Here is a 62,531-nt window from a genome sequence, read left to right on the forward strand (position 1 = left end):
ATTGGTGGGCCAATCAGCTAGTGTCTTGTATCCCGCTTCTTTGTTAGCCAAAGCGTCATCATCATCAACGCGTTCGAGAAGGGCTTCTTCTTTTTTACGCTAGTTGCTCGCTGCTGGCGTCTATTTCCTAACGAGACTTTTCGCTAGATACAGGCCAATAAGCCAGGCAAGCGAGCTTAGAATTGCAGTTCAGGTGGGAAGTAGGGTGTTCTTTTCTGAGACAACATTGTTAGTAGTAGAAGGAAGGAAACACCCGGACATGGGATTTCGGGTGATAAGATTTAGAATTGGTAACATGGGACGATCATTCAGTCACGTTTGCTTTGTGTGCGGTCAGTATCAAACAATGTTTATCTACATATTTTTTTACTAATGCCAAAAAATCCAACATTTGATGAAAAACCGATTGATAGTTTATTAATGTTTGAGCTGTTATCGGTGTTTTTTTTATCCCAATAAGATTATGTGAGAGATTTGGACATCTTATGAATCTTTAAAGGCATGGTCAAGCGAAGTCCTTCGTCCACTTTGCGATTAAATCAGAAAAATTATCCACTGTTAGTTTTGATGCTATTTATGAAAATCACGCATAAAATTTTATCTCTATAGAATATTGGATTTGGCACCCAAGTACAATTTCTATCCCGAAGGGTATTGAAAGCATTGATATTGATCTCTATTATTGGCTCTCTGAAGAACCGTTTGTTTTTTGGACATACATGCTGCATCATGTGGCTTTTCTTCAGCCTGTCTCGGCTCAGCACCGATGCCGGCCGGTCTCGGCTCGACTCTGCTGCTGCTGCCGGTATCTGTTCAGCATTGCTGCTTTGTCGGGTCTGTAGGGTGGACTGCTGATATACTGGCTAGGTTTCGGCTGATGATGGTCGCTTCGATGGTGTCTAGCCGAAAAAGCGGTCGGTGCAGACTTCATTCCCTGCTAAAAGGTGTGAGTTCTGTTCAATCGATGATGCGGTTGCTTCGCTTGTCTAGGTCAGAATGAAAGGAAAAAATCGCGTTGCGCTTTTTTATGGCTTCTCGGCAGACCCAGCGGCTGCTCATTCGCTGGTGTCTGCACCAATCAGAACGTGGTAATGGAATGATGCAAGAATTATGCGGTACCCATATTTATAGGTTTCCTTGATCTCAATGTTTTTCATTGAAAACAGTTTCATGCCTATTGAAACAAGTTTTTCGGGTCTTATCAAGCATGGACATGGAAGGCATACATGAAATCTGTCGATTGAGGGGCTTACCGCAGAAATTCGTCCACTGAGACGAACGCTATTAACGTTTAAAATCTTTCAACACAGCGTAACGCGGTCGATTTGAATATTTTGAAATGACACCCGGTATAGTAAAGAGAGACGTAAGTCCTACGTCAAAAGCAATGAATAAATGGGTGGTTTGGCTTTTCTAGCAGATATCGCCAAGCATCTCAATGACTTGAACATAAAGCACTTTGGCACAGTGGGTTGCTGAAATCTGATACATTTCTCTCATCCTGTTGAAAACTGTTCATGCAAATCGGTTCAATATGCTGGTAAAGTAACGAAATTTCAATTTTTTAACACCCGGTAAATTGTGTGAATAATTTAAATTAATTAATGCAAAGACGAAAGCAAAACAGATTGTTTAAACGCAATAGAATCGTGTTTGGTTTTTCTAAAAAATGAGAAAAAAAATACTATGATTATTTTGCAAATATTCGAAAAGTTATATACCGAATAAGGCTTGTACGCGACAAAATCTGGACACCTTTAAACACGTATAACTTTTGAAATAGCTCATCAACAAGTGAATTATTTCGTAGATTGATGAATGTATGTCTGTACTTTCTGAAAATATATTTCTTATAAGTGTTACAAGTACGTAGTGAAAGATGGCGTCGGAGGAATTGCAGGTTCGGAAAGAATTGTGTGCAGTCGCAATTGAAATTCGGGTCTCTCGATCCAGAAACTGACTAAAAACATTTTGTTTTCATGTGAACACTGTTCAAAGCGTTTTAAAATTTGTCGATGCTTGTTTGACAATATCTAAAACGTTAGAGAGTAGAACAAAAACGGATTTTATGAGCCACCAGAAGGATACGAGCTCGAAACAAATTCTACTGAGGGTGCCAGATCTTTCGGCACGTATTATTTCTTTGAAAATTCAAATGTCACCAAGTTTCGTGCATACATCGACGCATCGATAAGGAATGAAGCCATTTGAAGTAAAAAACTTACCGAAATAAACCAACAGCAGTTTATTTTCATTCTTAAAGTTTTGTATCCAGATTTTGTCGCGAACAAGCCTTATTCTCTGGCCCGCCGGCAAGTGTGAATTTTAAAAATTGGCCCGCTGCTTGAAAAGGTTGGGCACGCTTGCCCTAGAATATGTGTACCAAATTTAGTTGGAACCGGTCCAGTTGATAGGGGTTCAGAAGCTACACTGAATTGTTCATTTTCTAAACAGTACCCAACTCTTCCTCTTTCTGAATGACTCTACCACCAAACCGCCACCCCTCCCTTCTTATAAAATCTTCCCAACAGAATGTAGAATCTGTGTACCAAATTTGATTGAAATCGGCACAGGGGTCCAGAAGATACACTGAATCTTTCGTTTTCAAAACAATACACCACCCTCCACACCCACACCCTTTTCAAAGCTACTCTCTCATATCATCCATCCTCTCTAGTTGATATGTATACACAATTTGGTTGGAATCGATCCAGGGGGTTACACTGAACTTTTAGAATAAAACCCCTCAATTTTACCTCCCCCTTTTCTCTAAGACCCCCTCACCCCCTTTGTTATCTTGCCCTGAGGATAAAGAATATGTGTACCAAATTTGATTGAAGTCGGTCAAGTAGTTCAGAAGTAGTTAGCGAACATACATACATACATAGATTGATTTTTATATAGAAAAGAATGATGGCATATTTTGTATCTCATTTTTAGAAGGCGCATACTACCCACCATTGTTCATTTTAGAAGGAAACACACAGTTTCGGAATCAAATCGTTCAACGGTTATTCCACAGAGGCAATTTAAATTATAATGATATGCGTCGCATTACCTTTATCCTGTCTACCAAACTAATTCAAAATAGTCTAAAAGCATGTTTCAGTGATAAATACTCAAACGTTAAACTTTTGCAGCTTTGAATGGTTCACTAAGCAAAATGGCGAAAATTTCAGTTGAAGGATGCAACAGACATATGTAAATTACGAACAATGAAAGCCATGTACGACAGTTTCTCAACAAAAGTTTTTCAAAATTACAACTTTTTGCTCCGCTTGCTCCAGTTTGAACCTTCAACAAACGCAAACGGTTAATTCACGGAACGCAATTAAATCTGAGACATTCAAAGAACAGTCACTGAAATTATGTAACAAAAGCGAGCAACATTATCGGAGAGGAAAAGTTTTTCCTACTGCAACGGAATTTTAAAGTGAAGTGTAAAGCGCCAAGACAAGGTGAGCATCGCATAAACACGGTCGGTTGACGCGCGGAAAATCTCTTCCCGGCGTTCGCATTGTTGCCTCCCTTTCCACCCTTTCCCAGTTGTGGGGTTTCGGCGGCGCAATCTCTGGACAGAAACTTCCACAACAGCTTCGAGTGACGGTCTTTCTCGGCTTCGTAACTTCTGCTGGCAGCCACTACTCCTACATCAGCTCAAACCAGCTTTTCGGCAGTACCACCGGAAACGAAAGCGGAAAATAACATTTTCTTTTTAATTGATAAAACTTTCGGGAAAGAAATGTCCACATAGTCGCGAAAAGCTGACTGTAAATAAAGTCTTCTATCAGTGCCGTAGTGCCTATTCAGTTAAAATTTTTCTCCAAGTAATCTCGAAGTGAAGTGTAGCAAACTGTAACTCGTTTTATGCTTTGTATGCCGTAGAAAAAGTTGTTAAATTTATTAGCTTGCTGTTGGGGTACCAAGGTGTTCCGAAAGTCTTTATGTTGCCAAGAGCAGCAACAGGTTCAAAAAACTATTATTTCAGCTTGGAATATGGATTACTCAGAAATTGGACGTCGATGAAGAAAGCCAAACAGGGTCGATTTTCTAAGCTGGTTGTACAACCCTACGAACAATCCCAAAAGAGACATTTCTACTTCTTTGGTGTTCTGTTACCGTGCCACTCTAATTGGGCGTCTTTTCATAAAAAGCAGCGCACTTTCATTGCCAGCGCCAGTACAGAAATCAGTGCTGTTCGAGGAATATCCCCGCAAATGCATACCTACCCAGAGATATTTTTGTACCGCGAAATTGGCAATCGGTCAAATCGAATAGAAGCCGCTCATTAGCTGTTTTAACTAATTCGAATGCCCGCTGCAATGCAGGGTTTAATGGTGCAATTAAACAATGCAAGTGTGTCATATTTACAGCCTAAGTAATTGCAGAGGTTTACAGTTCACATGGAAATGAAACGGCTGTAACGTAGAACAAATTGCAACGATGCAGTAGTCAGTGGCCAGTAACACGAGCAGGACCAATCCGGCTCCAGTTCAGATCTACGTGTAATGTTCAGTGCAGTATCGACCCTGATGACAAACAAGGCGCATCCATTAGCAGATTTGTGAAGCAAAAGATATGAAATTGTACTCACTGCTCTGCATCATACTGCTGATGGGAGCAATCTTCCATTCAGACGCCACAGGAAGACCGAAATGCATAGTTAAGTTCGATAACGGAATTGGTGCAGGCGTTTTGCAGGAAACATTCACCAAAAAGTTGTACTGCTCCTACCGCGGAATTCCGTATGTTCAACCGCCAGTAGGCGAGTTGCGTTTTGAGGTATGTGAAATGATTCGGCATATGAAGTAAAAGTATGATAACAATTTTTTTCCTGGTGAAACGAATCGAAACGAAAGTTGAAATGTCTATGTTGGTACAAAATCAAGGTCTCATTAGTTCAAAATTTTAGGAAACGAATTTTTTATCGTTTTTGCATTATCTAGCTAGGTATACAAATTTAATTAAAATATTTCTAGCCAAAGCCAAATATCTGTTTTGCGGCCGATAGCATTTTAGTAACTGGTGCTGTTGATGGGTAAAAGAAGATAAAATGCATAATCACTATCCCCTAAATACGATTTTTTGTCTTTCGATTTGTGATACCTAGATGATTTTCATGATGCATTACTTGTCGTTGTTGTACATAGAAAAAAGTGTTAGATTTTTCTAATTCTTATTCAAATACTTATAAAAATCTTAAAGCATACCCTCATATCGTCCTGTCGTTGTGGTTTAGAGCTATTTATTTATTTATTTCGTCAATCGACGTAGACTAGTAGGGGAAGGGGGGGCAATATGCCCTAGCTAAGCAAACACTGCTCTATTGTCTTATTTGTAACGCTATTCATGGGTATTTTTACATTATGCATCAGTTGAACAAGATAGCTAGTTGATGCCATTCAAAAATTGTCAAAAATCTCAATCATATTGATAATATTCACATTTCAAAAAAGTGGTGATATTCTGTTGCCGGAAAACTCATGAGGCAAAACGCCTTTTAGCTGGCAGCTACTAGGGAACAAAATACCATGCGTCGGCGAATCAGCATTCTGGTATGGATAGTGCGTGGAGACGCAAGTACATTGTAGGTTAGCGCAACTAGGGCGTTTTGCCTCGCCAAAATGTTAGATGTTTCTTCAAAATGTGGAAATTTTCGGTTTTTCCGACCTTCCCATGCACTATTTTGAAACTTTTTTCGCCTAACCTACATAATTTTAGATCTAGTTTTGTTACGGACATCTTAATGACGGTAAATATGAGGGAAACCACAAAAGGCGTTTTGCATCGGGGGGGCGTTTTGGGGCCTCTTCCCCTACATATACAATATATGTACATGTTTTTCTTTATTTTCTTAATCCTTTAAATACGGTATTATAGTGTATAAAAATAAAAATAGATTGGTTAAGTAGTGTTTATTTTTGCTATTTAATGTAAATTTAGATGTGTAGGTTTCGAATTGTGACAAAATATTTTTTTAGGTTCTGCCGAGACATTGTAAAGTCAATAGTTTCGCAGTGTTGATTATAGATGGCCATCATCTGATTGAGAGGTCCGAATTTTGCATAATTTGTACGACAGTGATTAATTGAAAATGTATGTTGATGACGCAGTTGTCGAGATGGTATGTAGAAATTTAATTTCGATCAAATGTTTGTTGATTCAATACGCTGCGAAACTATATCGTTAATAAATGAAACCATTGCATTGCAGTTTCACGACGCTCTTTCAAAGATTGAATGTTTATAAGCTTGCAGCGTGCCTCATATGATGGAAGTGGGAATGTTTTCCAACCTAATTTACAAAAGAGCAAATAATAGGAATTTTTGTACTGATTCTAATCTTTCATCGTGTGTTAATGAAAATGGAGACCATACAATGCTGCAATATTCCAGTATCGACCGTACATAAGCAATATATAATGTTCTTATTGTGTATGGGTCATGAAAGTTATAGCAGAAACGTTGTATAAAACCCATCATATTATTTGCTTTATGAATAATGGTGTTGTAGTAGTCGATGAACGTTAGTTTGGAGTCTAAGATAATTCCTAAATCCCTAACTCTATCGCATTCTTCTACAACCTGGTTTCCTAATGCAATTGAGAGATTTGATGCTGTTTTTTTTCTACTGAATGATATAATGATATGAATGATCAAGATTACCAGATGAATGCTTGGAAATTTCCGCATTTGCCCACTTGAAGAATCCTCTGCAAGGTATAAGGTTAACGCTCCTTGAATTCATAATATATACTCATATAACAACAATCATAAACCAGGAATTAGAGTGCAAATTTCTTTGTTTCTCATGTTTGTATTTTTGACCTTCCGCGACTCGCACTGTTCTAAAAAGTACAACACATTGAGTAAAAGTGAGATATCTTCTAAGCCAGATGACCAATTTGCAGCAAACCACCATATCTTCCTCACAAAATTAGCTCTTCATCAATTGAGTAGATATCAACCGAGATTTGATAGAAGGCTCGGGTAAATATCGGGTACATAAAATAAGGGGCTCAGAGTGCACAGTTAAAAGTGAGATTACTAATTTATTTTATTAACAAATCATCTTTGGGTAACGAAATTTTATTTTATTCATTTCTGGTAATGACTTCTTTGCTCAAACTAAGGACGGAGTGGCCTGTGCAGTACATAAAATTCTTCTCCATTCGGCTCGGTTCATGACTGCACATCGCCAACCACGTAATCTGCGGAGGGTCCGCAAATCAGCCTCCACTTGATCTTCTTCTTCTTCTTCTGATTGGCATTACACCCCCCACTAAAACATTGCCGCCTCGAAGCTTGGTGTTCATTAAGCACTTTCACAGTTATTAACTGCGAGGTTTCTAACCAAGTTACCATTTTTGCATTTGTATATCATGAGGCTTATACGATGATACTTTTATGCCCAGGGAAGTCGAGAAAATTTCCAACCCGAAAATTTCGTTCCATGTTACAAGCTTCCAATCGTGATCCTTTATTCGTCGTCTAGGTCGTTGCCGATTGTATCGAGTCGTATTATCTTCTATGTTGTACGTAATGGTTATTTTACAAAGCAACTTTATTGGGCCTGCGCAAGCCGCCTGTCTCAACGGAGGGCCGTCGTGTCAGGTCTGTTAGGCGTCCCAACTAACACCAGGACTTGGGCTTGTGCGCTTTGACCGGCACACGGTCGCTTTGGTGGAACCTGCAAACCCCACCACCATAGTTCCTGCTGCCCCCGATTGGCCAACTAATGATTATTTAAATTGACCAGTTAATCAGTGCGGGCAGCAGGGACTATGTCCAAGGGCTTGACGATCCCTCCCCAGGCCATCTGCGAGTTGTGGGGCTTGCCTAGGATGTGGTGGGGTTTGACAGTGGGCCCTGTTAAACCTCTATAAAAAGCTGCATGTATCCGCAAGTAGGCCCCACCAAAGCGACCGTGTGCCGCTCAAAGCGCACAAGCCCAAGTCCTGGTGTTAGGTGGGACGCTAAACAGCCCTGACACGACGGCCCTCCGACGAGACAGGAGGTTTGCGCTGGCCCAATAAGCCGCCTAGAAAACCAATCATTACGAACAATATAAGAGATAATGCGACTCGATATAATCGGCAAAGACCTAGGCGACGAATACAGGATCACGATTAAGCTTGGAACATGGAATTACAAGTCGCTAGGCTTCGCAGGTTGCGACAGGATGATCTACGATGAATTACATCCCGCAACTTCGACGTCGTGGCGCTGCAGGAGATTTGCTGGACAGGACAGAAAGTGTGGAAAAGCGGGCATCGAGCGGCTACCTTCTACCAAAGCTGTGGCACCACCAACGAGCTGGGAACCGGCTTCATAGTGCTGGGTAAGATGCGCCAACGCGTGATTGGGTGGCAGCCAATCAACGCAAGGATGTGCAAGCTGAGGATTAAAGGCCGTTTCTTCAACTATAGCATCATCAACGTGCACTGCCCACACGAAGGGAGACCCGACGACGAGAAAGAAGCGTTCTACGCACAGCTGGAGCAGACATATGATGGATACCCACTGCGGGACGTCAAAATCGTCATCGGTGACATGAACGCACAGGTAGGAGGAAATGTATAGACCGGTCATCGGACCGGATAGTCTGCACACCGTATCGAATGACAACGGCCAACGATGCATAAACTTCGCTGCCTCCCGCGGAATGGTAGTCCGAAGCACCTTCTTTCCCCGCAAAAATATCCACAAGGCCACATGGAGATCACCTAACCAAGAAACGGAAAACCAAATCGACCACGTTCTAATCGACGGTAAATTCTTCTCCGACATCACGAATGTCCGCACTTACCGCAGTGCGAATATTGAATCCGACCACTACCTCGTTGCAGTATGCCTGCGCTCAAAACTCTCGACGGTGTACAACACGCGTCGAAGTCGGACGCCGCGGCTTAACATTGGGCGGCTACAAGATGGTAGACTAGCCCAAGATTACGCGCAGCAGCTGGAAGTGGCACTTCCAACGAAAGAGCAGCTAGGCGCAGCGTCTCTTGAAGATGGCTGGAGAGATATTCGATCCGCCATTGGTAGCACCGCAACCGCTGCACTTGGCACGGTGCCCCCGGATCAGAGAAACGACTGGTATGACGGCGAATGTGAGCAGTTAGTGGAAGAGAAGAATGCAGCATGGGCGAGATTGCTGCAACACCGCACGAGGGCGAACGAGGCACGATATAAACAGGCGCGGAACAGACAAAACTCGATTTTCCGGAGGAAAAGCGCCAGCAGGAAGATCGAGACCGTGAAGAAACGGAGCAACTGTACCGCGCTAATAACACACGAAAGTTCTATGAGAAGTTAAACCGTTCACGTAAGGGCCACGTGCCACAGCCTGATATGTGTAAGGACATAAACGGGAACCTTCTTACGAACGAGCGTGAGGTGATCCAAAGGTGGCGGCAGCACTACGAAGAACACCTGAATGGCGATGTGGCAGACGAAGATGGCGGTATGGTGATGGACCTGGGAGAACGCGCACAGGACATAATTCTACCGGCTCCGGATCTCCAGGAAATCCAGGAGGAGATTGGCCGGCTGAAGAACAACAAAGCCCCTGGGGTTGACCAACTACCAGGAGAGCTATTTAAACACGGTGGTGAGGCACTGGCTAGAGCGCTGCACTGGGTCATTACCAAGATTTGGGAGGAAGAAGTTTTGCCGCAGGAGTGGATGGAAGGTGTCGTGTCCCATCTACAAAAGGGCGATAAGCTGGATTGTAGCAACTACCGCGCAATCACATTGCTGAACGCCGCCTACAAGGTACTCTCCCAAATTTTATGCCGTCGACTAGCACCAACTGCAAGGGAGTTCGTGGGGCAGTACCAGGCGGGTTTTATGGGCGAACGCTCCACCACGGACCAGGTGTTCGCCATTCGCCAAGTACTGCAGAAATGCCGCGAATACAACGTGCCCACACATCATCTATTCATCGACTTCAAAGCCGCATATGATACAATCGATCGGGACCAGCTATGGCAGCTAATGCACGAACACGGTTTTCCGGATAAACTGACACGGTTGATCAAAGCGACGATGGATCGGGTGATGTGCGTAGTTCGAGTTTCAGGGGCATTCTCGAGTCCCTTCGAAACCCGCAGAGGGTTACGGCAAGGTGATGGTCTTTCGTGTTTGCTATTCAACATCGCTTTGGAAGGGGTAATACGAAGATCAGGGATTAACACGAGTGGTACAATTTTCAATAAGTCCGTCCAGCTATTTGGTTTCGCCGACGACATAGATATTATGGCACGAAACTTTGAGAAGATGGAGGAAGCCTACATCAGACTGAAGAGGGAAGCTAAGCGGATCGGACTAGTCATCAACACGTCGAAGACGAAGTACATGATAGGAAGAGGTTCAAGAGAAGACAATGTGAGCCACCCACCGCGAGTTTGCATCGGTGGTGACGAAATCGAGGTGGTAGAAGAATTTGTGTACTTGGGCTCACTGGTGACTGCCGAAAATGACACCAGCAGAGAAATTCGGAGACGCATAGTGGCTGGAAATCGTACGTACTTTGGACTCCGCAAGACGCTCCGATCGAATAGAGTTCGCCGCCGTACCAAACTGACAATCTACAAAACGCTCATTAGACCGGTAGTCCTCTACGGACACGAGACCTGGACGATGCTCGTGGAGGACCAACGCGCACTTGGAGTTTTCGAAAGGAAAGTGCTGCGTACCATCTATGGTGGGGTGCAGATGGCGGACGGTACGTGGAGGAGGCGAATGAACCACGAATTGCATCAGCTGTTGGGAGAACCATCCATCGTTCACACCGCGAAAATCGGACGACTGCGATGGGCCGGGCACGTAGCCAGAATGTCGGACAGTAACCCGGTGAAAATGGTTCTCGACAACGATCCGACGGGCACAAGAAGGCGAGGTGCGCAGCGGGCAAGGTGGATCGATCAGGTGGAAGATGACTTGCGGACCCTCCGTAGACTGCGTGGTTGGCGACGTGTAGCCATGGACCGAGCCGAATGGAGAAGACTCTTATATACCGCACAGGCCACTTCGGCCTTAGTCTGATTAAATAAATAATAATAGTTAATCAGTGAACGATGAAAAGTTTCACGAATATTTGTTATGTCTATTTGTCTGTGGCTGAAGAACATCAATCAATCATCATTCGGAAATAGCACATGTGTTATGACAAAACTGATCAACCCGCAACACTGCAGTCTTAAGCACTACATCCTTCCCCTACTCTATTCTTAAAACAGAAACATGTTCCTAATAATAGGTACTAGATTTCATCATCAACTAGATCAGAACAATATGTCAAACAACTTACTTTTGCGCAATTGAAAAATGCTGTATGAGTAATAAGTTCAGTCATATTTTGACCATTCCAGATCAAATCCAAATCACATCCAATGCAATCCAAACCATATCCAACCCACATCTAATTCAAATTCATTCCAAATCCAATTCAAATCCAATCTAAATCCAATTCGAAATCAATCCTACATCAATACAAATAGATATCTAATTACAATCCAATCAAAGTTGAATCATAATTTAATCTAAACCATTGGATTAGCAATTCAAATCCCGTCCCAATTAAATACAACTCCAATATAATTCCAATCCAATCCAGTCAAATCCATTCCATTCCAAATCCAATATAAATAAAAAAGCAATCCAAATCCAATCCAAAAATCTAATTTAAGTCTAATCCAAAACCAGCCCAAACCTAATCCAAATCCAATATAAATTGAATCCAAATCCAATCCAAATTAAAAAAAATCCAATCTGAAATGAGTACAAATCCAATCCAAATCTCATCTTATTCCAATCAAATTCAAAATACATTTTTTTCCTTAACTTTGTTTATGTCACTACAAACACATCAATATTCTATTCAAAGCTGAAACAATCGAAGCTACGTACCATAACACGAAAGTGGAGCTTTGTTTTTGTGGTTTCGATCGAGAATTCTAGACTAACATTTGAAAAGGGCATAACAGCGAACATTTATTCCTTCTAATTCTTCGTCTACATTAACGGTTCTCAACCTGGGGTACATGTACCCCTGGGGGTACCTTCGCTGAGCCTAGGGGGTAAATCGTCCAAAAATGCATAAAGGCGGATTTTAATCAAAACTTATAAAAATTTTTGATATATGTATATTTTTTTTATTTCAAATTTTTTTCTTGTACATAATATGCATAGCGATCAGTAACTCAGAGTATTGAATCCTTCCCTCCACAACCAGCACAGTGGCTGTGGGAGAAAAGATCAAAAGGACAGAACGAAGAATTAATAAATTTAAAAAATCTTCTTAGCTATCTACCTGATTGAAACAAAATGTTGAATGATATGTTAAGAATATGCTTCTGAACTAAAATTTAGAGTCTACACGTTCGGAAGCCTCCATTTGAAAGACATGAAGGCTTTTTACGAAAAGCTCAGTTACTTCGAAAGGCTCCTTTTAAACAGCTCGCTCCTTTTAAGAGAATCGGAGGACTACTTTCAATAAGTTCGGATACCTAATTTCAAAAGGTCCAAAGACCTCTTTTAAAGAACCCGGAGCCTCGTTTCGAAAGCCTCCTTTCAATAGGCCCGGAAGCCTCCTTTCAAGAGGCCCGAAAGCTTTCTTTCAAGAGGCCAAGAAGCCTCCTTTCAAGAGGCCCGGAAGCCTCCCTTAAAGAGGCCCGGAAGCCTCCTTCAATAGGCCCGGAGGCCTTCGTTCAAGAGGCCCGGAAACCTTCATTCGAGATGCTCAGAAGCCTACTTTGAAAAGGCTCAGAAGCTTCTCTTCAAGGTGCTCGGAATTCATTTTTCTAGAGCAGCGGTTCTCAAGCTGGGGTACATGTACCCCTGGGTGTACCTCCGACGGGCCCAGGGACGAAATGCTGAATGGCGGAAGAATAACCATATTAGTCAAAACTTATTGATAAAGTTTAGATAATTTTGTATTTTTTCATTTCTAAACTTTGTTTTGTACATAATATACTATAGCGCGTAATTTGCGCTAGCAGTTCCGTTCATCGATAAATGACCCAGCTCGAAAAACGGACGGCTTAAGCGCCACCTCAAAGAGGACCGTCCGTTGCTTTTAAGATGATTTTAAGATGCCTTTTAAGATGGGTTTTATTATGCGTCTGAGCTATAAGGGGACCATTTGTCGGGAATAAGGGAAAGATTCTGCCTCAAGGAACCCGAAGAAAAAATTGATCCTAACCGTGGTTCTACTAAAAACCCACAAAAATACCACTCACGAGTTATCCTCACCGGACGGACTTCTTCTTTTCCCAAATCGTATGACCGTCTAGGACACGTGAGTGCTGAGGCTGATTTACCGGGCAGCCCAACCTGGAGTACAACACTGAACAAAAACTACAATGAGAACGACGCGAAAAACATGTGAAATCCTTCGGACTACAATTATCGTTACATGGAAGCTTTACTTAGCGGAAACGCATTTATTCAACGGAAACAAGACAGATATACATTTATTGCGGTTTCGATTACCCTAGGGTTTATTCATATTTGTTCCTTCCTCACTCTCTGCTCTTCACTTCCTTCTTCCCTCTTTCACTTCCTAGCTTCCTACTTGTGTGCGGTTTTCTATTTCTGGTTCTAGCGATGGCTAGCCTAGGCTATCGTTTGTGTGATCGAGCTCGTGTGTGTGTGTGGAGATATGCATGCATGCTTGTTTTCTACTCACGGTTCCGTAGTATTTGCAGCTTCCCGGCCGGCAAGTGGTCCTATACCGATGAATGGTGGCCGGGGCGATGATGATGAACTGCGCTTAAGGAGATTCCTAGATGGACGGCTTCTGTGCTGGTGCTGCGAATCACGCCGACAACGGAGTATGGCGCTCGCATTCGACGGACGGTTTCCACGGGTTGGGGTTTACAAAAAAACCTTTGCTCTGCCGGAGAATCGAACCTCCCTTCCGAGATCTCTCCCGATCCGTGGGGTCGAGAGCTCGCTTGGCGAAAAGTTTCGGTGTGCCGTGCTGGCCTGGATATCGATAGAATCGATCCTAGATAAGAGACGTCGAACGTCTGTTTCGACGCAATCAATTAAAAATCTCCACACAAACATCACAATGAATTTACCTTTTCTACATACAATTCGCACACACAAAAGGTTGACCGCTCGTCACCTTTGACCCTAATGTTGAACTTTGGGCTACACGGAAGGAACAGAATTAACGTTAATTTTAATCTAAATTAATGATTTCGTGTGTGTTACTTCTACGTGAAGTTAAACGATTTACAATGATATGGAAATGCTAATATCATCTTCCAAACTTGGACGTACATGTTCATGATAGAATTAGAGGCGAAAGTATAGAATTGATAGTTCCGTTAGGATACGGCAGGCATGAAGAATGTTTGTATAGAAGTCGATTTGAAAGCGTGCGGAGGGCAATATTTGTGATGGCACATATCACACGACCTTCCTTCTGCCAAGCACCCGTATGAAGGGGGAGGGAAGAATATCAGTGTGGAAGCTGATATATCAGGACAAAATTTTCAAAACGACTTATCTGCTTTTGTAAACAAAGATTCAAACGACGATTTGACGAATCTGATAGCTCTCCCACGCAAACCAACACCATCAACAGGTAGCGGAAACCTTTATCTACCTATTGGTGGTGTTGGTTTGCGTGGGAGTGCAATCAGATTCGTCAAATCGTCGTTTGAATCTTTGTTTACAAAAGCAGATAAGTCGTTTTGAAAATTTTGTCTTGATATCTCCACTGGCAAAAAGAACGTGGTTTGACTTGCTCATATGCCATCGCGTGCGGAAGGATTTGCTATCGACGAGTACTGTCTCCAAATTTCTAATACGACATCAGCATTTAGTCGAATAGGATTTTTATTGCACAGTTCTGTTTTCTCATTGCGTCCGTCTCGTGCGTCCTCTAATTCTATCATGAACATGTACGTCCAAGTTTGGAAGATGATATTAGCATTTCCATATCATTGTAAATCGTTTAACTTCACGTAGAAGTAACACACACGAAATCATTAATTTAATGTACTACCCTTGGTGGGGGCATCCATCAATTCAGCTGTTATTGGTCGACGGTACAGCAGCAGTGCCTTTCTCTGCTTTGTTCTCTCCGAGGCAGCCAAGTTGGTTGCGACGAGACGGACGCAATGAGAAAACAGAACTGTGCAATAAAAATCCTATTCGACTAAATGCTGATGTCATATTAGAAATTTGGAGACAGTACTCGTCGATAGCAAATCCTTCCGCACGCGATGGCATATGAGCAAGTCAAACCACCTTCCTTTTGCCAGTGGAGATATATCAGCTTCCACACTGATATTCTTCCCTCCCCCTTCATACGGGAGCTTGGCAGAAGGAAGATCGTGTGATATGTGCCAACACAAATATTGCCCTCCGCTCGCTTTCAAATCGACTTCTATAAAAACATTCTTCATGCCTGCCGTATCCTAACGGAACTATCAATTCTATACTTTCGCCTCTAATTCTATCATGAACATGTACGTCCAAGTTTGGAAGATGATATTAGCATTTCCATATCATTGTTAATTTTAATCTTAATACTTCTCACATTTAAACGTACCAAATTAAACACACCGCGACACTAAGTACATATAAGTACTAACTACTTGAACTCTCGCCTCTTCCACGGTTCAAGTCAAAGTGAACGAGTAGAAGTCCAAAAAGTCCTCAGATTAAATGCGACTATCACGGTCTTCGTGGCCGGAAAATGCGTCAAATCCCCGAAGTGATTCAACGACCTTTTCGATGCATTATTTCGACCTAGGGATGTATTTTATTCGGAATGGTGACATTTATTATCACAATATATTTTGAGTGAACTATGGGAATTAAGTGTAATTAACATTGAACGAGTATTATAATAATGATAAATAAATTAAACAGTAAATTAACATTGAAGTATCCAAAATATGATAGTATTTAGTTTAATATATTTATAATAATAGCGAATAATATACATTTTAATCTAAAAATAATATATACAAAAGTGACCATGCTACAATACAATATGCACGGCAATCAGTGAATCATGGCCTATTGAATCCTGCTCTCCACAACCAGTATAATAGATGAAGGTATAGAATATGAGAAGAATATGATTCTTAACTAAGATCTAGAGTTTACAGATTCGAAAGCCTCCATTTGAGAAACATGAAGGTTTCCTTTTTAGAGGTCCGGAAGTCTTCTTTTAAGCTTAATTCTTTTAATTTTTTTTCTCCTTTTTTTAAAAAAGCTCGAAAAGCACTTTTCAAAAGGCTCGGAAGGCTCCTTTCAAGAAGCTCGAAGCCTTCCATCAAAGAGGCTCGGAATTCTTCTCTCAATAGGCTTGGAACCCTACTCTCGAAAGCCTCAGAGGCGTCCTTTCAAGATACTCAGAAGCCTCATCTTCAGTGGCTCAAAAGTCTTCTTTCAAGAGGCTCAGTGGTTTGGAAGCATCCTTTCATCCTAAAGGCTCGAAAGGCTTCTTCCAAGAGGCTCGGAAGCCTCCTTTCGAGTGGCTCGAAAGTAGAGGTGTGCGCCGGTCCAACAATCGTCGGCGGCGGCGTTTGTCAGAATTTTGGCCGGCGGCGGCGTGAATCGGCGTGGCAATTTTGTATTACATTAATACACCCGATTCTTTTTTTTACACGGGGGATGCGTTCCGTGTAAAAAAAGTTTTCAGTTCAAAATTTGAAAATCCGTGTAAAAAAAGTTTTATGATTTCTCGACGAATCATGCAAAATGGAGCAACTTTGCAAAAATTTTACATGGGATTTTTTTTACACGGCCGTGTAAAAAAAATCCGTGTAAAAACAGAATCGGGTGTATTTTTTTTCAAGTTTTTTTTTTGCATTTTTTATAATTTCAAGACAATTACGGAAGAATCTTTAGAATTTCACGGGAAAAGTCTGAAATACTTTCCTACAAAATTCACTAAGTTTTTCCAAAATATTCATTTGGAAATGATTTTCGAATTTTTTACGAGAATTACTTTAAAGTTTTGAGAATTCTTTAGAAGAAGGAAGCTAGGAAGCTCTTTATCGTAGTTTTGTTCTATTAAAAAAAAAAACACATGAATATTAGTGCTTGGCCTTCTAAGTTCCAAAAACTTTGAATCCAAATTCACTACCAACAGTAAAAACTGTATCACAATAGCGCGTTGCGCGGAGATTTTTATTGAAGAATAGCCGTCGAAATGTCTAGAAGTAAAACTTCGAGAGAAGAAAAGAAATCTTCCATGAATTTCCAAAAATAAAAAAAATAGGGGTTTCTAGATAAGGAGGAAATGCTATTACATGAGAAGGATTTTCGAAAGGTTTTCAGAGGAGTTTGTGGATAACGGAGAAACTTAGAAGTTCCCAGTGGAGCTTCTAGAAGGATTTAAAGGAGGATTCTTGAGCCCGAAATGCTTCGACTTGTTTTGAACTTTCATGTACTATGGATCCTGGATATACTAATAAGTTTTTGGGAATCTTTTGAGTTTCAACCATTTATTTCTAAATATGATTGAATCGTAAAGTGCACATGTTTAAGGGAATTCATTTCAGTACCCTTTCAATCTTTCCACCATTTAGGTGGGGGGCGCCCCCTGCCTTGCTCTGGCTACGCCCTTGCAAACTTCTACAGGAGAATGTCCAGAATGTCCACGGAAAGTTTTTCGGAATTTCTGTTTATTAATTTTCAAAATATACACAAAAAGTTTTGCCAAATATGCGCGATAAACTTTAAGGAGCTACCATGGGAAAGTCTTTAGAATTTTCACGAGATGTTCCGAAGTTTTTACGGAAAATTCTACAGAGTTTCCACGGAAGTTCAATGGAATTTGCATGTTTTTTTTTCAATTTCTACACATATTAGAATCAACCATACGATCCATACGCGATAGTTCACTGGTTTGGCTCTTGAATTACACGAACAGACTAGACACAGTCTAGTTGATTCAACTCTCGTATATATTTGTTTTAACCATGCTTTCCAGCTATCACTGTCAAATAATCAGGGATCGTAATGCTCTCTCATTCTCATGAGCAAATAATGCTCACTCACGCGGATTTTATCCGAGAAATTATGTTGCGGGAAAGAAAAAAGGCCTGGTGAGAGAAAGCTATTTGTCCCGTAATGTTCGAGCCGCGAATAGTTGATTTGCTTGTTTTCTCACATCTTTTATCTTTTTCGTGCCTTCACCAATGCAAACAAGAGTAGCCTTTATGAAACAAATTCCTATCCCAACAAGCAGTCAACGTGGAGGCATGGCTAAAGTGAGCGCAACCCAGTGCTATTTTTTGTTGGTGTTCTAGGTTCGAATCCCATTGCGGTCATTTGGCTAAAGCGTCAATCGGTTGAAAAAAACCGTAGTCTCCAATAGGTTGCTGGCTGAAATTTTCATTCGGCCGAATGAGTCAACAGACCAAAAATGCCGTTTGGTCGTAATGGTCGTTTGACAGACAGTTTGACAAACCTTTTCGGGCAAAAGACCTTTGACCTATTTGACCAAATGACCAAACGATATTTTCGGTCGTATTGAGATTCCCACGTCCAAATGTGTGAGTGGCGATAAAAGGAAAATAAACACTCCTAGATGGTGCAACACAGGGTAGCTTGGGTTAAAATGAGTATATTTCCATATATTTTTTGACTCCTTTGCAATCATTGTGATGACCCGATTAGTTTTGAGGTTATGAGCAGAAGGAAATCAAACATGTATTTACACATGCCGAATTGCACATTAGTGTGCGAGCGCAAAACGTCACTCATCTCTATATCCATTTCGTTAAATGACATTTTCGGCCAGATGGATCTAATGATTTATTTGACCTTTCGGCCAAATGGCCCTTCCTATCGTTTGGTCGAAAGTCATTCGGCGAAAAACCATTTGTTCCAACGTCGAATAATACTGAATTCCATTTGGCGGAATTATGTAAACGTTTGTCCGAACGGTTGTTGGGTCGAAAATGGTTTGACCGAAAATGTAATTTAGTCAACAAAGTTTTTTGAGCTAGCAGCCCTGTAAACTGAAACTGCCGTTTGATCGAAATATTCGTTAGGCCGAAAATGTCGTTTTGCCGAATAGATCATTTAGCCGTAATGACCTTTCTGTAAAACACTCCGACACTTTAGGCAAGATGTCCATTTCGGCCAAATGACCCTTTCTGTCAAACGACCATTTCGGCCAATTGAGCTATTCGGCCAACGGATTTTTTCAGCCAAAGGAACTGTTCAGCCGAACGACATTTTTGGCGAAATAAATTTAGACTAGATGGGCTTCGGCTTCAAATGCCATATTTGGCCAAACAACATTTGGATTTCAGCCAAATTTCTCTCTGTCAAACAACCCTTCTTCGTGCAAAAAGTATATTTCAACGAGAAATTCTTTTTTTTTTATTTTCAACAGAAATCCTAAAACTGTACTAAACGAGTAATCCTTCAAAATTAGTAATTCTTCTTAGAATTAGTAGTTCTTCTTAGTTTTTTCATGGAAATAATTGGTATTTTCAGGAAAATTTGAATGGAGTTTTAACATATCGAAAAACTCTGCGGACTTCTTCGAATTTCGATCGACGTGGAAAATCATAGTTCAGCGGTTTGACAAATTTGAAACGGCGACGCGCCGATGAAAAATTGTCAGCGGCGGCGGCGTGCCAAAAACTGTCGGCGGCGGCGGCACACACCTCTACTCGGAAGTTTTCTTTCAAAAGGCTCGATGCCTTCTTTCAAAAGGATCGAAGCCTTCATTTAAAAGGCTCGGATTTTCTTCCAAGAGGCTTGGAAACGCCCATTCAAGATACTTCGAAGCCTCCTTTTAAATAGCTTGGAAGCCTTTTTTAAAGTACCGGAAGACTACCTAGTAGCACAAATCTTACTGCTTTGGTTGCCATAGCACTTATGTGACTCAATTTGGTCGTATATGAGTTACAGAAACTGAAACAGAAGCCTTTTTCAACATGCTTGGAAGCCTTCTCTTAAAAGGCTGGGAAGACTATTTTAAAAAGGCTCGGAAGCCTCTTTCAAAAGGCTCGGAAGCCTCCTTTTGAGGGGTTCGCAAACCTCCTTTCAAAAGGCTTGAAGCCTCCCTTTAGGAGCCTCGGATTTTTTACTTCAAGAAGTCAGGAAGCGTCCATTCAAGATACTCCAATGCCTTAGCTTAGCTTAGTTTGATTGACTGTACACATCGTAGTATTTTTGTTAAAATCTTGGCTGTGCATATGCACAGCACATGTTTCGAAATGGACAAATTGATATGAAATTCGTGAAAAAGAATCCACATCTTAGTTACTAGTCGTGATTGGCCGAGAAACAACAAATAATGCACAGTTCACCAATTGAATAGTTTTCTCGGGACTAGAAAGCTATTCTCACTGTACATGCTTCGGAGTTTCTTTAATACAAGACCAATAACGATGCCGGCCACGTCCTCACAGTCAATTAGGATAAGGGGAGGAGAATTAGTTCGACACTCATTGCTACAAGAGACCGAGGAATCCTCTGCATCTCCATGAGCGCACTGGAAAGGAATAGTATGTTAGTTGGAAGGAAATCTATTGGAAATCGCCTTGGTAAGCGACTAATTATTTCTTTTGAACGACGCCATATTCATGATGATACAGAAATGGAAAAGCAACGCGTGACTAACGTATTTTCCCGAAGACTGATTCAATTCATTAACTACTTCGCGACGACTAAAATACGCACTGTACTTGCTAGCTCGATGGCTACTGCAAACTATTCAAGATAGCGCTTATTTCGACTGAAGCAAAGCGCAATACATGCGCATGAGCCACCGAACACAATATAGATATTTTATTATTTTCCCGACGACTCAAACACGCACTGCACTTACTTGTTTGATGGCTACTAAGTCCATTCAAGATACTCCAATGCCTCATTTTAAGTGACTAAAAAGCTGCCATTCGAAAGGCTTGGAAGGCTCAAAAGTGTTTATTCAAGATACTCCGAAGCCTCCTTTCAGGGGGCTCAAAAGCCGCCATTCAATAGGCTCGGAAGACTTTTTCAAGAGGCTTGGAAGCCTCCTTTCAAGAACTCGAAAACCTACCATCAAGATGCTCGGAATTCTTTTTTTAAGAGGCTTGGATGCGTATTTTCAAAAGGCTCAGATGCTCAGAAGCCTCCTTTCAAGTGGTTCGGAAGCCTTCCATAAAATGGCTCGTAAGGTCTTTCAAGAGGCTCAAAACCCTCCTTTCGTTTTCCTACAGAACAAAAACTTTGGTCCTAAAAGTCATTCAAAAGTTTTATTAATCTCTTTACAACACTTGTAATCACTATGTAAAGCTTTGCCACAAAACACTACATGCGCTAGATACAGTGATCGTTCGCTAATTGGGGCACGACCTCACCCCAACTATCGGATGCCTTTCGTTGATTGTGGCGTCTTGATAAGCATCAATGTTGTTTACTATTTGTATTGCTCTTTATACGGTCTGTTCAATTCCATCGAATTCAACTTCCAATCGTCAATAATCCAAATATTCTAGGCCCCAGTAATATTTTGGTTTTACGCGTGTTTCAAAGCACGCTTGTAGAGTGGAACATGGTCTTCAAGACAGTTATAAAACCAATAATTTTACCTGGGAGGCTGTTTCTATCAAACCGAGCAGTTAAAATCATACTGAGTGCTCCTGTTGTAGGTTGATGGGAGAAAAATCTCTTTAGAAATCATTTGATACGCTTTTCAAATATATAACACATAATATGTCCCGGAGAAATATGGTCACATTCTAAACCCCTCTATTATGCACGAAAAAGACACCATCACCACCATGTGTTTTTTTTTTCAATTACCATCGAATATAAAATTCTTGAGAAGATGTCACATTTTAGTGTACGAGACACGCAATTAAAATACATTTCCTTTCACTTTTCACAGGATCCCGTTCCTCTGTACTTCGATGCCTCAGTAACCTTCGATAATACATCTCATCCATGCATACAGCAGACGGTTTCATCGCGAAAATTCGGCCACGAGGATTGCCTCTATCTGAATGTGTACACCACATACGTGAGGATGAGAAAACGACCACGACCGCTGATGCCAGTGCTCGTATGGATCCATGGAGGTAGCTTCACCGAAGGATCCTCCGAAACGGATATATTTGGTAACGAGTTTATACTGGATGAGGTAGATTTTAACATTTTAAAACAAATACCGTGTAAATTCATATTTCGGACACTCGTATTGTGATATATTTGAGATTTTCACCAGAAAGGTTTCAATGTGACAATTCGTAATACGCCAATACGCCATGCTTCAGGGGGTGAATAGGCTTGTCGGGCGTTACCGCAAGATTTATTACATGTATGTCATATCTAACAGTAAAGTAAAAAATGTACAACATAAAATTTTGGCTACCCGATTCGAATATCAAGCACCCGAAATATAAATCAAGTACAAAAGGGTCCACATTTTTAATTAAGCCCAGGTTTTCATTAAATGTTGATATTTCGAAATCGAAATATTAAGCACACAATCAAAAGCTATGATCGATGATAGATGAATAACGTTTTGACAAGAAAGTTTAAAGCGGTATGCGCATGAAATAGTTTCATCTCATAGAGTCCTTAAGTGTCCGGAAAATGAACTTACACCGTACAAAGATACAATTTCAGATTAATTTTGTGTACCATTGCAGGATGTTTTAGTGGTCACATTCAATTATCGTTTATCATCATTAGGGTTCCTAGCTATAGATGATTTGAATATTGCATCCAATTTAGGACTGAAAGATCAGACTGAAGCTTTCCGGTGGGTCAATCGGAACATAAGAAGCTTTGGAGGGGACCCGGATAGAGTTACAATAATGGGATGGAGTTCCGGATCCGCCGCAGCTACCTATCATATGTATGCACAGTCCTCGAGAAAATTGTTCCAGCATGTAATCGCCATGAGTGGAACAATGACGCAACCATGGGCATACAATTTCATCCGTCAATGGTGCAGTAACGAGTTTTTAAAGCAAATTGATGTTACTACCAAGGGTGAACTGAAAACGAAACCAGCAGGGCTTCTGGTATCGTCTGACGGGCCGAAATTTCATTACTTCACTTTCAATCATTTATGTTACATGCCGAGCTCGGACAACGACTATGCACCAAAAAATCCTTACGACATGGTTCGTATGATGAAACCCGTTAGCGACGTCCCACTTCTCATCGGAAGCACAGCAGTAGAGCACGACAATTTATTTGATCTGAAAAATTTCAGCATGGATCAGTTCAATTATCCGAATAGCAATGTCACCATTTACGAGCGCATCAGAGATTATCTCGAGCAATGCCGCGCGAATCGTTCCGCCAGAGTCTTCTATCGGAAGCTTGGCTCTTTTGCCGACTACCACTTTGGACTGCAATATTTCATCGAAAAGGCATCGCAACAATTCAAGTCGTCAATTTATAGCTATCGATTCGCGTTTGATGGGCCATTTGCCTACGCCAAAAACATATATTATCGAAATGAAATCCATCCCATGACGGGCGCCATGCATGGGGATGATCTGGGATATTTTTTCACACCGTACAACTACCGGAGCATTGTTACATCGAGTGTAATCAGCGAGCCACTCGTCAAACAATCACTCAAAGTCCTTCGCCGCATGGTACGCCTATGGACTAACTTCATCAAATACGGGTAAGTCCAGCACGGCCTATTAATCAATCATTCATATTTCACACCGCGTTTCACGGAGTCACATTTCACACCTTCCCGGTACTGGACTATGGGCCAAAAAAGTTTATTAGCAAATAAAGTACTGCAAAATCATCAAAAAAGTAATATCCAAAACAATAAAAATGGAAAACTGGGGAAAAAACAAATAGGGGAATTGTGGGTAAAACCGACACTGCGGGTAAAACCGACCGAACCGACCGAATTTCAACACACTTTGAATAAACGTTTGATTTCTTGTATTTCTAGTCATTTTGTAACTGACGGAGATGTGTAAGAGTCATAATAAACAGACAATTAGCATTGACCACCATTGAGGAAATAAATTATGTAAAATTTTGGCATCGGTGTATAAGCTTTTCAGACAAAAATTTGTTAATTTTCAGTATTTAATTCATCTCTGATCCATAATTGAACATCATTTTGTGTATGTTGTGGAAAAAAGTTAACTTTTCTAATTATAAACATCCACATGTATCTCATCATTATTATGTTATCTGTTGGGGTAAATTCGACACGAAATCACGAAATACCTCTGTTTTATTAGACTTATCATTTGCATAATATCATTCATGTATTGGAAAACGAGGCGCCGAGGAGTATAACTTAATCATAGACTGATTACATACCATATCATCATTGGGCGTGACAAAAGGTCTAGTGGGTAATATTGGGTCATCAAGGAAAGCCTGCAGGTCGGATACCAATAGCGCTCAAAGAAGAACCGTATTTTTAGGCTTATTTTGCTCTTAGATATATTCAACACGTTCTCTAGTGATGTTCTTTCGTGATCAATCACCCCTGTAAACATGTAGCTTGTCACGGAACTGGTCATTTTAATTTCTTGTCATAACTGCACCATACGCATTTATTTTAAATCGCCGTTATAAACAACTTTTTAAAATAAGTGAAATTTAAATGTAGGTCAATATTTACAGTAGTTAGTAAATTTGTTACTAACATTCTTATACTCTATATATTTTTCACTCGACCTGCTAAAGAAACTAAATAAAGTATGATATGTGGTGATGATTTTTAATATATAAAATTTTGTTCAACCATCGTTTATGAGTGATCGTTTATGAGTAAACATGAATTTTATACACAAAAATTAAAATGAATGTTGTTAAACATTTTCTATTATGTTGTAACATCATTTAGAATTGTTATGATGTTCAATTCCATAAAGACTTGATGTTTTACCCTCATGTGGTGTCGATCTTACCCGCACCCCAGCTGTTTGGTCTGGAAGATGGACTGTTCGCGTTTTCATCATAAATCAAATTCTATCAAGAAATATTGTCCTGAGACCACATGGACTGATGCATGAAGAGCCTAAGTGTGTTTGTATGAAATTTCTAGACCGGAAAATTGCTTCGTAGATTGGGGAACTGTAAAGTTGCTTAAGGTGTCGGTTTTACCCACTTTTCCCCTAAATAGCAATGAAATCCAGTAAATTATCCATAAACAATATGCAGTATTGAAGAAGAATGTGACAATTTTTTTGCATTTTGCTTATTGGTTTTTTTCTCACAAAACTTTATACTTTTGTTGCTTTTTTATTTATTTTTTGTTTGGAAAAAAATACATTGGCAAAGAGTTGGTTGAAATATGATAAAGCTTGAGCGATGTATTCGCGAGGATATTTGTAGCCAATCAAACGTACCTAGAAAGCAGATTGGTTTCGTGCAATATGGTAGGCCAAGGAAAAACCTTTCAATTAATAGAGGAATCGAACATAAATTATTTTCTTCTTTTGAAACCTTGGGTGTTTCTGTAGAAACTAATTTTGGAAAATTTGCATTTCCGATGCAATGGGCAGCAAAAGAATTTGCTTAGAGCAGATCTTCAAATTCTGACTCGCAACAAATCCACCTTTTTCGTAATTGGTGACTTCAATACCAAACACCGTTCAAGAAATAATGCTCAAAGTAATTGCAACGTTAAAATTTTATTTGAAGATTGTTCTACGGGATATTATACTATTCAATATCCAAATGGACCAACTTGTTTCTCTTCCGGTCAAAATCGTTCGACAATTGATTTAGTTTTAACGGATTCAAGTCAGCTATGATGTGGCCAATTGGTAACTCATACTGACTTTGACTCAGATCACCTTCCTGTAAAATGTTACAAGAAATCATTTATAATCCAATTAGCTCAACTTTCAATTATCATAGAGCCGATTGGGATTTGTATAAAACATATATCGATAGGAATTTTGATGTTGATATTCCTATGGATAACAAAAGTGATATTGACAATGCTCTCGTATCTTTGATAAATTTAATTGTCGAAGCCAGAGGCATTGCAATTCCTTAATGTAAAATTCAATTCAACGCCATTATTATTGACGAGTATCGTCAGCTTTGAGAATATTGTCTCAAAGTTAGATCCCAGTTCGATATTTATTATGATAAATGACGTTAAATCTGAATAGGCTTTAAAATGCTTGTCGTTTATATTTTTAACAAATTACTTTTAATTGATGTATTTTGATAAAAAGATATTTTAGTTCAAAGATCACGTTTGACAAATACTGGGTAATGTGTACCTGAAGGAATAAAAGAGATCCCATTTAGCGGTTCTTAACCTCTTACCCAGCAACTCCTATCCCTACCTCCCCGTGGTGCTGGCCGGGATACGAGCAACCTTAGGGACAGGGCAAAAACCTCTTCGAATCATAACAAGCCATGAAAAAAAAACTATCGCACTTGTATACCTAGGATAGGATGTGACAACTCAATTGAGACTGCCTTGTTGTTTTGAGATCGAAAAAGATCGGAAAGGTGAATGATAATGCTTCAAATCAACCAAGGGCTTGACGACCCCTCCCCAGCTGTCTGCGAGTCAGGGAGAACTGCCTAGGGCGTGGTGGGATTTAGCAGTGGGCTCTGCTAAAATCCCTCCCAAAAAACCACAAGTGCCCGTAAGCGGACTCTATCAAAGCGACTGTGTGCCGCTTCAAAAGCACAAGCCCAGGGAGGGAGTGCCAACTGGCATGTGGAGTGTCCCTACTTCGGTAGGGTAGTGCGTGAGCTGCTTCGGCAGGGAGTGAGTGATCTGTTTGTGCTGAGGCAGGAGTGTCATAGCGAGTCGCCGCCGCTATGGCAGCCTCGAAGCGCAGCAGAAGTCTGAGTATGGACTGCACATGCTAAGGTAAGAGTGTCGTAGCGTTGCTACCGCTATCGACACCTCGAGGCATGGCAGTGGAGTGTTAGAATAAGTTGTGGAGTGTACCTACTTCGGTAGGGTAGCGCGTGAGCTGCTTCGGCAGGGAGTGAGTGATCTGGTTGTGCTGAGGCAGGAGTGTCATAGCGTGTCTCCGCCGCTATTGTCACCTCAAAGCGCAGCAGAAGTCTGAGTATGGACTGCACATGCTGAGGCAGGAGTCGAGGTATCCCATCGACACCTCGAGGCATTGCAGTGGAGTGTTAGAGTGAGCACCTGAAAAGGGTCACATGGAGCGAATGGTCTTTGGAGAAGCTGCTTCGGCGGCAGGGTAGCAGTGGGTTGTACCCACACACCTACAGTTGTGCACATGTGGTGCATGGGGAGTGTCCCTGCTTCGGCAGGGTAGCGTATGGTCTGCTTCGGCAGTGGTGTGATTGATCTGCTCGTGCTGAGGCAGAGTGTCGTAGCGCAATATCTGTAGGCCCAGGCAGTTACCGCTATTGACACCTCGAGGCATGGCAGCGGAGCGTCCGGGAGAGCATCCAAGTAAGACTCAAATGGAGTGAATGGGGTGCGAGTCAGTCTCGCGTGGGACGAGTGCCTGTGTGAGCGATAATGAGTGAGTACGCTTAGTACTGCCGTCCCCCCAGAAGTAGTACTGCGAGGTAGTTCCTGGGGGAAACGATGGTGGAGCCCAAGGGAGTTTAGTCGGTATTACCGGTATGGTCGAGTCCGACACTCCAGTACACTTCCGTGTGGTAGTTTGGCAACTACAATGCACGTGTACTGGGTTAGTGTGTAAATGCATTCTCCCTTGTAAAAAAAAAAAAAAAAAAAAAAATCAACAGTTTTAAACCTTTACAACCATTGAGAATAATTTATATGGCGTTTGTAGTTCAATATAATTTTTTTTACCGATAAAACTGGAACTGCCTCGGAGAGAACAAAGCAGAAAAAGGCACTGCTGCTGTACCGTCGACCAATAACAGCTGAGTTGATGGATGCCCCCACCAAGGGTAGTACACTAAATTAATGATTTCGTGTGTGTTACTGTGTTACTGTGTTACGACGAGACGGACGCAATGAGAAAACAGAACTGTGCAATAAAAATCCTATTCGACTAAATGCTGATGTCATATTAGAAATTTGGAGACAGTACTCGTCGATAGCAAATCCTTCCGCACGCGATGGCATATGAGCAAGTCAAACCACCTTCCTTTTGCCAGTGGAGATATATCAGCTTCCACACTGATATTCTTCCCTCCCCCTTCATACGGGAGCTTGGCAGAAGGAAGGTCGTGCGATATGTGCCATCACAAATATTGCCCTCCGCTCGCTTTCAAATCGACTTCTATAAAAAAACATTCTTCATGCCTGCCGTATCCTAACGGAACTATCAATTCTATACTTTCGCCTCTAATGCTATCATGAACATGTACGTCCAAGTTTGGAAGATGATATTAGCATTTCCATATCATTGTAAATCGTTTAACTTCACGTAGAAGTAACACACACGAAATCATTAATTTAGTGAACATTTTAAAAGCATTTTAAAATATATTTCCTATACTTCACCATGTTGAAAAACAGTGATTTCACGCACACGTCCGTCGCCGCTAGATGACAACAGCGCGGCTGCGTCAAAGCGAATGGCGTTGAGGTTCGGTATATTTGTTTACACATGTTTTGTAAGAAATTTTGTTCGGGCCTCCATGTCTGTTCTCTATGCTAACACCTCATTTAAATACCACATCTACTATAACGACGAGTTGGCTTTGTGGTGATTGGTAAGCAGATGAAGCTTGTTGTCCGGTGGAAGCCGATAGGCAAACGCATTTGCGTGTTGAGAATGAAGGGCAAGTTCTTCTACTATAGCCTGATCAGCATCTATGCCCCAACGAACGATAAGCCTGGTGACGTGAAGGATGAGTTCTTTGAGATCCTTGATAAGGCCTACGGAGGTCGGAGAGTGCCCAACACACGAAGTAAATTGTTACCAGGGATGCAAATGCGCAGATCAGAAGAGGAAGTTACTTTCGCCCTGCCATTAGTACGGAAAACCTTCATTCCGCTACCAAGGATAATGGTCTGCGACTTGTGACCTTTGCTGCTGCTAGAGGAATGGCATTCAGCACTACCTACTTCGGAAGTAATAATATACGCAAACACACCTGGCAATATCCGAGTTGGGATCTGCTATCTGCTCACAGATAGACCACGTGCTGATCGACGGACGACATTTCTTGGATGTTATAGATATAAGGTCTTTCAGAGGCCCGAACATTGACTCGGATCATTACCTTGTAGTTGCAAAAATTCGGGAACGACTTTTCAGCGTCACAAATTCATGAAAAAAACAGAACGAAGCATTTCAATATCCAACGCTTGTCAGTTCAAGGAGTTGCTGAACAGTACCACCAGAAGCTGGACGAGCGGATAGCAAATGCTACCGAATCTGGCGACGTCAACAGATTGTGGAAAAATATCCACGAAACTATGACTATAACAGCGCAGCAAGTGTTAGGCACTGCACAGCGACGCCAACGAAATGGTTGGTTTGATGAGGAGTGCCAGTGTGTGACGGACGAGAAAAATGCTAGTGTACCAGGGGCAGAAGAGGAACGAATCCAACGAAGAAAAAAGGAAACTGTCAATGGCACACGGCATAAAACTGCGTCAGTGCCCGCCATGTGCAATGATCGAGAGGGGAGTTTGCTGACAGACAAGACTATGGTGGCAGCCAGGTGGAAGATTTGTTGAACGGTGAAAATGAAGGTGCACAGAAAAAAATAATAAAACTAATAAGCGCTGGGGCCCTATTTGTCGTGCAGTTAGACGCGCTGCTACAAAGCAAGACCATGCTGAGAGTGGCTGGGTTCGATTTCCGGTGCCGGTCTAGGCAATTTTCGGATTGGAAATTGTCTCGATTTCCCTGGGCATAAAAGTATAATTGGGCTAGCCTCATGATGGCACAAATCTCCCAAATTGAGGTGAACGTGCCCCTGGAGCCGACGTTCTGATACCTGGTTATTTTCCAACAAGTTCTCCCTAAATGTATGCAATTTCTATAGCATAAGTCAGTGACATAATGCAAAAAATGCATAAATTAAGGCGATAATATCGTTTAAATTTACACTCTTTTTGGCATTCCCTTTATGTGCATTACTTTCGTGTAAATTTCAACAACTTTTTCTATCTGTGTGTATTAGGGTGGCTCAAAAAACACTTTTTCAAATTGTTTGATGGGCCGCCCTCTTATTCTTTTCTATTTGATGCCCTGGTGCTCTGGACAAAATTTCAGCCAAACCGGTCAACGTTTGGGCGGTGCTAAACTCGTTGGATGTTTATATGGAAGAATTTATGCAGAAACATCCAAAAACAGTGATTTGCAGTTGGACGGCACAATTTACGATCAAGAACCATGATACCATGAGGGAATTAATTACAGAATGTTATGAACCATGATACCATGAGGGAATTAATTACAGAATGTTATGCTGAAAACCGCGAGAAGATTAGAGTTTGCCCGGCGAAGTTATTAATTAGCATGGGCGGTGCTTCCAACGAGTTTAGCACCGAACAAACGTTGACCGATTTGGCTGAAATTTTGTCCAGAGCATAGGCATCAAATAGAACCGAATAAGGGCAGCCCATCAAAAAAATTGAAAAAAGTATTTCTCATACTAATTTGAGCCACCCTAGTGTGTATTAAGGAGCAGGATAGACATAGTCGGCGACGTTCAAGCTGTGGAACCACCAACGCTGGACGAGGTCAAGAAGACTTTAAACGAGCTGAAAAACAGTAAAGCTGCTGGGAAGGACGAGATCTCGGTCGAGCTGTGAGCAGCTGCAACGGAAGTGAGCAGCTGCATCAATCGATCCACCAGATTATCCAGAAAATGTGGGAGAATGAATAACTGCCGGCCGGCTGGTTGGATGTCCTCATATGCTCAATCTATAAGGAAGGGCACATACAAGAGTGTGCCAACTACAGAGAGATCACCCTTCTGAACTCGGCGTACAATATTCTGTCGTGTATACTGTTTAAAGGACCGCTTGAGGAGTCCTTCGTCGGCGAATACCAAGCAGGTTTTCGTGATGGCCGATCAAAGACGGATAAGATGTTTAGCCTGCGGATGATCCATGATAAATTCCGGAAGTACAATTTGCAGACCCACCATCTGTTCATTGATTTCAAAGAGGGAGGCGACGAGAATTATCCAATAACTCTACCAAGACAAAGTACATAGTGGCAGGAAGAGATAGAGGAAGACCTAGTGGTGTTGGTGCTGAGGTAGTACTTGATGGGAATGTGTTTGAATTTGTTCATCTTGGAACGCTTGTGACATGTGACAATGACGTTTTCCGTCCAGTGAAAAGACGAATTGCTGCTGTGAATAGGGCCTTTTACGGATTACGTAACCAGCTTAGGTCCCGCAACATGCAGACGGAAACGGAATTTGCTCTGTATAAAACTCTGATTTTACCAGTGGCTCTTCATGAACATGAGGTATGGGTTAAAAGAGGCGGACCGGAGAGCTTTCAGGGTATTCGAGCGAAAAGTGCTGCGTACAATACATGAAGGGAGACTAGAAAAAAGTGTGTGGCGCAGACGCAAGAATCATGAGCTGTATCAAGTACACAACGAAGCAAATAGTGTAAATCGTATAAAACACGGCAGACTTCATCGGACTGGTAACTTAGTGCGAATGTCGGAAGAAAGAATAGCGAAAACAATATTCAACAGAGAACCGGATAGAGGCCGGCGACTTCGTGGAAGTCCACGGATACGCTGGCTGCACGCGATGTAATCGGACATTGGGACCCTAAACGTTTGGGGAAACTGAAAGAACATCGCCCAAGACCGATGGTTATGGAGCTCTACAATACGTCAGGTATAGGTATCAGGCATAAGTATCCAGGTAGGTAGTTACAAGATAAAGATTGTCGTTGTCGTCGCTGTCCGGAACATCTTTTTCTGGCGAGGATATGGCGCCAAATGTCAAGGAACGAAAAATACATACCCAACAAGTTTCGGATAGCAGAACAAAGGGAACCGAAGCGACCATCTTTATATTATAACTAATACATCTTTTATTTTGATGAACCTGTACCCACAGACAAACATAACTCTTGTGAAATTTTCATCGTTCACTGATGTACTGGTCAATTTAAATAATCATCAGTTGGCTAATTACTCACTCGTGGCACCTGCATCGGATTTACTCGAGTTTGACGTTTGCTCACTACCGCCATCTGGTTCGTGATACACCCAGTTCTTTTTTCGCACGGGTGGGTTTTTGTCGATTAAGACCTTTAGCGTTTATGAAACTATGAGTTAACCCCATGAAAAAATTCACAAAAAATCAAAGAAAATTCAGGTGGTATTTAAAAAGCTGTGACAGGGGGACCGGGAAATAAAAAAATACCAACCGTGAACAAAAATATTGGGTGTACAGTAAAAAGTAAAAACAATAGATGTTATTAGTGTTTATACGACGATGAATTCGATGAGGGTATGTTCAATGAGTTACGTCTGTTTGTCTGTGCTGTGTCTACATGAACAATTAGTCAAACGACACGAAATCGTATTTTTCAACACAGCCTGGATCACATAGTTACACCTATTGTAGGGACACGGCAGGTATTTCCGTCCATCGTCGTAGGGGCTAAAACCAACGAAAGCAACGTACATTTGCTAGAACTCCACTATAGCAGAACGTTTCTCCTAAACTTACGATTTGGTACGTATGAGTTTTACAAAAAAGCGTCTCTTTTATTGGTTTTCGAGACTATGACGAACAGACGAAAATACCTGCCGTGTCCCTACATAAATTATTTATAATCAGTATTATTATCATGATTTACGTCAAATTTTTTAAACGGAGAGAGTGGAACATTTCAGTACCATTTGAACATGTTTAATTTACCCACATAGTCATATAAAATTAAAATCAAATTCATAGCCCATAGTACACTAGTCCAATGGAACCGTTCATCTGCATATAGAATGTATTTGTTTAAGGTTTTTTTTTTCTCCAATCTGCATCGCAAATAGCTACCGAGAAAGGTAATCAATCAAACGTATTTCATTCAATTAGCTTTCTAACTCAACACCTACACCATGGTAGAGGAAAATTCTATACCACCGTGGATGCGAATGGGATCAATTTCATGCGCTATGCGCATTGTTCAACAAATAAGCTAATGAATAATGCGGGTTTCAATAAACCTAAACGAATTGAATAATGCTTCATAGTATTGTTTAATAATAATGATAGCGATAGCAGTGAGCATACATTGTCGTTGATGAGGTCAAATAGACTAGACGATGAATCATTTGGAATGTTTTCTAGTAATGCATTATATTTGTTACCTCACGCGTATTTCATTGGAATTTTCACAATCTATAATAAAGCTTTTCTAAGTTGATAATAAAATTCTGACATATCAGGAATTTAAATGAAAAATAACGAATAGGCATAGCTGTTCAGTAGCCTACTGTGCTGCGGAGGACGATGGAGGTCCTTCGTAGCTTAGTATGGTAAACACCTGTCTAGGGTACTGGTTTCGTGGGATCAAGCCCTACCGAAGGAAGCGGTTACCCTCCAATATATTTTTCGAACTAATAAATCTTTCACATGTTGTGCAATTGCACAAATCGAGTTTTAGACATAGTAATACTCATGCAATTACCGAGCATAGAAAAGCTTTCAATTCACAACTGTTGAAATGCTGATAGAACACTTGAAATTGTTGTTGAAAAGCAGGCCAAGTTCCAATTGGATTCTAGTGCCATGGGAGAAGAAGATGTATAGATATTTAATTTGCGGACAGCCTGTAAACTTTTTCAAACACAATATAATTACACAGAGACTCTATATTGCAGAAATCCAACCCCACCAAATAGCAAAACAAATCAGAAAAAGTGGCCACCATACAATGATCGGAGTCAACCCCGGCAAGTTCTGCATATAAACCGACAACTTAAAGTGCAACAAGAGAACATCTCCAATAATTATTATTACAAATTGTGGAAAACTGTATTCAACTGCATGTATTATTTTGAGTGTGATTTTTTAAACGAAATATATGATGAATAAAACAAATTGATGACAAGATTTCCGAGAAAAAGTCACGAAGAAATCCTGAACTCAAGAAAATTTCCTTGTACCTACATATATTTATTAGAGAAAATACTGGATGAAGATTTGGAACAACTTATAAATATATTGTTATAAGAACTTCTAGTGAAGTTTTCTGAAGTAAGATTATTAAGAAAAAAATAACCCTGGTTGATCCACCTAGTAGTGTTGATGCCTTTCTTCATCATTAGATTGACTAAAAACCCAATTTAATTATTTTACAATGCTTTGAAAACTCATATGTGAATATGCACATTATGTGGAAGATTTTGATTAGAAAGATGTATTGGAGGTAATCACGTTCCTTCAAGGGCTTTCCTTCTGGGCTGCAAAATGGTGGGTTGACATCAAGGAAGAAGCGTCCAACAGAGCTCTGTTCCCCACAAGTTCCTATCTCACGCTTCCACGGGTCGTCCGATGACAAAAGACCGCCAACTAAGGGTTGTGTACTTAGCTGGTAGTGCAGCCTGGGCACTGTTGTCCTTCTGTCATCAGCTAGAGTGAGAAGATACGCCTCGAGCGTCTGTTCACCAAGAGGTGGGTTTCAAACAGCGTCTGCCTGGTACCCAGCGGCTAATTAATGAAATGCTGTATCGCGTCAGCTATACCTAAGGTAGCAGCTCCACCAGCGCGATGTAGGTGACGCGACCCCGGTAATCCGATGACGTGAAGGACACGTTCTATGAATATCTTGATAAAGCCTATGGAGAGTGCTTGTTTATCGATGTGCGGACATTCAGAGGTCCGAACATTGACTCTGATCACTACCTCATTGTCAGTAAAATTCCATCACGGTTGTCATCTGTATCTAACGAAAGATCACAGCGAACGATGCGTTACAATATCCAGCGATTGTCGGCGGAAGGAGTATCGGCTGAGTACCGCCAGAAGCTCGACGAACAGATAAGTGCAATCAACGTTAGCGACAACATCAAGGATCTATGGGAGTCGATCCATGGAGCGGTGAGCACAGCAGCACGAGAAGTGGTAGGCACTGCAACCCAGGACGGGTTAGTTCGATGTGGAGTGTCAGAAAGTGACAGACGAGAAGAACGTTGCCAGAAGCCGGATGTTGGTGTCGGGTACCCGATCGAATAGAGATAGGTACAAGGAAGCAAGAGCAGCCGAAAAACGAACCCACCACAGGAAGAAGAAAGAATATGAAGAACAAGTGATTAGCGAGACGCAGGAAAAAATGAAGCAGAACGATATGCGGATGTTTTATGAGTCTGTCAATGGCGTGGGGAGAGCGCCATCTCCCGTCATGTGCAACGACCTACACGGGAATTTGCTAACAGATAAAACCGGTGAAAATCATCCTATTTAACGAAAACTCCTCTAAGCGGAAATCAGTTCGCGTATCAGGAGGGAAAATCTTCAGTAACAGCGCTTCACAAGCTAGTTACAAAGTTGGAAAGATCTTTTGAAGCAAAAGAAATCTCACTTGCAGCGTTCCTTTGACATTGTTGAAGCAGCATTCGATAACACATATCACAGTTCAATGAAAAATGCTATGTTGAAACGAGGTTTCGATGTATGCATTGTTGATTGGATTGGCGAGATGTTATCAAGAAGAGAAATATCAGCCAACCTTGGAAGCTCATCAATTAGTTTGATGTAATTAATCTTGAGCGAAATGCATAGGCAAACGGTGAACCAAATATTCGCTCAGGATCAATTGTATTTAACACCGATGGTTCAAAGCTGAACAATCAAGTTGGAGCAGGCGTGACTGGTCCAGGGATAAATATTTCGATTCCCATGGGCAAATGGCTAACTGTTTTCCAAGCTGAAGTTCAGGCTATTCTTGAATGCTCTAAATTATGCTTACGCAGAAATTATAGGCATTCGAATATTTGCATAATGTCTGACAGTCAAGCAGCATTGAATGCTTTGAAATCAGCAATATGTAGATCTAAACTCGTTTGGGAATGTGTTCAGTCACTCCAAACCTTGGGTAGTCGTAACAAAGTGAACCTGTATTGGGTTCCTGGTCATTGTGGCATTGAAGACAATGAACAAGCTGATATGCTGGCCAGACATGGTTCTTTGGTTCATCTCGACAATTCATAGGTCCCGAACCATTTTGTAGTGTATCTGCGTGTTCTCTTCAAATGGAACTCAAATCTTGGGAACATTCTAAAATAGAGGATATTTGGAAAAACACATTGATTGCGAGGCAGTCTAAACGTTTCATCATACCAAACGTGTTTATCACTCGCAAAATTTTAGATCTTAACACATACACAGGCCTTATAACAGGCCATTGCCCGAGCCGATATCACTTGAAGCTATTAGGAAAACTTCAAGATGATGTATGTCGTTTCTGCGGCATACATGTTGAAGACTCGGAACCTCTGTTATGCCATTGTCCGGCAATGTTTAGAAAGAGATTACAGTTCTTCAACAAGGGGCTGATAGAACCCTCAGAAGTTTGGAGAACAAGTCCCAATATGCTAGTACGATTCATCAGAACCATAATACCGCATTGGGATAACGCTGGTAGTCAAGGTAATGCAATAGTAATGATGCGTCAACTTGACAAAGCTAGATTAAATGGGGCTAGATGGAGCTAGATGGAGCTAGATTAAATAGATGTAACAAATGGTTACAGTGATTATTAAAATACCCAACAAGGAAAAAAAACCGAAGTGGCTGACAGATGGAAGCAACACTTCGAGACTTTGTCGAATAGTGGAAGTGTTAGCGACGGTGGACAACCTGTGGAGTCGCCTACACTAGATGAGATTAAAAAAGCTGTTAAAGAGCTGAAAAACAATAAGGCTGCGGGGAAGGACCAGCTCCCGGCTGAACTTCTCAAACATGGCAGTGAGCAGCTTTATGAAGTTCTGCACCATATTATGTCGAAAATATGTGAAGACGAGGAAATTTCTGCTAGCTGGTTGGATGTCCTCATTGGAGTACGCCAATTACCGAGGAATAACCCTCCTTAATTCGGCGTACAAAATTATGACTCGTATTCTGTTTAACGGATTGAGACCGCTTGAAGAGTCCTTCGTCGGCGAATACCAAGCAGGTTTTCATGGGGGCCGATCAACGACGGATCAAATGTTTACCCTGAGACAAATCCTTTATAAATTCCGGGAGTACAACTTGCAGACACATCCTCTATTTATTGATTTGAAGGCGCCGTGCGATTCAGTGAAACGGTATGAATTATGGCAAATTATGCTTGAACATGGTTTTCCGGCGAAACTGATACGGCTGATCCGTATAACGTTGGATGGATCGAAATCAAGTGTAAGGGTTGCGGATGAAATATCGACGTCATGTGTTACCTTGGCGCTCGAGGGGGCGATTAGGAGAGCTGGTGTGCAAAGAAGCGGTACCATTATCACAAGATCGCATATGCTCCTGGGATTTGCGGACGATATCGATATTATCGGGATTGATCGCCGTGCCGTGGAAGAGGCTTTTGTGCCTTTTAAGAGGGAGACAGCGAGGATTGGACTTACGATCAATACCAGCAAAACGAAGTACATGGTCGCTGGCAATCAACGTGGGTTTATTAGTGGTGGTGGTAGCGAAATGGTGCTGGATGGTGAAAAATTTGAAGTGGTAGAAGAATTTGTCTATCTTGAAATATTAGTGACGCGCGATAATGATGTTACCCGCGAGATGAGAAGGCGTATTGTAGCTGCAAATAGGGCTTATTACGGCCTTCGTAACCAACTTAAGTCCCGTAGCCTGCAAACGAAAACAAAACTCGCGCTGTATACCACTCTGATTCTTCCGGTGGCTTCATACGGCCTTGTAACATGGACGTTAAAGGAGGCTTATCGGAGAGCTTTCGGAGTGTTTGAACGTAAGGTGCTGCGGACAATACTCGGCGGTAAACAGGAGAACGGTATCTAGCGGCGTCGCATGAATCACGAATTGTACCAGGGTTGGATGTGTTTAAGCTTATTCAACACGGCAGACTACGGTAGGCTGGTCACGTTGATCGTAAGCCGGAAGAACGTCAAGCGAAGATAATATTTAGTAGAGAACCCGGAAGAGGCCGCAGGCTTCGTGGAAGGCCGCGTACACGATGGCTTTTTGCAGGTGAGGAGGACCTGAGGGCGCTCAATGTTCAGGGCGACTGGAAGCCATTGGCCCAGGATTGAGTCCAGTGGAGAAGGATATTCCATTCGGCGTAGGTTCATCGAAGAGCTGTAGCCCATCAAGTATCGAGTAAGTAAGGACATTCTTTCAGAATCATTATAACAAATTTATTTACACACATTTATTGAACTGTTACCATGCATGAATGCAAGTATGCATGATTATTTAGGCTCATCCTGTTAATTTTATACTAGGAAACATCCGTACGTTTGGGGAAATATTATAAATATAATATTTTTATTGATTAAAGGGGAAGAATAAGTGATTAAAAAATTGCAAACCTCTATGTAACGTCGTTATCGAATGTTTCCTAGAAAAAGCTTCAAACTTTATACAGTTTATAATTTGATTTGAATATATGATAAACTACGGCACACGGCTATTCAGTTTCCAATATTTATGGAAAGGATGGCTGATAAATAGGAGTTATGATAATTAAAAACAAATCTTTTGAAGTCACTTCACGATAAATGTATCGTGATAATTACCAAAAAGCTGTTCTATTCTCCTGTTATATACTTATAAAAAATCTGATCAGATCTGAAACAATATCGGACGTGCACGATCAAACTTATTGTAAAATTTCACCACAATTACAGAAGTATTGTCCAGCATATATGCTCGAATATTTTATTCTATCGTAGAAAAAACGCTTATGTAGGGACACACACATAATCGCGGATATCATTACTTTACAAACAGCGGCAAAGAATTGTGATTTTTTATTTTCAATTTTACCGTGTTGATTGTGTGAATTTAAATCGTAAGCCCAAAAATAGAGAAATTTAAGGAAACTGTACTAAAGCTGCTTGTGTCCCATACTGCTGGTACTTACATATCAGTCCTATTTGGGGCTTTGTCACTTTTGAGTTAACTCCATGAATAGTATGCTTGTACCACATTTGGCCTAAAGTCGTTTGGCCTAATGGACGTTTAGCCTAATGGTCGTTTAACCTAATGGTATTAAACTACAATAATATCGGACAGAAATAGACACAATATGTTTGCCTTTTTCAATTCTATCGATTGCTGGAACATGAGACATTTAGGGAAAAATACAAAGTGGGCGATTGATATGAGCCTGGGATTAAACCCACGAAATAAAAGAGATATCTACCTTCTAGAGTAAGGCACAGTTGCGCACGGAATGAATAAAATATTTTAGAGCAACCACGCGATTCACATTTGGTGCCATAGCATTGAACGCACTCTGCCGTGTGATTCAGTTCAGTAGCGTGTAGGATAGAACCGATACTATTGTTCATCAACCGATCGACAGTTTACTTCGGACCTGCTCGAACCAGCTACCACTGTAGCGTAAAAACGTAGAAACGGCAGAGCAGTTAGTTGTAAATAAACTGCGATCGTGAGCAGTGGAATAAAGCGACTTAGTTTTGTTGGAAAAATAAAACGTTCTTTTAGTAAACAAAGTTTCGCGAGTGTCTCACTCGCAACATAATTTTGGTCCTTGTAGAGCCAGATCAAGCGGAATCCGGACATTTTCGCGATCGTGTGTCCATAACAGTTTCGCGGGAGAACCATTTATATTCGCAGAACAATTGGACATTGTGCGGCGTTGAAGAAAATATTCCCATCTGCATTCCCATTTGCATCTGTTGGACAAGGCACTCATTGAATTCACGGAAGTGCGGCAGAAGATTGAAGTGCGTCTCGACGAAAATGACGAAGAAAGGTATGAAGCAGAACCAGGCGAATCGGCGAAGGCTCGTTCAGCGAAGTTGGAGGCTGCGTCCATGCAAAGAGATGCTGAGAATGCTGATGTTGCCAGTGAGGTGGAGAATTTGTACTGCAAACTCAAGGCCACTTTAGAGCGGTTACGTGTTACGGTTAAGGAAAACAGTTCGGCAACGAATTCGGCTTCTTCGATGTCGTCGATCAAGCTGCCGGAGATCAACTTACCGCAGTTTTCAGGCAAATTACGGGACTGGGTCCCATTCAAGGATGTATTTCGCAGTTCGCGTATGTTCGCTCATCCTTGTCTTCTGAGGCCCTGCAGGAGATAGAGATGATCGAGCTTTCAGCGGCGAATTGCACCGTGGCCTGAAATGCACTAGAAAACCGGTATCAGAACAAAAAACTGATCGTGAAGGCGCATTTGGATGCGATTTTCAACGTCGAGTTCATGAAACGTGAGAGCTACGAGTTGCTTAATAATGTAGTCAATGAATTCGAGAAGAATCTTCAAATGCTTGAGAAGATTGGAGAAAATACAGCTGGCTGGAGTACTATGCTCGTCCATATGGTTTACGCACGACTAGATCCAGTTACGCTGCGACTCTGGGAGACCAATCACAACTCGAAAGAAGTTCCACTGTACGTCAACTTGATTACCTTCTTAAAGAACCATTGTGCAGTTCTTCAATCAGTTGGCCAATCCAGTAGGCCGGTTCAACTAGAGGTCAGAAATCCGAAATTTGGAGTGAGCCATCCATCCACTACCGGGCGATGCTGCTTCTGCTCGGAGCCATTCCATTTGGCCTTTTTCTGCAGAAGATGAAGCTTTCAGATTGGTACGATGCTGTGAAGAGAAACGGATTGTGCCTAAATTGTCTTTCAGCCGGTCATCTAGCACGCTCGTGAAGCAAAGGGATCCTGCCGTCACTGCGGAAAACGACACAACACGCTGCTTCATCCGTCGAACGATTCGGCGAACAATGCAACACAAAGATCCTCCGTTTCACAGACGACACGACGACCCCCAATAGACTATCAACAAATCCAACAGTTAGCACAACCGAGACCACAAAACCAAAACACAGCACGCCGCACACTCCAATCCACACCACCCACAGTTGTCAATACACCGTCGCAAAACACAAACACGCTTCCAGCTACAGACCCACCACACACTATTCAGAACACGGTAGCACTACACTCCCTCGCACAATCATCCAAACGCCAAGTCTTGTTATCAACCGCCATTGTACGAGTGAAGGATCGTTTTGGCAACTCTAAACTCGCACGAGCATTGCTTGACTCATGCTCTCAATATTGCTTTGTAACCGAAAGGTTTTGTCGAGAGCTCAATCGAGAGCTATTTCCTGATTTCTTGGCTATACAAGGCATCGGAAATTCTGCAGGCATTTTCAAAAACGCTGTGCAGTCAGCCCTCGGATGTTTGCCATTACGCTGCCCAAACCCACAATTTCCATGCCGGCTGAGAGCATCGACATTGGCCAATGAAACATTCCGGAGCGTAATGAATTGGCGGATCCTCATTTCCATGAAAACGGCGAGATTGACATGCTGATTAGTGCTGAATTTTTCCCGAATTTACTCAGAGACGGGCGATTGAAGGCATGTGAAGGTGGACCGACTCTACAGAATACTGTTTTAGGACGACTGCTAGAGATTCAAACAGCCATCCAAAGCATGAAATCGAATAAAGCCCCAGGGGTCGATCGCATATCAGCCGACATGCTCAAAGCTGAATCCATGATATCCGCTTAACTACTGCATCGCTTTTTTCGTAATATCTGGGACACCGCAACTTTCCCGGTCGACTGGATGCAAGGTATCTGACTGTATGCGATAACTGGCGAGGCATTATGTTGCTGTGTACCGTTCTCAAAGTTCTATGCAAAATTATCCTAGCCCGGATTCAGGAGAAGATCGATGCGACTCTCCGGCGGCAGCAGGCCGGATTCCGTGCCGGAAGATCCTGTGTGGACCATATTGTCACGCTCCGTATTATTCTGGAGCAGGTCAACGAATTCCAATAGTCCCTTTACTTGATGTTCATTGACTACGAAAAAGCTTTCGACCGTCTCAATCACGAGAATATGTGAAAGTACCGGCAGTATAGGAATATAAACATTTTTAATTAAACTTTGATTAATAGGATAAAGTATAAGTTCATATTATTTTCAATAAATAGTATTTGTTGCGAATATTAAATTAAGAAGGTTTTTAGAAAAGGAATCGCTGAGGAAGATACTTTCAAAATAGTGATCATTATTCAAATTAAACCTGATAAGGTTTTCTCGCGCGACGCCAGCTTTTTGTTTTTTTGTCGGCAGTACCTGACTGCTCTTCCATTTCTTGCTTCGCCTTCAACTTGTGCTTCTTGCCATACCAATGCTGCGAGAACAATTTTTCATCTGCCATAATAGAGTTGCACGTCTTACAATAATACTTACCAGACGGCATGCGATACAGTGACCAATCGTTCTGCTGTGGCTGAGGATTCGTCAAGATAGACAAAATACTTTCAGCTGAGCTGCCGCTTTTAACACTCGATGGAGGCGGCATACGACCGACCGATTTCAGTTTTTTCAAATGTTTCACGCCTTTCAAGTGAGTTTCCATAACAGCCGACGAAGTTACCGCAATTTGACAAACTTTACAGAACACTCCGCTTTCGTCCACACAGTCAGCGCCTTCCTTCTTGCGCACTTCAGCTTCCACTGCGTTGCCAGGCTGGACCATAGGGGTGGCAACAATCGGAGCAGCATAAGCCGGAATGATTGGTTGCTGCACCACTGGGACTGGCACAGCTGTGCCCAAATATTCCGGATTAGCACTTCCACTTTCAAGCAGTCCCGCCGGAGGGGCTGGCGGTGGTTCCAAGCGCATTCGCTTTGCATCGTAGGGGCTGTAGTGTGTCTTGTTGACAAACGTTTGACCAATTCCGAAACGGTCCGGATTTCCATCAGCGACGACAGAACTGGTTTTGAAAAGAAAGAATTATATTAGCAAAATATCGATGATATTGATATACATCTCAACAGCTGTATTGACTTGTATTAAAAGTAAGGAGACCTTCCTTTATATGCTAAAAATCAAGCAAATCTTAACAACAATGTTGACTAGAACCTATTCAAATGATCAGCATTATTAAAATCTAACTTATAAGAGCTGCTCCTAAAACTTAAAACACAGATGTGAAAAAACAAAAGCAAAAGGAAGGTAATAATATGAAAAGAAAGTAATAAACAGACAGATAAGAGAATAAGAAAAATAGGAAGGTAAAGAAAAAAGTAAAAAAGGAAGAATTTGAAAAGGGTAGAAAAAGAAAGAGGCAACGAATGAAAAAAATCTGCCCAAGTAGTTTTTTTTTTGCCTACATTAGAATACAAACAATCTGATGAAGACCTCACAAAATATTTCGATAGTATTTAAAGGCTAAACACAACAAACACAGAAGAGTGTTCGGGGTTGATTTCATACATATAAAAAAGGCCACCTTTATTTAGAAACTATAGAACATGTCATCAAACATCCTACATCACAAAGAAACACAGAAAAACAACAAATCAATAACTGTTGCAGGTTGCATATCAATATTCCAATACAGAAATTGATTTCCAAAGAAACAATAGCATTGTGCTTCTTTTGAAGTCAATCCACCGCATTAGGTTAACATTACCAATCACTCTGACGTTCCACATCTTCAACCATTCGCCATTGCGGAGGAGAAAGCAATTTGTGCATTCGCGCTGAAAATCAGGATGGGAAACAGTGTAAGAGAAACACCTTCCAGCAAATGCAGAGCATGAAGCCATTACCGATGCGGTCGCTATCACAATCGCTCAGGTCGTAATTTTGTTTCTTATAATAGCCTTCGATCGTGGTTGTTGCTACTGGTGCACAGATAAGCGATCAGATCGAACAGCTAACACTCAAACAAAAATTAACAGAGACCTCGTATCTGGCTTCTGCACAGAGGGTACCCCTGAATTGATGATGCATTTTATTCGGTGTTCACTTGGATGATCCTACGACCCCCCCTCCCTGTACTTACCACCGGAATGAATCATCAAAAACTGAATAGCTAATAAAATGCAACGCTTAACTCAGGAGTGAACCCATCTCTTATCTGCAAGGTTCAACATTACCAGTTAGATGATGGTATTATCATCTATCTGATAAACAAAAACTTATTCCGGCGATAGGATATTGATACTATCTCTTCACTATTCTATCACTAATAGAAAAAAATACATAACAGATTGAAGGGTTTCTAACAGTGATAGAGAAGTGAGAGATAGTATCTCGGTCACTTAGATTTTCACACGGAATATCACAAGGGCGTAACCAAAACGATAAAATTCCACTAGGCGAATAACTTTTCAATTCACTTAGGTTAACAGCTATTACAAGTTTTTACATTGATATGTATTAATTACAGCTCTTTTATTCAAAAAAAAAAGGACAGTTCGCAGAAACCGCGCACGTATGGACAGTATGAATTATATGAACAACTCATTTAACCGAATTCAGTGAGCAAAATCAATTATTTTAGTTACGCTCTTATGGAGAAAGAATACCAAATTGTCAACGCTACTAGTTTGGTAAATATACACTATAGTAGCGTTGAGTAGTTCTTAAAATTATTCAATAAAGTTGTTAAGATTGAAATTGGCAGTGAAACAGTTTCAATATAAAATTTAGGAAGCGTTAGATTTGTATTTTTTATAATATTATCATCACATGTATTCTGATCAATTTGTGGGGAACTTTCTTCTGAAGTCCAATTCAAATTAATGAAATATGGCGAAATTGCAACGCTTCAATAATCCTATAACTCCCCCGTGGCATCTGACATTATTTCATTAGACCTTTGTTTTGGGTCTCACGCCGTAGATTTCATAAAAACTGGATTATGTTAGTCAAAGATTTAGAATCACAGTCGAGCCACTGCTGCCAGCACTCCGCAGTCATTTCGGTCCTATGATTGAGTATTAGGGTGGTTCAAAAAATCGATTTTGCTCCACAGTGCTCATCTGATTCTTTACCATGTTCTGAGTGTCCTTTGATAATATGAGCTCATTTGGATTAAAACTGATTTAGCACAAGCCGTTTCAAGTTTGCATGCAAATTAGTATGGGGAAATTTATGTTTTCATCATACTGTTAATGACGCTCCTCCATTATGCGCACGTTAAAAGAAAACCTACATAGCTAAAAGGAATACTCAACAGCTTTAACCCAACGAAAACCGCATATTGATTAACCGTTTGTTTGAGAAACTGCATATGTAACATTTTTGGCCAAAATGAGATTTTTATATATTCTGAATCCTCGTCCAAAAATACGTATTCTGGCAAAAAATACGAAAAAAAAAATTTTGTTCAGGAATGTATGAAAAAAATTTCGTTTGTTTGAGAAACTACACATGTCCACGTACTTTGAAGAGCAATTGTGGAGTACTTGGTCGATCCTAGACCATTGCAGGAACTGGCGGAACCTTCGGATGAAGGTGGCCTCGACGAGTGATAGCTCAACCTCGGAAGAAAATTATTTCGGTAACTCTTTGGCCTTGAAAAAGACCGTTTGGATTTCGGCTGGCTTGGAGAAGGGAAAAACAACACGATTTCAAAATATTCCGCGTTGTTTTTTGCCAAAAGTGTGGACTGTAATGACAATTTCTGCTTAGGGCATCTATATTTATAGCTGAATTCCTTCTCTTCCGCTTCTCATCTGGACGGTGATTGGTTGCCGATCTGGGATTGGCGCGAACCAATCAGCGCACTGCTGTCAGCGACGCCGTCACGATGCTGTGTTGTCGTTGTTGTGGAGGAAAACTTCGCCTAGACCATCGCCGGCCGGCGAACGCAGCTGCCATGCACCACACACACACATTTGCACTTTGGATTTGATGTTCGCAAAGAGGTTTGGGAATATGGGCTTTGATGGATGATAAAAAAAAAATTCGCAATGTTGGTTGCGAACATTCACCCCTCGGGTAAAGCTCAGAAACGTTGTTGGATTGTGGGTTTTCGACTCGACTGGAAATGGGGCCATTAAGATACTGGATGACGATATAGACCGGTGGAGTTTTATCTCGCAGTTGCTGTAGATGTTTCCGACGAGACAAACGGTAACCCGGGATATCTTCCAAGGTAGGCCCGGGATGATAGCCATTAGACGGATAACTCCAATGAAACAATACTCGTTGTAAGTCAATGCAGCATTGCATATAATCTTCTTCAGGTGCGTCTTGGTGCCCTTTCCCACGGTTTCCCAGAGCCTTGCCTTCGTACTCTTAGCGATAAACAGTGACGAGCTCCCGATCCTCAATGTTCTCAATGTTTGTCCTTGTTGTCGAATGAAGATTGCTGCAGTGAAATTAACTCTTGATTTGCCAGCAAGAATTTCAGGGTTAACACTTCCTTCTTGTAAGTGGCCCATTGCACAATGGTCCCAGAGTCGAATCTAGCAAGACAAAAATGTTTGCGCCAAAACTATTAGTTTTAGATATATAGTGTCTTTGGAAAAAAATTTCATATTTTTTCACGATTTTTTTCCATGTAGTGAAATTAGGGTGGTACCTGTATTTCAGAAGTTCATAATATCAACTTTTTAATTTTTCGGTAAAGACTTGTGCAATGTTCCACAAAGTTGTAGAGCAATTAATTTTGAGCAACTTTGCCGAAGAAACCATTTTTCAATCACTTATGGTTCACAAGTTATGAGCTTTTTAATAAATACGTTAGGGCGGTCCCTAAAAATCGGTATTCTTCACATAACTTTTTATACATTCATTTCTCGCATAAACTTTGTTCCGAGCACTTTTAGGACTTTTGAAGACGCACATTTTTGTTAAAGAACCATGGATCTATCTCTTATAACAAAAAAGTTATTCGTGTTTTTGTATGAAAAACGTGTTTTTTTCATATGCGTATATTTCAAAATGGAGCAAACCGATTTTCAATCTATTGGTTCTATTCGAAAGCTCGCACTTTTCTGCGTTTATGGTGAGAAAACTGAGAGAGCATTTTTTGTTTAAAGCGTTTTATTTCATTTTGAAAACAATATGTTTTTAATCGAAAAACGGCTATAACTTGATAAATAAACGAGATAGGTCCATGGGTCTTCAACAAAAAGATGTGCCTTTGGAAGTTCTAAATGTGCTCCGTACAAAGTATCCCTCAAAAATCAATACATAAAAATATATTTATAAAAAACGGTTTTCGTAAGGAAATAAACGTTAGTTAGATCAATGTAGGCTGGTCGACAGAGCGTATGATTTTTTTACGTTATTGTGCCTTGCAACAAAAATTACAACTTTCATGATCATTTTCCAAAGCTCTCATAGATGTGAAAAATTTCTCCGCAGTACAAATAGCACGTGCTATCCAAGCATTCACCGCTAGGATGCACCACGTGGCGGCCAAATGTGAAGATTTGATTTTAATGTAATAGTAATAAAAACATTTCAGTAGCTAACCACTGGTCATCTTCGTTTTCTCCCACTGGCGATACCGAAAAAAAAAACTAATCAAAACAAGATAGGCTTGTAACAAAGGCTATACTTCAAAAGTGACGTATTTTTAACGCTACACATCCAACAGAAAACCAAGCTACTACCATTAATATGCATAGTAGCCTGATTTTCTGTTTGATGTTTAGCATGGCACACAAAAGACATTGCAGTCTCAACGCGTATGTAAACATTCAGTATGAATGAACCGGTGAACCGAGAAAATGCGCTCTCTAGTTCAGCCTACTCTGACCGATCTAACGTTTATTTCCTTACGAAAACCGTTTTTTAAATATATTTTATGTACTGATTTTTGAGGGATACTTTGTATGGACCACATTGAGAACTTCTAAAGACATATCTTTTTGTTGAAGACCCATGGACCTATCTCGTTTATTTATCAAGTTATAGCCGTTTTTCGATTAAAAACATATTTTTTTCAAAATGAAATGAAACGCTTCAAACAAAAAACGCTCTCTCAGTTTTCCCACCATAAACGCAGAAAAGTGTGAGCTTTCTAATAGAACCAATAGATTGGAAATCGGTTTGCTCCATTTTGAAATATACGCATATGAAAAAAACATGTTTTTCATACAAAAACTCGAATAACTTTTTTGTTATAAGAGATAGATTCATGGTTCTTTAACAAAAATGTGCGTCTTCAAAAGTCCTAAAAGTGCTCGGAACAAAGTTCATGCGAGAAATGAATGTATAAAAAGTTATGTGAAGAATACCGATTTTTAGGGACCGCCCTAACGTATTTATTAAAAAGCTCATAACTTGTGAACCATAAGTGATAGAAAAATGGTTTCTTCGACAAAGTTGCTCAAAATTAATTGCTCTACAACTTTGTGGAACATTGCACAAGTCTTTACCGAAAAATTAAAAAGTTGATATTATGAACTTCTGAAATATAGGTACCACCCTAATTTCACTACATGGAAAAAAATCGTCAAAAAATATGAAATTTTTTTCCCAAAGACACTATATATCTAAAACTAATAGTTTTGGCGCAAACATTTTTGTCTTGCTAGATTCGACTCTGGGACCATTGTGCATTGGTAGGTGAAGCGATCGTTGGTTAATGCGGAAGGAAACGAGAGACTTTGTAATGTGATTCTCATCGAGTTGCACCACCCTGTATTTGACATCATAGAGAAATTGGGAATTATGTATGAAATCACCAACATGTAGAAGGTCGTCGGAGCTGATGGAAACAAGCCAATGGAAAATTTGTCCAGATTTCAAGGCTTGTTTGTCGTTTGGTTCAAGTTTTTGAACGTAACCGACAATTTGCTGAGGTTGTTGGAAGCATATTACATTGGTCAGGAGACGTATCTGAATAAGCAACTGGTGTTGCGATCCGAGCTGGTTTACATTCTGACAATTCCTCGTCTGTAACGGCATCGGGTTTATTCATCTGGTTCTTATCATTGCATAGGAAAGTGGGTTTAACCTGCTGCATCGCATCGTTAGTTAGTACTGGAGAGGGTTCAACAATGTCTAGGGACCTGATCTTTCCCATAGATACAGCTAATGGCTCTAGGACAACAGCATGGCATAGCTCCTGATCAGGTGGGGTTTCGTCATCAACAGCACCAGCGATAACCCATCCTAGGCGAGTTTCCTGGAGAACGGGAAGTTCTTCTGAGATTTTCAGCTGACTAGGCAGAAGGAGCTTAAAAAATAGCTTAATTCCAATCAAAAGGTCTATTTCCCCGGGTGTGTGGAATGCTGGGTCGGCGAGTGGTAGTCCAGATGGAAGAAGTCATGATTGAGTATCAAACTTACGGGATGGCATCATACCTGTGATTTGATCGGTTACGAGACAATCCAACTTTGCTTGGAAATCAGAATGTTTCGAACTAATCTGTACCTTGACCATTTCTGAAAGAGTGTTTTTCCTTGCATTGGCTCCAACAATTTCGACCTTGGCAGGAACGCGTGGGAGATTCAACACATTGATCAACCTTTTCGTCACCAAGTGCGGCTGGGATCCACAATCCAAAAATGCACGGCATGCGTGAAATTTACCGTTGCTATCCAAAATATTTACAACAGCGGTCATCAAAAGACTGTTGTCAAAATGGGGAGCTTCGCTTACTGAGCAAGTAGTAGTTACAGGGAAATTCTGGTTCACATCAAGAGCTTGGGCGGTTGCCGGAGGAATATTAAGGGGTTGTGCATTTACCTGTGGTGGGTTTTCAAAGTGCAATAGTGTGTGGTGCTTGACACTTCTGGCAGGTGCGCGGGGAACTACAGGAACTACTCGGATGACCTTTTCGCAAACAGTTGTAGCACAGCCTCAACTCTCGAACCTTTGCATGACGTTCAGGAATGGACATTGCACGGAAGAACTCGCACTTGAAGTTGGGATGTTCACCTTGACACAGTTCGCAGGTTGCCTCGGAACTTCCAATGATAGTATACATTTTGGCTTGGGAATTTCTCACCGGGTTGGCAGGATTCTTTATTGGAACGATTGGTCGCACGTTGATCGGACATTTCGATGATTCTTCGCAGCGTTCGAGGATGGCACACCGCTTCTTGAGAAAGGTTATGGTGTCATCGTAGGTTGGTATCGCCTTGTGTGGGATGGTTGCTTCCCACTCTTTTCGAGTAGCCTTGTCCAGGGCTCCGGACACGAGGTTGACAACAAATCTTTCGGAGATTCCATCCAGCTTATCTTCTATCAGAACCAACCCATCGATATGTCTTGTCACTTCATCGATAAGCTCTCGTAGCTCCTTCGGGTTTTCTCGGCTCATCCGCCGGAGGTTCAGCAGCCCTTGGATGTGGGTATCCACGATTACCCGTTTATTCTCGAATCGATCCTCGAGAATTTCCCATGCGTGTGTGTAGTTGTTGTCGTTTAGGGTGCGAGCGTCGATTATACCCGAAGCCGCTCCATCTAATGATCGTTCCAGATGGTACAATTTGATGCAATCCGAGTCGTTGGAACATCGCATCACGTCAGAAAACATAGCCTTGAAGCGAGGCCAGTTCTCTGGTTTCCCATCGAAGGTCGGAATCGGTGCCCTCAATGGCTGCTGTTGAACGATGATTCGTGGATTTTCAGTTGTTGGCTGGTGTTGAGCAACGGGAACAAAACGAGATGCTTGGGCTGCTCGTTCGACAAGAACACACGTCTCGTTGTAGTGGGTTTCAAAAACAAGGTATCCCTGGTCCTGCTCTTCGACTCTCTCGGGAGGGCAAGCTGCCATGACCTGGTGATGGAGTGCCAAATACTCTTGGAAATGATTTTCCAGGTTTCGAGACAACACTTTCAGCTGAGCGGCATCATACTGTGCACCAGTCGCATCAGCCTCTTCGATCGCCTTTCGAATGCGAGTAACCTTTGCCTTTGCTTGGCCACGTAAGTGGATTATTGATTTCAGGTCCGGCATTTTCACTTTTTCACTCACTTTTACTGGCGTGTGCTCCATAGGCATCGAAAAATAGTTCACAATACGCCTTTACTTTCGTCAGTCAAACACAACCACGACCGGACAAGTTCATTCAAATGTTCTAGAACTTTCCAGTATCAATCGCCTTCAGTTTAAGAAAGTTCACTTCACTGCTGTTTTCTTCGGACACGTCTGTGTCGCTATTAGCACTCGCGACGGTGACCACGGTGACGCGAACTATTAACGGATTCACCGGAACTGGAAACAAACTTTCCGCGACGCCTTCTCATATATGCCGAAGAAAATTATTTCAATTAACTCAGTTTCGAAGTTGAGCTAATCACGGCTGGAATCCTCTAGTGGCTCGGATGAGCGGAACTGGACCAATCGGCTGATTGTCCACCACTGTCGCCGGGAGCGACGGAAAATGCAAGCTCGGATGAGCGGAACTGGACCAATCGGCTGATTGTCCACCACTGTCGCCAGGAGCGACGGAAAAGCAAGCTCGGATGAGCGGAACTGGACCAATCGGTTGATTGTCCACCACTGTCGCCGGGAGCGACGGAAAAGCAAGCTCGGATGAGCGGAATTGGACCAATCGGCTGATAGTCCACCACTGTCGCCGGGAGCGACGGAAAAGCACCACGGTTGTGGTCTCCTATCCGGTTCGTTTGGACCAAAAAATGGTCGATCCTAGACCATTGCAGGAACTGGCGGAACCTTCGGATGAAGGTGGCCTCGACGAGTGATAGCTCAACCTCGGAAGAAAATTATTTCGGTAACTCTTTGGCCTTGAAAAAGACCGTTTGGATTTCGGCTGGCTTGGAGAAGGGAAAAACAACACGATTTCAAAATATTCCGCGATGTTTATTGCACAAAAGTGTGGACTGTAATGACAATTTCTGCTTAGGGCATCTATATTTATAGCTGAATTCCTTCTCTTCCGCTTTTCATCTGGACGGTGATTGGTTGCCGATCTGGGATTGGCGCGAACCAATCAGCCCACTGCTGTCAGCGATGCCGTCACGATGCTGTGTTGTCGTTGTTGTGGAGGAAAACTTCGCCTAGACCATCGCCGGCCGGCGAACGCAGCTGCCATGCACCACACACACACATTTGCACTTTGGATTTGATGTTCGCAAAGAGGTTTGGGAATATGGGCTTTGATGGATGATAAAAAAAAAAAAATTCGCAATGTTCGAACAGTACTGCTTACATTTTTTGCACTGAAAGTGCCTCAGGGTGTTGAGTTTTACCAAAAACTATTGATCTGTATCGAAGAAATCGAAAGATTCGGTGCAAGTTTGTTGAAAAACAGTTTTTTGTTGTTTTCTCGAAATAGTGTAAAATGGACTTATGCAGTTTCTCAACCAAATGATTCAATTAGTAATCGATTTTAAGACAGGTTGCGAACCTTTAGTCATGATCGTTCAACTTCTTTGAGGGCATCACTGAAATGTGCAGTGTAACATAGTAGCCTGAATTTGTGTGTGCTATCTTTCGCAGCACGAGCAGCAATGTTGCCTGTTGATGAGTTATGCAATTAGCTCCAGAAAATTACGGTATAGATTAAATTCGATTACTAATTATTGGAACGAATAATTGAGATGCGGTTTTCACTGAGTGAAAGCTGTTGAGTATTCCTTTTAGCTATATAGGTTTTCTTTTAACCTGCGCTTGATGGGGAAGCGTCATTAACAGTATAATGAAAAAATTAATTTCCCCATACTTATTTGCATGCAAACTTGAAACGGCTTGTGCTAAATCAGTTTTAATCCAATTGAGCTCAAATTTTCAGAGGACACTCAGAATATGGTAAAGGACACTCAGAACAATCAGATGAACACTGTGGAGCAAAATCGATTTTTTGAACCACCCTATTGAGTATGGTACGGAAGGCTTCGAACCCGTAATTTTAGACAAGTACAACCCCGTTCCATTGTGTAACATCTGTTAATTAGCCAGTAGACCGTGACACTGAATTCAACACAAGCACCATGCCATTAGATCGTCCAAGGGGGAGCATGGGGGCTCTCGCCCAAACACCCTCCCCCATCCTAAGTGGTGGAAATATTGAACGGATACTGAAATAAATTCCCTTAAACATGGGCACATTAAGATCCAATCATATTTAGAAATAAGTGACTTTTTTTTTCTTTATTCAAGAGAATTTCAGCCCTGGACTGGTTCTTCTCTGTGGAGAAAAAAGAGGGCATTTTAAACCCGCCTGGACACAAGTAAGATTTTACAATATTAACTATAATGAAATCGACCCTAGACAACCCTCAACCTCCTACTCTCGTTGCTGGGGGCATGGAGTGCGATCCTCTCGTTTAATAAACAATGTGCACTCGCTTGACTGTGGATATACAACAGTAAAACACATGTGGAGATTGGACAAATTAAGCATCCGAAAGATATTCAATTTGCAAAAAAGAGAGCTAACCGCGGTGGAGGTTGGTACTCGGATTCTGATGGCTTTTCCGCAAACGTGACCTTTAAGTGGTCTTATTGTGTAGGGGTTATCACGTCTATCTAGAGAGTAGGAGGTTGAGGGTTCGAGTCCCTCCAAGACACGTGGATTCTTTTTCGCAAATTTAATATCAATTTGTCCATTTCGAAACATATGCTGTGCATATGGTGGTTTTCGTACGGCCGAGTTGCCGAATAATATGCAATTAATTAGAGAAAGATTATTAGACGTCAGCAAGCTCTATAGTGAACAATTATCGAGAATGAAGCCGTTGTTAGATTGTTTGTATACCATCATTATAATTTGTGGTATTTTTAATTATGGCTCTTGAAGGTGCCACGTGTCTAGTTACGGAAAAACTTCTACTCTGTGAATCCAACAGTCAATTCCCTATTAATGTAGATTAACTTGATCCTATTTTGACTGGCCTAGCTAGCTAGATTTAAGCGTATCTACTCATCGCAATCAGGGAACGCATAAAAAAGACTGCACTACCATTCAATGCTTCAAAACACGATGTCCGTTGTATCTCATGCACATGCGTAAGATCAGTGCGTTAATGCCAGATATGTGACGCGGCACCAAACAAAAATAGTTAACATGTGATACCACCACGACAGGATATGTCTTTCGGTTGCCATCTCAGTGCTAATGGCGTAAGCCCACCCATCGCATCAAGATAATATATCCGAGGGGAGGGACTTGCAACACTCACATTTTTTATATTATTTTCATAGTTTTATTATTGTTGTATATTTGATTATACATCTAATCCCTACACTCTAACTTTCACCTACTCAGTGACTGAGTAAAATAGTATTGTCATCTCTTTTCTTCCCACCGAAATTTTACTCAATTTCCGTCAAAAGCAGTATTACTCATAGTTTTGAGTTGTCCTGCTTTTTACGGAAATTGAGAAAAAAATTTGTGGGATAGAAAGAGATAGAGAGCGATACAATTTTACTCAGTCACTGAGTAGGTGAAAGTTAGCGTGTAGACTGAGGACGCATTAAAAGTATCGAAGAATCAATAAATATTTTTATTTTAGAATAATGAAGAGAGAAGCCTGAAACGTGTTACAAGTCACCCCGTTTGACGGTACATATTTATTCTGTATGTATATGAAAATTTCAGTAAGGGAGTGTCTACAAATTACGTAACGCTTAGAGGGGGAGGGGGGGGGGGGTTGAGCAGTGTGACGATCCATACAAAATTTTGAGATGTTTCATACAAAAAGTGTGACATAGGGGGGAGGGGGGGTTGAAAATTCCCAATTTTTGCGTTACGTAATTAATTCCCTAAGGTAAGTTGAACAACATCAAAGAAAGTAGTCAAGCTTGTAATAATGTCGACCTAGAAAGAGTGCGGCGCTCTCATCAGGGCTGATTTGTCTAGTACATAATAATTTCGAAACATTATGTAACATCATAGTATCATATTGAGAAAAATTCAGTTAAAAACTTTGAATGAGAATCATTTCCAACGCCTTATTCTAATCAATAAGTTTTTAAAAAATAATTAGGTAACTCACCGTCTAGTCCATGTGCCATCTTTGTTGAAGTAGCCTCTACCAGCCGGAGTTTTCTTGCCACTGACGACCATCCGGTGCCGTTTCCCGGTGTAATGTTGGTTCGCATGCTGGATCGAAGTCAGTGGCAAGTCACATGCTTCACAACGCAGCGAGTTCGGCCCGATGGGCTCAACCGGTACGGATTTCCGCGGGGCACGGTATGGCATAGGAGTTCCGGTGCTTTCGCACCATTCCGAGAGCCACTGGATCACCTTTTTCTCGTGTACCTTGGACTGATAATGAACGTTGGCAGAGATATGGGAGTTCATTTTGCTCTTGCATAAGCCGCAGTCCATATCTTTGAAAAGTTTTTTCAACTCCGGCGGAAAAAGCTGCTCGTCATCGGGATTGGCTAAAAAATATTTGATTACAGTAAAGTTATAAAGTTACTAATTTTGTGTTAACATTTTTAGGAATTTACGTTAAATATACAAAATATAGTTTCTCATTCAGATGCTACCGCGCATAAGCGTTACCGTTGTTTGGGTAGAAAATAAGCCACTGGTTTCAAATCATTTAAATTGAAGTTAAGAAACAAGCAAAAAAATATGTTCGCAGAATCAAATCTTACCGTAATAGTTAGTCGACGTATATGCTTTGGCACGTTTAGACATAAATGACCGATCTTTCAGCGTAGCCGGATCCCGTCGATGATCATTTCCTCTGCCGTAAAAAGGATCAACATTTGCCAAAGGAGTCGTAAAAACGGGAGGCACCGTGCCCGGACCAGCCTGTTGAAACACGGTCGTTGTTGGATAATATGGAGGAACAACCACATCAGCTGGGTTGGTGCTACCTGCTCCAGTGTAGAACTCTTGATAGGCCTTCTGTTGCTCATATTGCTCCAGATGCTTCTGGTAGCTGTTGTGCGCCTCCAGATATTGATTGTAGGCTGCCTGTTGCTCCTCGTAGCTGGTAATGGTTGCCTGTTTTTGCATATACTGGTCGTAGGCAGCCTGCTGTTGCTGGTACAATGCGTAGGCGTTTTGATAAGTTCGCCATTGTTCCACAGCATTGGCAGCAGATGCGGCCAATGCAGCATCTGATTCTACTTCCAGGCCAGGTTTGGTTGGCTCTTTCGGCGGATCCATTTTCAACTGGTATTAAAAGATTACAACATATAAATGCATCACTTTTATAAGAAATTTGAACTTACCTGACTTAGCAAGTTTGTGGAAGATATATCTTTAAAAATATGAATACCAATTACTAATAGTTTTGAAGAAATAATATTTTCTCAAATTCACAGCAGGTGAAAGATGCAGTAAATTCGGCGTTGTTCGGCAGACGACAGTCGACAGTGTTCTGCATACGACCAGAAAAGAGAAAAGTCAAATAAAAAAGCGTATTTTTTAAAAACGTCTAAAGTATAAATTAATATGCGTATATTTTCTATACGTTTAGCAAGGATGTATTTTGACGATTTTGACACAAAAATGTTGAAATATGTTGATTAATATGCATTTGAATTCAAAAGGTTTTAACACCTTTTCATAATTAATTCGACCTAATTAGGTAAGATGTCTATATGTAACAAAACGGTAATGATTGGAATAAAACTGATCAATTCATGGACCCCTCGGAACGAATTCATGCTGTTTGTTTTGCTACTGCTATTCTGCTTTTGCTTCCGTCTCGCAAAAACAGACGAAAACAAACAAATATACCAGTTCACATCTTTAATAACACTGTCAAAAATATGCACACATATGGAGAACTGAAACTACCCAAAATCAAGTGAGGGGGTCAAACACAAAGGGGTGTAAGTGACAAAAACTTAGTTTTGAGAAAAATGGGTGCAAAGATTTTCAATATTTTTTCGTTTCATACAAATCGTATGAAGGTTCAAAAAATTACTAATTTTGTGTGAATTTTCACATTTATTATAAACATCGTACAAACTAGATCGACATATTGCCGCAAAGCTCTAGAACCAAAGAATTTTTTGCTATAGTTAACTCAATTTTGACAAAAATGTTACTTACACCCCTCTGCTTCTAACCCCCTCAAGTGTAAGTAGCAACCCTACACTGTTAGAAGACTTTACCCATTAATGGGTACTATGTTATTGTTGATATTATTCCCACCGTGAAAAATTCACCCATTTTCTTTAAAAAGCGCCACTACTCATTAAAATGGGTAGTGGCACTTTTTCAAGAAAATGGGTGAATTTTTCACGGTGGGAATAATATCAACAATAACATAGTACCCATTAATGGGTAAAGCCATCTAACCGTGTATAATCAGAGACCGGCGGAGTGAAAAACTGTCGAAACGGCAACGTATATGAAAATGCATGAAATCGTGAAAATAATACTGGCATCACTTGAAGTTTTTGCTTGGAAGCAAAATAAACAAGTCGAATTGGAACCGCTTTTGACGGTTCGATTGGAAACAGGATGGCGTCTTCACCGATCTCTTATGCTACGTTTTGACAGGGCAAGTGAATTGAACAACTCAGTTGAATTCAATTGACTTGCCAAAAGTTGAACAAGTTCAACTTTCTTTTCGTTCAAGTGAATTGAATTAAGGTGTTTACAAGTTCAGTTCGCGTTTGATTCAAGCGACTTGCTCAATTCACTTGCCTTGTCTAAACGTAGCATTATTTTAGTATTTCTAGTGAAAAGAGCCCCGCACATCCCGGATTGGCGCTTTGATGCACTGACAAAAATCCAATCATATCCAATATGTGTGGCACACATAAATTTTGACTATCCAGTTTTCCGCGAGCGGTAAAGGCCGCCAGCTTGCCTGTGGGTTAAGCCCCAAACGCAATACAACGGAACGGCAAATTTGACAGAACATATATGGGCTAACTGTCAAATTTTCCGTTTCCGTCGCCGTTCCGTTGTATTGCGTTTGGGGCTTTAGTCTCCGATTTGACATTTCTGGAGGCCAACTGCACCCACCACTCCGAGCATTCTGACCAATATGGCATAAAAGAAGGTGCTGATTAAATGAATTCAAGCCTTTTAATATACCACATTGATCAAAATGCTCGAACGGTGGGTGCAGGTGGCAGAAATGTCAAATCAGAGACTAACCCGCAGTCACGGTGGCGGCCATTACCGCTCGCGGAAAACTGGATAGGAGAATTCACATAAAGGTTATTAGGTAATAACGGTTATGTGTGTTTCCACATATATGCAGGTTAGTCTCTGATTTGACATTTCTGGAGGTCAACTGCACCCACCGCTCCGAGCATTCTGACCAATGTGGCATATAAGAAGGTGCTGATTAGGTGAATTCAAGCCTTCTTATATATCACATTGATCAATATGCTCGAACGGTGGGTGCAGTTGACCTCCAGAAATGTCAAATCAGAGACTAACCCGCAGGCAACCTGCCGGCCATTACCGCTTGCGGAAAACTGGATAGCGGGTGGTTATTAACGCACCCATAAAATTTATTTGTGAATTTCTTTAGATTTTTGCCAATAAAAATGTGCGGATTTTTATTATAGTGTGTTGCATGAAGAAGAAGAAGCAGAAGGATGATAATCGAAAAAATCTCCACGGGAAACCATACGAAGAAGTTTTTAAAACTCTTCCCAAAAATTCTAGAATTTGAAATTTGGTCCGCGGATTTTTTCCCCATGCATTTTTACATATGCGATGTTTTCGTGATTCGGGCACGGAAAATCAAAATCTCGGCCCTATTTAAAATGCACGGGGATCAAAAATTTTCGCGAGGTGTAAGATAGCCTTAACCGGCGCCTGCTTCATGCACATCTTCATCGACACCGAAGCGTCGCACCCTACCTAGTATTATGCATCTCGAGATAAGATAGAATACTGCGGCTTGCGGCCTGCTGATTGCTTCTCAGATAATCGCAATGGTCACTAAACACAATAGAGTCAATGAAAATCTCACCCACCGTATGCACTTGCCATGATGAACACTCTCCATGTGTGACACTCTCCATCAGTGACTCCGATTGCCTCTCACTAATCCAGTTTTCCGCGAGCGGTAATGGCCGCCAGCTTGCCTGCGGGTTAGTCTCTGATTTGACGTTTCTGGAGGTCAACTGCACCCACCATTCGAGCATTTTGATCAATGTGGTATATAAGAAGGCTTGAATAATTCACCGAATCAGCACCTTCTTATATGCAACATTGGTCAAAATGCTCGGAGCGGTGGGTACAGTTGACCTCCAGAAACGACAAATCAGAGACTGACCCGCAGGCAAGCTGGCGGCCATTACCGCTCGCGGAAAACTGGATACAATCAAACACTGCTGTCATTTCGCAAAAAGCACGTGGTTTTGTTTTGAGCGGGAAAATTCTGCCTATCTTTTAGCACGGCGGCTATCTTGACGTTTACCTTCGCAGTCGAGCCTGTGAGTGTAAGACCGCCGCAGCATTCTAGAAAAAGATAAGCGCGACAATAATCCAATAAGCGAGGCAGAGGTGAATGAGCAAAATGCTAGGGTAAAGTGCCCAATAGTGGACCCCCAACCAATAGTGGACCCTCCAGTCATTTTTTCATTATTACAGCACAATGGAAACATTTTGCCATGAAATACCATCGGGAGAACCTACTTTACAGTCCTATGATTTGATTACATGCATTGAAAATTCTATGGAAAGTAAAATTAGATGATTTTTTACAATAGAACGAGACCACCCGAATAGAAAATACAATAGAATTACATTAAAATATCATAAAATTACAATACATTTTATTAATGAACATTGAATTCTATTGTTTTTCTATTGTATCAATTAAATTGCTTTAATGTTGTTCCAATAAAGGTACAATAAAATCTATTGACAGAAAAATGTTGACAATAGAATTACAATAAATTCTATTGTAATGGAAAAAATTTGTTCGAGGAAAAATCGATATTTTTATTGTTACGGTAACTAACAACCCCTATTTTCTATTGTAAAAGTGCCATTTACAATAGGATTTATGGTAGCAAACAATATTTTTAATTGTTGTGCTATTGTGAGCAACAGTAGAGTTTATTGCAATCACAATTAAATTTATTGTATTGTTACAATAATATCTGTTGTAATTCTATTGGACTTTTTTATTAGGGCAGTGGCATTCTGGCTAAAATTCTGCTTGAGGCCCTTTCAAATCATTTCAACAACACTAGTACACCTGCTGGTATAAATTGAGAAATTGACACTATCAAGCGAGAGGTGGCGATGCTGCATATTTGTATCAATGTGATTTTGCATATACAGCAGTGACAACTGTTGTTGAATGGCGTAAGTTATGAATGTTACTTTTGTACACTCTAGGTGGAGAGCAGTCATAAAGAAATTTGTAGTAAACCGCTTGAGTTTAGTATGGAGCTGTAATCAGATCTCATTAATTGTTTAAAGTTGCAAAATGCAATAAGGGTATAAAAAATCAGAAAAATATTTGTAACTTTTCTATCTAGGTCACATATCACTACGCATCAAGTTAGTGAGAACGGGTGATTTGTCCATACAAGAAAATAAATTTTACTACAAATGTTGTGTCGCCATCTCTTTCAACCAGCACCTTTGGCCCTGTCCTATTATATAAAAAATAAACACGAGAGTGTCCATTATAGGAATATTTTGGGGGTCCATAATAGGGAAGAAGAACGTCCCGAAACGAAACATGAAAATCAAATGAAGTGTCGACTATAGGGAAGCAATTTCCTATTATGGAACCCTAGGGGGTCTACTATAGGGCAAATTCAGTCAGACTTTAAAATGTTAATTTCAAAGAATAACATCGAGTATTTGAGTGTTTTATGTATATATATATATCGTGATGAGGAAACGCAGAACTTGATATTAGATATCACGCAAAATTATTATTTTGGAAATTTCCACTCCTTTTGCCAGGAATAGCAAAATTTCGCTACTAGGTGTCGGGGCCGAGCGAATTGTGGTAGTAGCGGATTGTGTTAAAATAATAATCGGAGATACGAAATGAAAGCATGGATTATTTTAACACAATCCGCTATACTACCGCACTAGGGTGTCCACTATTGGGCATTTAATTACCCTAAAATATCTCGAGAATCACAATAAAATTTTTTATAGAAAAAAAAAATCATTTTTGCCTTTCTAAGGCTATATGATCGCTCCAAAAACAAACTTTTTATAGAAGGCCCGGAGACCCATAGTGTTATATACCAATCGACTCAGTTCGACGAATTGAGGTGATGTCTGTGTGTGTGTGTGTGTGTGTGTGTGTGTGTGTGTGTGTGTGTGTGTGTGTGTGTGTGTGTGTGTGTGTGTGTGTGTGTGTGTGTGTGTGTGTGTGTGCGCAAAACTACTCAACAAAATGTCACTCATTTTTCGGGCATTTATCCTCAACCGACTGGCTCGCAACAAGTTGCATTCCACGCAGAATCCTGTCCCATTGTTTCCTATTTGAAATTGGCCAGATCGAACTATGGGATCGAGAGTTATGGCCAAAATACAAATTCATACGAAAAAATCGCGTAAAAAATGTCACTCATTTTTCGGACACTTATCCTCAACCGATTTGCTCGCAACAAGTTGCATTCGACGTAGAATCCTGTCCCATTGATTCTAATTTGAAATTGGCCAGATCGAACTATAGGATCGAAAGTTATGGCCAAAATACAAAATCCTACGAAAAAATCGCGTAAAAAATGTCACTCATTTATCGGGCACTTATGCTCAACCGATTTGCTCGCAACAAGTTGCATTCGACGCAGAATCCTCTCCCATTGTTTCCTATTTGAAATTGGCCAGATCGGACTATGGGATCAAAAGTTATGGCCAAAACACAAAATCATACGAAAAAATCGTGTAAAAAATGTCACTCATTTTTCGGGCACTTATCCTCAACCGATTTGCTCGCCTCAAGTTGGATTCGACGCAGAATCCTGTCCCACTGTCTCCTTTTTTAAATTGGCCAGATCGAACTATGGGATCGAAGTTATGGCCAAAATACAAAATCCTACGAAAAAATCGCGTAAAATATGTCACTCATTTTTCGGGCACTTATCCTCAACCGATTTGCTCACAACAAGTTGCATTCGACGTAGAATCCTGTCCCGTTGTTTTCTATTGAAAATTGGCCATATCGGACTATGGGATCGAAAGTTATGGCCAAAATACAAATTCATACAAAAAAATCGCGTAAAAAATGTCACTCATTTTTCGGACATTTATCCTCAACCGATTTGCTCGCAACAAGTTGCATTCGACGCAGAATCCTGTCCCATTATTTCCTATTTGAAATTGGCCAGATCGGACTATGGGATCGAGAGTTATGGCCAAAATACAAATTCATACGAAAATGTTGCGTAAGAAATGTTACTCATTTTTCAGGCACTTATTCTCAACCGATTTGCTCGCAACAAATTGCATTCGACGCAGAATCCTTTCCCATTGTTTCCTATTGAAAATTGGACAGGTCGGACTATAAGATCGGAAGTTATGACCAAAATACCTTTTTTCATAAAAATCACAAAAAATGTCACCTATTTTTCGGACACCTAACCTTAATCGATTCACACGCAACAAGTTGCGTGCGACGCAGAATCCCGTTCCTATTGTTTCCTATTTAAAATTGGCTAGATCGGACTATGGGATCGGAAGTTATGGCCGAAACACCATTTTAGCCTTTTTATACGAAAAGGCTGTATGTTCGCTCCAAAAACCAAACTTTTACAGAAGGCCTGGAGACCCCCCATAGTGTTATATATCAATCGATTCAGCTCGACGAACTGAGATGATGTCTCTGTCTCTCCCACTCCATACGGGAGTTTGGCAGAAAGA

At 41.1% G+C, this 62,531-nt stretch overlaps 2 protein-coding genes across 2 annotated transcripts; one reads left to right on the forward strand and one right to left on the reverse strand.

Annotated features, from left to right (window-relative positions):
* Window positions 1-4,188: 4,188 nt before the first annotated feature.
* On the forward strand, window positions 4,189-33,962 carry LOC134220782 (venom carboxylesterase-6-like). Its single transcript, XM_062699883.1, has 4 exons — window positions 4,189-4,782; window positions 21,874-22,125; window positions 22,637-23,631; window positions 33,731-33,962. The coding sequence occupies exons 1-4, from the start codon at window positions 4,579-4,581 to the stop codon at window positions 33,942-33,944; spliced, it is 1,665 nt and encodes a 554-aa protein (XP_062555867.1). The 5' UTR covers window positions 4,189-4,578; the 3' UTR covers window positions 33,945-33,962.
* A 4,261-nt stretch (window positions 33,963-38,223) lies between these two features.
* LOC134220783 (zinc finger protein 385B-like) lies at window positions 38,224-56,101 on the reverse strand. Its single transcript, XM_062699884.1, has 4 exons — window positions 55,943-56,101; window positions 55,358-55,883; window positions 54,748-55,138; window positions 38,224-42,798 (listed from the first exon to the last, which is right to left on the reverse strand). Exons 2-4 carry the CDS (start codon window positions 55,875-55,877, stop codon window positions 42,096-42,098), a joined length of 1,614 nt encoding a protein of 537 aa, XP_062555868.1. The 5' UTR covers window positions 55,878-55,883; window positions 55,943-56,101; the 3' UTR covers window positions 38,224-42,095.
* Window positions 56,102-62,531: the final 6,430 nt, after the last annotated feature.

Source organism: Armigeres subalbatus, chromosome 3 (assembly GCF_024139115.2).
Source record: "Armigeres subalbatus isolate Guangzhou_Male chromosome 3, GZ_Asu_2, whole genome shotgun sequence".
In the NCBI taxonomy this organism is placed as follows: Eukaryota; Metazoa; Arthropoda; class Insecta; order Diptera; family Culicidae; genus Armigeres; species Armigeres subalbatus.

Excerpts from the sequence above, each read along its gene's own strand:
- LOC134220782 (XM_062699883.1), top strand. The coding sequence starts at position 4,579 with ATGAAATTGTACTCACTGCTCTGCATCATACTGCTGATGGGAGCAATC. Across the intron at positions 4,783-21,873 it reads TAGGCGAGTTGCGTTTTGAG|GATCCCGTTCCTCTGTACTT; the intron begins GTATGTGAAATG and ends CACTTTTCACAG. Across the intron at positions 22,126-22,636 it reads ACGAGTTTATACTGGATGAG|GATGTTTTAGTGGTCACATT; the intron begins GTAGATTTTAAC and ends GTACCATTGCAG.
- LOC134220783 (XM_062699884.1), bottom strand. The coding sequence starts at position 55,877 with ATGGATCCGCCGAAAGAGCCAACCAAACCTGGCCTGGAAGTAGAATCA. Across the intron at positions 55,139-55,357 it reads TACGTCGACTAACTATTACG|CCAATCCCGATGACGAGCAG; the intron begins GTAAGATTTGAT and ends AATATTTTTTAG. Across the intron at positions 42,799-54,747 it reads GATGGCACATGGACTAGACG|TTCTGTCGTCGCTGATGGAA; the intron begins GTGAGTTACCTA and ends TTTCAAAACCAG.